This window comes from Vicia villosa, unplaced genomic scaffold (assembly GCF_029867415.1).
Source record: "Vicia villosa cultivar HV-30 ecotype Madison, WI unplaced genomic scaffold, Vvil1.0 ctg.000487F_1_1, whole genome shotgun sequence".
NCBI lineage: Eukaryota > Viridiplantae > Streptophyta > Magnoliopsida > Fabales > Fabaceae > Vicia > Vicia villosa.
This window is the reverse complement of record NW_026705236.1, coordinates 598,223-670,311: the sequence shown is the minus strand read 5'-3', so window position 1 is coordinate 670,311 and position 72,089 is coordinate 598,223. Positions and strand designations below refer to the sequence as shown.

The following is a 72,089-nucleotide window of genomic DNA, read 5'->3' as shown; positions in this document are numbered from 1 at the left end:
CTTCTTTCACAGCTTCAGTTAGAGCAATATACTCCGCTTCAGTGGTTGATAGAGGAACAACCTTCTGAAGTGTAGCTTTCCAACTAATTGCAGTGCCAAACATAGTGAAAACATATCCAGAAATAGATTTTCTGGAATCCATACAACCAGCATAATCAGAGTCGACATATCCTTCAATTACCGCTTTACTATCTTCACCCAAGGCTCCACCATAAATTAGGACTCTATTCAAAGACCCATTTATGTACCTTAAAATCCACTTCAATGCTTGCCAGTGAGCCTTTCTAGGATTCGCCATGTACCTGCTTACAAGACTTACTGCATATGCTATGTCGGGTCTTGTGCAGACCATAGCATACATCAAAGAACCAACTATATTAGCATATGGGATGCTATTCATATAGGCTCTTTCGACATCAGTACTGGGACACTGATCAATACTCAGCTTGAATTGAGGGTTTGCTGGAGTCACAAATGGCTTCGAATTCGACATACCAAACTTTTCGAGAATCTTCCGTAGATATGCCTCTTGAGATAAGCATAACTTCAACTTCTTTCTATCTCTTCGAATGTCAATTCCAAGAATCCTGGAAGCAGCTCCCAGATCCTTTATATCGAACTCCTTATTGAGTTCATCCTTCACCCTCGTCACATCTTCAACATTGTTGCTTGCTATGAGAATATCATCCACATAAAGCAACAAAATAACAAATGAATTACCAGGTCGAAATTTGAAGTAAACGCAGTGGTCGAACTGACTTCTAATGAAACTTATGCGTGCCATGAACTTGCCGACTCTCCTATTCCACTGTCGAGGAGATTGTTTCAGCCCATACAAAGATCTCTATAACTTGCACACACAATATTCCTTCCCTTTTTCGACATACCCTTCAGGTTGCCTCATCAGGATTGTTTCAACTAGATCACCATACAAGAACGCAGTCTTCACATCCATCTGTTCCAATTCAAGATCGAACTGTGTCACCATGGCAAGCAACATTCGAATGGACCTATGCTTCACAACAGGAGAAAACACATCATTGAAGTCGACACCTTCTTTCTGAGTGAAACCCCTTGCAAATAACCTTGCCTTGTATCTTTTCGACGTCACTCCTTCAATTCCTTCCTTAACTTTGAAAATCCATTTATAGCTGACTAACCTTGCCCCAACAGGTTTCTTGATCAGTTCCCAAGTATGATTATCATTGAGAGATTTCATCTCATCATTCATGGCCTTCAGCCATTCAGTCTTATTTCGACTCCTCATAACTTCCTTGTAGTTTCTAGGTTCTTCGTCTAGAACCTCACTTGCAGAGATTAAGGCATAAGCTATAAGATCTGCATACCCAAGTCTCTGAGGTGCCTTGATGACTCTTCTCGACCTATCTCTCGACAATAGGTAGTCATCGTCAGTTTCCTCAACTTCCTCAGCATCTTCTGCTTCTTCATCGACTTCATCAGGGATATGCAATTCAGTATCAACATGCTCCACCTCAACAGAAATCTCTACCTATTCCAGCTCTTCGTCAGATGTTTCTGTACTTTGACCAACATCATCAATTTTCTTAAAAGCCATTTCAGCTTCATTGAAAACTACATCTCGACTGGTGATACACCTCCTGTGACCTGGCTCTAGGCACCATAGCCTATAAGCTTTGACTCCTTCAGGGTATCCCATGAACATGCATTTCAGAGCTCTAGGTTCGACCTTGTCTTGCCTAATGTGAGCATAGGCTACGCAGCCAAATACTCTCATTTTGTCGAGATCTGGTGGATGTCCCGACCAAACTTCTTCAGGTGTCTTCATATCTAACACTGTCGAAGGACATCTGTTTATCAGATATGTTGCTGTCGAAACAGCCTCAGCCCGGAACACCTTCTTTAGTCCAGCACTAGTCAACATGCATCTGACTCTCTCCAAAATAGTTCGATTAAACCTTTCAGCCAAACCATTTTGCTGTGGAGTACCTGCAGTAGTTCTGTGCCTTGCAATACCAGAGACAACACAAAAAATGTCAAATGCCTCATTGCAAAATTCAAGGCCATTGTCGGTTCTCAACCTCTTGACCTTTCTGCCAGTCTGATTTTCAACCAGAGTCTTCTAACTTTTGAAATTCTCAAAAGTTTCATCCTTAGTCTTCTGGATGAATACCCATAATTTTCTGGAATAATCATCTACTATGGATAGAAAATACCTTGCTCTTGAATGTGATGGACACCTTGAAGGCCCCCAAAGATCAGCATGGATGTAATCAAGGGATCCATGTGTTCTTTGTTTGCCTTTGTTGAACTTCACTCTGCAAGATTTTCAAAGTACACAGGGTTCACAAAACTTCAGCTTTTCGACTTTGTCTCCACCAAGCAGATTTTGTTTCCTAATTTGACCAGACCCCTTTCACTGACATGGCCCAATCTCATGTGCCAGATTTCTGTCTTCGACAAAGGTTTCGTGGATGCGACATTTGCCGAACCACTTACAACTTCAGCCTCAAGGGTATACAAGCCTTGTTTCTTCACGCCTCTCAAGACTTCCTTCGAACCCTTCATGACTCTTTGGATACTTTTCTCTCCTTGGAAAACATATCCTTTCTTTTCGAATTCACCAAGAGAAAGTAGATTTCTCTTCAAATCAGGAACATACCTGACTTCACTCAACAACCTTATTCACTCATCATGGAGTTTGAACCTCACAGATCCAACACCTGCAATCTTGCAAGCCTTGTTGTTTCCCAACAATACTGATCCACCATCTTGATCACATAATTCCTCGAACAAGTCTTTGTTTGGAGTCATGTGCCAAGTGCAACCTAAATCCATAATCCACTCTCTTCTCGAGTCACTGCTTGAAACCACAAGAACATCAGATGATTCGAAATCATCTTGAACAATGGTTCCATTGCCATTATCCTTACCTCCATGATCTTTCAGGCGTTCAGGGCACACCTTTCTTGTGTGACCCTCCTTCTTACAATGATAGCATCGAATGCCAGATGCTTCGCCACTGTAAGACTTCGACTGTCTTTTGCCCTTCTTCTTGTCAAACTTACCATCCTTTTGTAAGAGTTTTCCTTTAACGGCCAAACCTTCGCCAACAGTCGAAGGTTTATGCTCCTTTCGTTCGTTCATGTCCTTTGAATATAGGGCTGATTGAACTTCTTCAAAGGTCAGGGACTCCCTTCCATACAGGAAAGTTTCTTTGAAGTGAGCATGTGATCGAGGCAAAGCGCACAATAGTAACAGCGCTTGATCTTCATCATCGATCTTTACATCAATATTTTCAAGATCAAGAATCAGCTTGTTGAACATATCCAACTACTCAGCCAACACTTTGTCTTCAACAATCTTGAATGAATACAAAGCCTGCTTCAGGTAGAGTCGATTTACCAGCGATTTGGTCATATACAAACTTTCAAGTTTCGCCCATAACCCTGATGCCGTCGTCTCCTTTGATACCTGTCTGAGAACCTTATCACCAAGGCTCAACAAAATTGCGATGTGTGCCTTCTCGATCATAGTCGTCTTCTCCGCTGTCGTTAATGCAGCATTCATGGCTGCCTCTCCCTTCAACGCTTCCAAACAACTCTGCTGAACCAGTAGGGCTTTCATCTTCAAGCGCCACAGACCGAAATCATTCACTCCGGTGAACTTTTCAATCTCATACTTTGTTGAAGGCATCTTCTCCACGCTCACCGCACCAATTTGTTGTGAAAAACGATGTCAAGAACAAAATATAATAGGGAATTAGGGAAGATAAGAAGAATACAAGATTTGGTTATAACTGCTATTCTTTTACTTTCTCTTATAACAAGATAACAAGTTTACAAGAATAACAAATAACCTCTCTCACCCTAAATTAGGATTTGCAGCTTAGCAATGATGAGAGACTAGTATGCTATTTATAATAAAACCTAACATACTAACTAATGGGCTTTTTCCACAAGGCCCATTACACAAGCCAACTTAATAAACAAACTAACTTAATAAATTACGGTTTAAACAATAAACCTAATTTAACATGCTAACAACCCTAGCATCTTCGACACAAGCATGTGAACAATCTTCGACTTCATGTTTAATCCTGTCAAACCAAGAAGCTACCCTTCGACCATACTAGAGTTCGATCCAATATCTCACACTAATAAAAACACCGACGAATAAGAAACTTCGACCACACAAAAAATGAATTATGATGTTTGCTTGTGTATTATGGATTGCTTAATTTATGATGTTGTTTTGGAAGTTGTTTTTTAGGTTACATATATTTTGTTTATCTAATTAGGATTTTATTTTGGAATTGTGTTATTTGTGACAAGGAAATACATCATTCTATAACATCAATTCACTGGCAACAATAATTTTCATTTAAAAACCACAACATCATTTTACAACAAAATAGAACTTCATCCATAAACTTAATTCAATAACCGAACATCAACTTATACAATAACACTGTAATAACAATCAAACATAAATTCCTCTAAATTTACCCACTTTATTGTATTTTACCCACTGTAATAACCGAATTTTACATCATTCTATCTCTTGTTTCTGGATAAATTATATGATTTTGTGCATTAATACTCTGATTTTATGCTTCAATTCTAAGCCTTTATGCATCAATTTTTTATTTGTCCATATTGTAACAAGAATCTTTCAGTTTGCTAAATTTTGATATCTAAAAAAAGTTTCATTAAGAAGATGAAATACCTAAAATAACATTTTAAGAATAATATTTCAAACCAAATTTTTATTTAAAATTTTTATAAAAAATTTCTTTATAAATTTATTTTATGTAACATTATAAAATTCACTTTTAAAAATAGCCAAAACAAACATATCATTCTATGCATGAAACAAACACTACCTAACTCAAAAACACCAACAAATAAGAAAACTTCGACCACACAAAAAATGAAGGGTTAATGAACTTTTTGGTCCCTCTAAATATTGCAGATTTCGTTTTTAGTCCCTCCAAAATTTTCCTTTAAGAAATCGTCCCTTCAAAATTTTTCGTATAAACTATTGGTCCCTAAAGTCAAATTTGCTAGAGATTAGCTATGACTTTAGCCACCAATTAGCTACGAAATTTGACGTTAGGGACCAATACTTCGGAAGAAAAATTTTGAAGGAACGATTTTTTGAAGGAAAATTTTGGAGGGACTAAAAATAAAATTTGAAATATTTAAAGGGACGAAAAAGTTCATTATGTTTGCTTGTGTATTATGGATTGCTTAATTATGATGTTGTTTTGGAAGTTGTTTTTTAGGTTACATATATTTTGTTTATCTAATTAGGATTTTATTTTGGAATTGTATGTTATTTGTGACAAAGAAATACATCATTCTATAACATCAATTCAGTGGCAACAATATATTTTCATTTAAAAACCACAACATCATCATCTTACAACAAAATAGAACTTCATCCATAAACTTAATTCAATAACCAAATTTAAGATTTCACCATCAACTTATACAATAACACTCTAACAACAATCAAACATAAATTCCTCTAAATTTTACCCAATTTAGTGTATTGTTGAGTGGCCCCTCAAGTGCACCTATCTCTTGTTCCTAAATAAATCATCTGATTTTATGCAATAAGGCTCTGATTTTTTTCTTCAATTCTAAGCCTCTATGCATCAATTTCTTATTTGTCCATATTGTAACAAGAATCTTTCAGTTTGCTAAGTTCAAGCTTCACACTCAACAAGCATTTCTTTCTTCACTGGCTCTTACTACACAAAACTACATAAAACACTAGCATAGAGTTTTCGTCACTAGCACTAAATTGTTGGTTAAAAATAGTAATACACATTGAAGCCACGCAATGCTAGACTTGATTCTGTGCAAAGGTCACACAAAACAAAAGAACGTTTAGATAGAAACAAACAAGTCTCATTCATCTTTCTATAACTTGCAAAACCTTACATTCATTATTCTTTTCTAAATATGTCAAACCCGCGTTTGCATTTCCTTACATCATCTCAACCAAGTTACTTCATTTTTATTCATTCATAATGAAGAACCACAAACAAGACCATAATCTCAAAGAAGCAGTAGAGGTGATGGATTCAAACAAAGTTCAAATCAAAATGCCGGTCGTTTACACTCCTCCTCCACCGTTGAAGCGGTGGTTCCCGGTGCTGATTCCGACGATTGTGGTGGTAAATGTGATCCTGTTTACGGTGACAATGTATGTCAACAATTGTCCAGAGCTTTCCATTCCTCCTACTTCATGTTTTGCTCCGTTTCTTGGTCGATTCTCATTTCAGCCAATTGAACAGAACTATCTCCTCGGTCCTTCTTATTATCCGTGAGTGTTTTTCTTCATTACTCATTTTCCTTGCTTGATCACTTCTTTTCGAAGCAATCTATTACCTTTCAGCTCAAAAATTGTTTATTAATCAAGTTATGATAGCAATAGTTTATATTTCAGGTTAATAAAGATGGGTGCTCTACATATGGACAAACTGGTTCATATTCACCAGGCTTGGCGCCTATTCACATCTATGTGGTTGCATCACGGGGTTATCGATTTGCTTCTTAACATATTGCTTCTTTTAATCATTGGAATTCCTCTTGAGAAGAAATTTGGTTTTGGTAATGTTCTGGTTACTGGCCTTTGGTTTCTTCTATGTGCCAATTTCGAATATGATAACAGTTTAATTTTTTTTTTTTTTTTTTTTGTAGTTCGAATTGGATTGGTGTATGTGATATCTGGTTTGGGAGGAAATTTGCTGTGTGTTTTATTCCTCCACGCAATCATCTATGTTGGTGCATCTGGTGCAATATTCGGCTTACTAGGAGTGATGCTATCAGAGGTTTTAACGAATTGGAAAATGCGTACTCATAAGGTAAGTAAATAAGTTTATAAGTTATTAAGCTCAATGATGCTGTCTAATAAATATATTTTCGTTATTGTTTTGCAGTTTGATAAGACGTTGATTCTTGTGATCATTGTTATCGACTTAGCTCTTGGAACATTTCCATTTGGAAACAATTTTAGTAACATTGGAGGGTTTACATCAGGATTTCTTCTTGGATTTGTGATTTTGATTCGTTCTCAGTATAATTGGCTTAACCTAACCAAGTCTAATTCTGCACCGAAGCAAGTATCTTATCGATATGCCCTTTGCATCATCTCGTTTGTGCTACTTTGTGTTGGGTAACGTCTCTCGCCTTTTATATTGTTATATGTACTTGTATGAGTATCTACAAATCTGAAAGTTGGTTTGTTTATAGATTTGTCGTTGGCCTCGTCTTGTTCCTTAAAGGGGTGGACTTGAATGATTACTGCTCTTGGTGCCATTATATAACGTGTGCCCCTCCGAGCTGTAAACCAGGTTACGTTTCTTGTGAGGTGAGTGATGCTGCTACTTTCTTATGATGATTTAATGCTTGAAAAGTTCAACAATTAAACTTGAGTTGTTACTGGTGCTGACATTTTTGTGATATAATGCTGCAGGATTACCAGATCGGAAACAAACTTAACGTGACATGCTTGAACAATGGGAGAAATGGCATTTTCCCTCTGTCAAACGGTAACCCTTACGAGCAGGCAGAAGAGCTATGTTATCGCCTTTGCGGTAAATAGCCGATGCAACACCTTATATATATGATTTGTTCTTACTGCTGCTGCTGACAATAAGAATGAATCAGTATGGTTGTTCCCATAGTTGATGTCTCTACTATCATTAGTACATTATTTATAGCTGATATTATAATCTTGTAGCTATGAAATTACTCAGCAGGGTATATATTTAATAAGTTTGTGTGATTAATGTTACTGAATCTTCTGATATTAAATATTTCACCATTTTGATATGTCTTGAGTCATTATGTCATGCTCAAAGGGCTAAATACAATACTCTGCATGTCAAAAATTAGGTCACATTAGTTGTAGTATGTTTCTCAGATCAGTTCAGTGTTTAAGCTATCTATTGTTCCTGGTCATTAAATTATCTGATTTTGAGCTTCAATACTCTAATTTTGTACTTCAACTCTAAGCGTTTGTGCATCAATTTTTTATTTAAGCTCAATCAACGACTTTCATTCTTCATCATTGACTTTTTGTTAAATCCTCCAATCTCTTTTTTTTCTTCATGGTATACATACATACCAATTAAAAAGATCACACAGAGTCAGTATGGCTTAACAAAATGAAAGGGTTATTCAAAGAAAAAAAATGATTTACCAAAGAATGGGCCAAAATTGAAACAAATATAAAAGAGAAATAATTTACCCCTAAAATATGGACCCCGTAATTGCTTTTCAAAATTAATAATAGTGGTGCTATGTAACTAGGGTGGCAAAATGGATGGTTAATGGATGGCCCAAATCAATCCATTAATCTATTATTAATTCACTAAACTCTCTTAATTAAAATTCAATCCAATTCATCCAGAATAAAATCCATCCATGAACATATTTCTAATGGATGGATATCCATTCATTTCATCCAAAGTATAATTAAAATTTTTTTATTTTTTTTAAATTTCATAAAAAAAAATTAAATATTTTTAATATTTAATTAAAAAAATTAAATATTCTAAAAAACATGATTTTTCGTTTTTCTGAAAAACTCGACTTTTTGGTTTTCCGAAAAAAACTCGATTTTTCATTTTTCCGAAAAAAACTCGATTTTTTCGTTTTTTTGAAGAAAAAAACTCGACTTTTTGGTTTTTCTGAAAAAACCTGACTTTTTGTTTTTCCAAAAAAACTCGATTTTTCATTTTTCTAGAAACAATTTAACTTTTGGGTTTTTCAAAATAACTCGATTTTCCGAAAAACCTCGATTTTTTTGTTTTTTCGAAAAAACTCAAATGTTTTCGTTTTTCCATAAAAACTAGGGTTTTTTCGTTTTATCGAAAAAAACTCGACTTTTTTTTTCGCTTTTCAGAACAATAAAACTCGATTTTTTGTTATTCGGAAAAATCTCGATTTTACATTTTTCTGAAAAAAACTAAATTTTTCATTTTTTCGAAAAACCTCGCTTTTTAGTTTATCCTTAAAAACTCGATTTCTCAGAAAAAAAAATCGTCGTTTTTCGTTTTTCTGAAAAAATAGATTTTTCGGGAAAAAAAAAGGTCGCCTATTCATTTTTTTTGAAAATATCAAGTTTCTGTTTTTCGAAAAAATCAATTTTCTGTTTTTTCGAAAAAAAACTCTATTTTTTGTTTTTTAAAAAAACCTCAATTTTTTTGTGTGTTTGAAAAAACTCGATTTTTTTTTGTTCTTTCGAAAAATCTCGACTTTTTTTTTCGAAAAAAATTTATTTTTTTGTATTTTCAAATTTTATTATTTTAAAAAATATATATATAACTTAATAGATTTAAAGTATAAAATAAAAATATCCATTGGATTATCAAAATGTGTTGGATGAATTTTAGCTTCATGGATCCAATTGCCACCCCTAATTCAGACTCGGCCTCCTCTCAAAATCACTCGGAAAAAGCTACTCTCTTTTCTAAAACTCTTTCTCCATATTCTATTGCTCGCGTTGGAAGTTTTATTGGAAGCAACTGAAGTTCCTCTGAGTTTCTATTTTCATCTTGTTCAAGTTGAAGAAGCAGTGGAGCTTCTCCACTAGGTAAGCCTCAGAACTTAACCTTTACATCTTGCCTTCACTTGGTTCTTAGTTCTGAATGATGTGATTATGTTCATGATTGGTTTAGCTGGCCGAACGATAGGTTTGATGTATACTCAAGCTGAATTCGAGCTTGTGTTCTCGTTTTGAAATTTCTGCAAACATGTTCAAAGTCGTATGTTGACCTGCATTTTACTAAAAGGATATGTGTTCATTTGTCATTTTTCTTGATGCAGTGACTTTCTATGAAGCGAGATCTTGAACTTTACTTCAGGTTCCATAAGATTTCATGGAGAAACGAGCATTTGGTTTGGATCTGAAGTAGCTTGTTTGGTTTACGTTTTAGTGAATGGTTCCATTGAAGAAGACGAGCTATGATTGGCTCGTTTTGAATTCCGGGTCCCATGCGTGTCAACTTGGCATTTAACCTTTGACTTTTTCTTTATTTTATTTCTTTTTATTTAGTTTCTTAACTTTGTTTCCTAATTTTATTTTTGTTAGTTTTAATATTTGAAAAATTCCAAAAAAAAAAAAAATAGACAATGATCTTTGGTCAGTCTAATTTATCCCAATATTTTTATTTTATATTTTTTCATTTTCGTGACCCTTTAATTAAATTCAATGGTTAAATGTGCCACTTTATTATTATTTTTACTAATTTGATTTGTTTCAGATATTATGAGACTTGCATTCATAAGCATTGTTGATGGGACGTCTTATTTTTAATTTTTCAGTATTTTATTGTATTTCTCCAAATATGTGTACCTTTCCTTTTATTTTGATTTAATCAAGTTATTAGTATTCAATTTCTCTTCACTTATTTGCTTAAAACTTGAGTCAAAGGTTTAGAATCCTAGAAATAAAATTACATATGTTGCTGCATGCATACCATGCATTATGTACATTTCATGCATAACAGGTTGAAGGTTAACAAAAAAGAAAACATTTATTTTCCAAAAAGCAAAAGTAACCCTGCATATGTAGGGGTGGCAAAATGGGTCATGGCTCGTCGGGCCAGCCCACGCACCCGCCAAAAAATGGCGGGTTGGATTGGGATTTGGGGCCCGCCGTTCGCCAAAACCCGCCTCCCGCCAAAGTCCGCCGCCCGCCAAAGCCCGCCGCTCCTCCAAAACTCACTCTTTTTTAGTTAATTCTAGTAATTCCAATTCTTGATGGTTTATTTTACATTCATTTGTAAATATATGTAATATTTTTGAAAGTAAAATTTGTTAAAAAGTTGCTTTCATAAAAAAATGTTTTAAAAAAAAAGTGAAAAGTTTAATTAAAAGGTAAAAAAACCTATTAATATATTAAAAAAATGAAAAAAATTTAAATAAATATATGCGGGCAAGCCCGCCGCCCATCAACCCGCCATCTTGGTGGGGCGGGCATGATTTTTATGTCCATTTCACTTGGCGGGCATGCCCGCCCCGCTTGTTTTTTGGCGGGCTTTAGGTGGGACGGGCGGCCCGTTTTGCCACCCCTATGCATATGCATGTTAATTTCAAGGTTATCTTAGGATTTATGTTCTCCTTTGTAGATGTCAAACAATCTAGTCACATGCAGAAGGTTAACAATCCGTTGGAACACGTAGAGTTTGTTTGTGTTGTGTTGTACTTTTGTCTAAAGTTATTTTGTTAAACCACCACCAAGCTTGTTGGATGGGGTCTTTACGTTTCAGTTGTTTATTTTGATGTACTCGACTATATGTTGTTCTTTGGTTTATTATTATGAGCAGTTTTTTGAAGTTTTCTCTCCATTTTATCGCCTATTGTTTCTGTTTGTTTCACCTCTTAGGGGATGATAATTTTTTATGATTTCCTGGAAATGACAAAACATAGCATACACATAACATGCATATCTCATGCATACCATGTTTTGGGCCAATCTTCTAATTTTTATCTGGTTTCTCTGTAGAGAGATTGCAAATCCAAGTATTCATCTTCCAACCAGATGAATTAGTTTATTGGAGGAGAATCTTCCGAATCTTCTGGATGGAAAAACCGTCTTCCAGAAATGCGTCCTTTTCCAAACATGCGTACTTTTCTACTAAAAGACTTTGTACTGATAACTAAGGTCTCTTCTAGAAAATTAAAAACAAAGGTGGAAGTTTTGTTATATAATACACAGAGATTCAATAGTATACACATACCAAATGGCAAAAAAGCAGAGTTTGTGCCTGAATGTGATGTTTTTATGCTCAAGTTAAAAACATTGACACTTTCTGAAGTAGCGGAAAAAAAATAAAAAAACGCATGTACCATTGGATTGTATATAATCTAAAGATGATCTTAGAGTTACTGGAATCTAACGCCACCATCACCAAAAGAGATTGTTCTACACCAATAAGGAGTTTTTTAAAATTGAGGTAACTTTACTTGTGTTATATATTAATTTATTTAATTAATTTTACTGTAGAGTTGCTAAAATTTAGGTTTTTTTATTTATTTTGTAGCAAAATTGCGATCATGCCCTCACAACATTGCTTTAATGGTTAACTGCACTCGAGACAGTTTGCCCGTGATTAGTGATGATTGTGGTAAAGTTGTTGGTGATTTAAAACTTACTTACAACAGTCTTGACATAGATTACACAATAATAGAGTTGGTTGGAGCCCCTATCATGATCCGCGTTTATGAGAGTACAAAGGTTAATAGTAAGAAGGGGATATCTTTCATTTTGGTAGTGGAAAGTATTGCTCTTCTCACATCCCTTCATTCGGCCAGATTTGAGGAGAAATATAATTGCGTTATAATTACTGGGACAGGGTTTCCGCATGTAAGTAATTGAAAATTTGTAAGAAGAATAAGCGCAGATTTAAACTTTTCGTTTTTCCGGAAAAAACTCGATTTTTTATTTTTCCGAAAAAAAAACTCGACTTTTTTTTCGCTTTTCAAAACAAGAAAACTCGATTTTTCGTTTTTCCTAAAAAACTCGATTTTTCATTTTTCTGAAAAAACTCGATTTTTTCGTTTTTTTTCGAAAAACCTCGCTTTTTAGTTTATCCGTAAAAACTAGATTTCTCGGAAAAAAACTCGTCGTTTTTCGTTTCATCGAAAAAATAGATTTTTCGGTAAAAAAAGGTCGCCTATTTGTTTTTTCGAAAAAATCAATTTTCTATTTTTTCGAAAAAAACTCAATTTTTTGTTTTCCAAAAAATCTTAAATTTTTGTTTTTTCAAAAAACTTTGATTTTTTTGTGTTTTTGAAAAAAAAAAACTCGATTTTTTTTGTTTTTTCGAAAAATCTCGATTTTTTGTTTTTTCGAAAAAAATTAATTTTTTGTATTTTCAAATTTTATTATTTTTAAAAAATATATAATTTAATAGATTTAAAGTATAAAATAAAAATATTCATTGGATTATCAAAATGTGTTGGATGGATTTTAGCTTAAGGGATCCAATTGCCACCCCTAATTCAGACTCGACCTCCTCTCAAAATCACTCGGAAAAAGCTACTCTCTTTTCTGAAACTCTTTCTCCATATTCTCTTGCTCGCGTTCAAGTTTGGTTGGAAGTTTTATTGGAAGCAACTGAAGTTCCTCTGGGTTTCTATTTTCATCTTGTTCAAGTTGAAGAAGCAGTGGAGCTTCTCCACTAGGTAAGCCTCAGAACTTAACCTTTACATCTTGCCTTCACTTGGTTCTTAGTTCTGAATGATGTGATTATGTTCATGATTGGTTTAGCTGGCCGAACGATAGGTTCGATGTCTACTCATGCTGAATTCGAGCTTGTGTTCTCGTTTTGAAATTTCTGCAAACATGTTCAAAGTCGTATGTTGACCTGCATTTTACTACAAGGATATGTGTTCGTTTGTCAATTTTCATGATGCAGTGACTTTCTATGAAGCGATATCTTGAACTTTACTTCAGGTTCCATAAGATTTCATGGAGAAACGAGCATTTGGTTTGGATCTGAAGTAGCTTGTTTGGTTTACGTTTTAGTGAATGGTTCCATTGAAGAAGACGATCTATGATTGGCTCGTTTTGAATTTCGGGTCCCATGCGTGTCAACTTGGCATTTAACCTTTGACTTTTTCTTTATTTTATTTCTTAACTTTGTTTCCTGTAACACCCTTCTAAACCCCGCGACAATTAAATAAATAATCAGAGTAACATGAAGCAAGGGTGCCACAATTCTATTTAAAACACAAAATAACGTACTTTATTGTCATGTATCAACTAAGGAACATTCATCAATAGTTCAAAACATCTCATGTCAACAGAGCGGAAAATTAATCAAACGGATAGGCACAACATTTTTGATACCATATCCCATAAAATAAACCAAAGGCGAACAATAAAATTTTTAACTCAAAACTAGCGTTCCCTAGTGTTACAATATCAGAGCATGACACTTGACGCTACACTAAACACACTGACTTATGAGCTAATCCTCACCAAGTCGAAAACCGCTATCCTCAATCTGAAAAATGACAACATGTAAGAATGAGTCTCATTCACAGTTAATAAATATTATGCATTCATAAGCAACATAACGTCATAGCATACCATTCACCCAAATTGCATTATATTCAGATTTTCATACAATTATCAAGTAATCATACCAACAATTACATCACCAAAATACAACACTGACACTCATTCAATCATGTTATATCAATATGCATATGGACCAACTGACACTATGCATGTGGTACCAATCATCCATGGACTTAATCCACCCGACCGATCTATACATCACCGAGATACGGCCCAACCGACACAATTTCCGCACAATGGGAAATATGTCCACCATTTGATCCAAACATCACCGGGATCCATCACCGAATGCATATGAATGAATGCACACATATAACATACTTAAAAACATCACCGATCCAATGCGCCGCATCGTCTCACCATAACTCACTATTATCGTCACCGACAAAGTATGTACATGTTTGCACAATCATTCAATTATTTACAAATTCATCATAATAACCATAACAATAACCACCGTTCATTTGTCACCACACCGAACATTGTCATATTCACACAATCACACATATGCACAATATTTCATTTCGCAAAGCAATTAAACCCCTTTTAAAAATAAGTCGGGCCACTGCCCATCCCACCTATTCATCATATAAAATATTTAATTTGTTTTACAACGTCCAAAACGGCACTAAGAAAGGATACACGGATCAAAAGATACGTTATCTTAAAGTTTAGAAAATTTTCTGCACAGCAGGGTCCGTTCAGCGGACCACTAGCGACGTGAGGCAGAAGCGAACTTCCTTCAGACCTCCGTTCAGCGGACCACTAGCAACCATTGACAGAAGCTAACTAGGTCAGATCCTCCGCTTAACGGACCCCCCTCCGCATAGCGGACCTGCGATTTTGCATATTCGCAAGTCTGCGACAGACCCTGCGATTTCACACATTCAAGGTCTAAAATCGACTCTAAGCATCATATACAACCAAACAATCATCAATTGCATCATTATACATCATTATACATCAAAACAACACATTATCAACCAATAATCTATGTAATTTCATCAATTATAACCTCCCTAAACCTAATAATCCAAATCCCAATACAACCAATTGAATCAAACAATATCCTAATCAGTCCTATTACCTATAATCACATAATAGATACTAAAAGGAAGAGTCCCCCCTTACCTTCGATTGGAGTTCTTGAAGGTTCCCTTCTTCCTCTTCTTTTTCTTCTCTTCTTTGCTCTTTCACGTGTTCTTCTTTCTCTCCCAATTGGCTCTTTTCTTATTTTATGAAAAATAAAAGGGTTAAATATGTTTGTGGTCCTTATAAATATAGCGGTTTTCAACTTTAGTCCCTCTAAAATTTTCCTTCAAACAATGGTCCTTATAAAGTTTTCCATCCACAATTTTGGTCCCTGCCGTCAACTTTCATTAACGGAAGCTGACGTGGCACGCCACGTGGAAGACAGCTTGCCAAAAATCTAAAAACACTAGAAATTGCGGGGGTTTTAAACCGCCGCTAAATAAACCCAAAAAAATTTAGGAGCAAAGTTCTAGCAGACATTTCATCAAACACTTTAGATGCACCATTTAAAATTGCAACATTATTCCCAATCACAATCAAATTTGTTTCACCAACGACAACATCAATAGCAACATCAATAGCAGTAACTATAAACTAGAAAGGCTATAAAATCTCCAACATCATTTCATCACTCCTTTCTCCACCATCATTTTGAGCTCCAACCTTCATAAAAAACATTAAAATTAGACAGGCTATAAAATCTCGAACCACTTGGAAAAGAAAAGGACACATATCGTGAAATGGTATATGAATATACCTCCATTGTGTGACCTCTCTTTGCAGGTATATGAAATACCTCTCTTTGTGATACTGGTATGAAAATGAGTTTGCTACAGAATTGTCATTTAGACAGTCGAAGTACCAAAACAATAAAATGAACCCAATGACACATCTGCAAGAGGTTTCTTAAAGCTGTATTAACCAAAATATCATAATAAAAAAATTAAACCAAACTGTGCACAAAGGTATTTATTTGGTGTTACCTATCATTAATAGTAGCTGCAGATTCAAGGGACGTGGAACAGCCCATGGATTTGAGAGTCTTGACCAATTTATTGCACTTGACATCCTTCCTCAAAATATATAGAAGGTTTGAGTTATGATTCTGGCTGCTCCAAAATTGACATAGGACATCAATGCTTTGTAAGAATAATAGTAATAACAAACGCTTTTAAAACTTGACATCCAAATAAAAATGCATAGCTACGTGCAAGCATTTTCCATAGCAGTATTGACCATAAACACTAAATGAAAATATTGTATAAGGGTGGATATGGCAAAAGAATAATGAGCATGTATGCTTTTAAATATTATAAACATTTAAACATAGGGTTATGAAAGATGAAATTGTGAAAGTTCTGAAAATAAAATCATTTGGTAAAATTCAAACATAGTAGTAGAATAATAGATCAAGCATTGGTTAAAGTTGCTTCATATCATGCAAACAAACTAGAAGATTTTCACATGGAGCTGGGAGCAGGAAAATATGAATCATATCTTGTTTGTGTGAGATGGGTAATAAGAAGGAATACAATTGGTTGTTCAAGAGGAATTCAGTGCTAGCTACAATATCAATTAGGTAAACTTCATTCTCTTCAAACTCTGCATCATCAAGCTTCTAATCTGGATTAGATACATTTAGATTTAGCACAACCTTATTTGCATCAATCACAAATTGCTTCATTTGGTGGCTAAGAGCACCCTCAACAATCCTACAATCATAGGCAGCTGCAACCTTCTGAATTGCATTAGTTACATCTTGGTTCTGTCAGGGAAAAAATATTTGTTAGCGCCTAGTTAAATACATAACTGAAACAACAAAAGTTATAACTTAATTTACAAAAATTCATTTAACCAAATTTTCCAAAATAGAACTTGTTTTAACATGAAAATAAACAAGGCATGCACGAAGTCATTTAACAACTGTCAATAAGCTTAGAGAAAAACAATGAGCATCTACATAATAACTAATTTGAATAATAAAGAATGTCACTTTCTATAGAAACGTGAGAAATATCAATTGCTTTCATTGAAACAAGCTCCAAGAGCCTCTCTGGAGTAGCAATGAGAAACTCAGGCTCACAACTTTTCAGACTGTTGAAGACAAAACAAATATTCAATAAGCGTGTGAGGCAGATTTTTTGTTGAGGATGTGTGTATTAATGTTTGTTGAAACAATTGAATCGGTAGAAAACGTGAATGTTGTAATTTAAAATGTTGCATCTAAGGTATTTGATGAAATGTCTGATAGAACTTTGTTCCTAAGATTTTATGGGTTTGTTTAGAGGAGGTTTAAAACCCCCGCAATTTCTAGTGTTTTCAAATTTTTGCCAAGCTGTCTTCCACGTGGCATGCCACGTCAGCTTCCGTTAATGAAAGTTGACGGCAAGGACCAAAATTGTGGATGGAAAACTTTATAAGGACCATTGTTTGAAGGAAAATTTTAGAGGGACTAAAGTTGAAAACCACTATATTTATAAGGACCGCAAACATATTTAACCCAAAATAAAATAAAATAAACACAACTTAGTAAAAGGCCTAAACAAATAGCACCCCTCTTTTACTAACATTACACCATAAGCCCAATAGCTCTTATTCCATAATTTTCCAGTTAAATCCAAATTAAAATGCCAAAATTCCAATTAATTAATTTAAATCCAAATTAAATTAATAAACGGAAAATATGGGGTGTTACAACTCTCCACCACCAAAAGAGTTTTCGTCCTCGAAAACATACCTCAAGTGAAGAGTTCAGGGTAAGAGTCCTTCATCCGACTCTCCGGTTCCCATGTAACATTCCCACCTGCTGCTCCTCCCCAAGCTACCCGCATCAAAGCTATCTCTTTTCCACGCAATTGCTTCAGCTTTCGGTCTTCAATTGTCATAGGCAACGCCTCAACCGTCAAATTATCCCTCACTTTCACATTATCCACTTGAATCACATGAGACGGATCCGCAATGTATTTTCGCAACTGAGACACGTGAAATACATTATGCAAATTTGCAAGTGCCGGTGGTAACGCAATACGATAAGGCACTTCTCCTACTCTTTTCGCAATCTGAAACGGACCGATAAAACGCGACGTCAACTTTCTTGACTTCAGCGTGCGACCAATACCAGTCGTCAGAGTAACCCTCAGAAACACATGATCTCCTTCTTGAAACTCAAGTGTTCTCTGCCTCTTGCCATGATAGCTTTTCTGACGACTCTGAGAAGCTTTCATCTTCTCCTAAATCATCTTAATCTTTTCCGTCGTCTCTTGAACAATCTCTGGTCCAATTACCACACTCTCACCGAATTCATACCAACATAATGGCGTCCTACACCTCCTACCTTACAAAGCTTCAAACGGATCCATACCAATACTCGAATGAAAATTATTATTGTAGGTAAATTCAATCAACGACAGATAACTATCCCAAACACCACCTTTTTCCAACACACACGCACGCAACAAATCTTCCAACGATTGAATCGTCCTCTCTGTTTGACCATCAGTCCGCAGATGATAAGCATAACTCAATCTCAACTTAGTACCCAATGCTTTCTGCAAACCTTCCCAAAATCTCGACGTAAACCTTGGATCTCTATCTGACACAATACTCGAAGGAATACCATGTAAGCTCACTATCTTCTCAATATACAACCGAGCTAACCTCTCCATAGGATAATCCATTCTCATCGGTATAAAGTGAGCAGATTTCGTCAATCTATCCACGATAACCCAAATGGCCTCACACTTCTTAACTGTCATCGACAACCCAGAAATAAAATCTATCGATATGCTGTCCCACTTCCATTCCGGAATGAACAACAGTTGCATAGCTCCATACGGCTTCTGATGTTCAATCTTTGACTTCTGGCAAGTCAAACAAGAATAAACAAATTCAGCAATCTCTTTCTTCATTCCAGGCCACCAGAATAACTTCTTCAAATCATGATACATCTTGGTAGCACCCGGATGAATACTTAATCCGCTACGATGTCCCTCTTCAAGAATACTCTTTCTCAGCTCAGCAACATCAGGAACGCAAACACGTTCACCAAACCTTATTATGCCATTCTCGTCGATTATGAATTCACCTCCCTTACCTTGATTAATTAATGTCAACTTATCAACTAATCCCACATCGGATTTTTGACCTTCTCTAATGTCGTCAAGAATACTACTCGTCAGCTTCAGCATACCCAACTTAACACTATTAGAAGTACCTTCGCATACCAAACTTAAATCTCGGAATTGCTCGATTAAATCCAGTTCTCGCACCATTAGCATAGACATATGTAAAGCTTTCCTACTCAATGCATCAGCAATGACATTAGCTTTACCCGGATGGTAATTCAGCCCAAAATCATAATCCTTAAGAAATTCCAACCATCTCCTCTGCCTCATATTAAGCTCCTTCTGATCAAAGAGATACTTCAGGCTCTTGTGATCACTGAATACTTCAAACCTTGAACCATATAAATAATGTCTCCAAAATTCCAATACAAAGACCACCGCCGCCAATTCCAAATCATGAGTCGGGTAATTCCTCTCATGCACTTTGAGTTGTTGCGACGCATACGCCACAACCTGTTGATTCTGCATTAATACACCACATAATCCCATTAACGACGCATCACAATAAACCACAAAAGATTCCGCCAGACTCGACAAAATCAAGATCAGAGCACTAGTCAACCTCTTCTTCAACTCTTGGAATCCTTCTTCACACTTAGAATCCCAAATAAATGCTTACCCCTTCCTAGTCAACTTGGTTAATGGTAACGCTAACCTCGAAAATCCTTCGATAAACTTTCTATAGTAACCTGCAAGACCCAAGAAACTACGAATCTCGGAAACTGACTTCGGAGCTTCCCACTGAGATACTGCTTCTACCTTCGTCGGATCTACGGCAATACCATCCTTGGAAATCACATGACCAAGAAAACTCACTTCGCTCAACCAGAACTCACACTTCGACAACTTCGCATAAAGCTTCTTTTCTTTCAACAATTCCAACACAATTCTAAGATGATCCACATGCTCTTCCTTATTCTTAGAATATATCAGAATATCATCTATAAACACCACAACAAACTTGTCGAGATAAGGATGAAAGATCCTATTCATATACTCCATAAAGACACCAGGCGCATTAGTAACCCCAAATGGCATCACGGCATACTCATAATGACCATACCTCGTTCTGAATGCAGTCTTCTAAATATTGTCTACTTTCACACGAATCTGATGATACCCATACCTCAAATCAATTTTACTGAATACACTTGCTCCGACCAGCTGATCCATCAAGTCATCAATCCTCGATAATGGATATCGATTCTTGATAGTAATCTTGTTCAGCTGTCTATAATCCACACATAGTCTCATCGAACCTTCTTTCTTCATTACCAACAACACCGGCGCACCCCATGGCGAAACACTAGGATGAATGAATTATTTCTCAAGCAACTCTTCTAATTGACTCTTCAATTCAGTCAACTCGAATGCCGACATACGATAAGGCGCCATCGACACAGGACTCGTCCCAGGAATTAATTCGATCTCAAACTCCACTTCCCTCTCAGGTGACAACTCTCTAACCTCTTCTGGAAAAACCTCTAGAAAGTCTCATACTACCGGTAATTCATTACTCACCGCTTTCCCTTTCACCTTCATGGATGCAAATAATATGAACATTGCAGCCCCATCTTTAACCGCTTCATTTACCTGCTTAGTAGTCATCACCAAATCCTCAACACTGCTCTCTTCAGGAAAGATAACTATCTTCGTAAAGCAATTAATATGAACCCAATTGAATTCCAACCAGTTCATTCCCAGAATAACGTCAAGTTGTTCAAGTGGAAGGCACACTAAGTCCATCCCAAATTTTCTACCAAATATATCAACCAGACAATTCAAACAAGTAGAAGAAGTAGTTGTTGAACCCGATGCAGGAGTATCAATAACCATACTTCCATTAATATCAGATATTTCTAATCCCAATCTTTTAACACAATCCAACGAAATAAACGAATGCGTTGCTCCAGTATCAATAATTGCAATTAAAGGTGTGCCATGGATAAAACACGTACCTTTAATCAATCGCTCCTCCGGAGTAGTCTCTGACCCAGACAAAGCAAAGACCTTTCCACTAGACTGATTCTTCTTTGGTTTAGTGCACTGTGGGCTAATATGGCCTTCTTCGCTGCAATTGTAGCAAGTCACGGTCTTCATCTTACAGTCAGAAGCAATATGACCCGCCTTACCACACTTAAAGCATTTCTTTTCCCCACTCTTACACTCATTCCTTCTATGCCCAGTCTCACCACAGTTGTAGCACTTAACGGGAGCACCAGAATCTCCCCCACTAGGCCTCTTCCAATCGCCAGCTTTAGGATTTCCTCTATCATATGACTTACCTCTATCCATAGGCTTCTTACCTTTCTTGTCAACAAACTCGCGAGAGTTAGATGACTTCAGTTTGATGTTATCCTCTTCGAAGATCCTGCTACAGTCCACCAAATCGACAAATCGCTGAATCCTCTAATACCTGATACCTTGCTTGATCTCCTCACGAAGACCATTCTCAAATTTGATACACTTTGAGAATTCACTAGCTTCATCATTGTTGTAGTGAACGTAGTTGTCATACCCCAAAATTTGCCCACTATATTTCAAGCTTTGATTCACAAAACAGCTCAAAAAGTCAACAGTCAACTAGTTTGACCTAAAAGTCAATCGTGGTCAAAGTACAGTCAAAATTTCTGATTTTTGGCAACATCCTTATTCTGAAGTAACATTCATCATTTGATCAAGGGTTGATCATGATTCATCAAGAAAAGTTCAGAAATCAACAAAACTCAAAGTTTCTAAACTAGGGTTTTTGACCTAAAAGTCAACTAAACTTTGACCAGCCATAACTCTCACATGGAACATCAGAAATTTCTCATCCAAAAGCCTATCTTGAAGGAAATTGAATTCTCTACAACTTTTTCTCTCTGATGCTAAGGCTAAAAATGATTCATTTAAGAGATATGGTCCAAAAGATTATAGGTCATTTTTGAAAGTCAACCAAAAGCAGTTTTTTGTCAAAGCCCATATCATCAAGATAAAATATCCAAATGGAAAAATGGTTCCAAAGTGGATTGTAGAGGACATCTTGGTCTTTCCAAAAAGTCCTAGAACACTTTCATATCTTAAATATTGAGGGAGATATGAAGCGCACAAGTTGAGCAAAATTCAAAGAGTGCACAAAACCCTAATTGAGTAATTTTGCACTTTTGAACCAAGGGCCTAGGTTTTGGATTGCAAGCACATGTATGATCCATAAAAGGGCCTATAAAGCCATCTTTATATTTTTAGCATTTTTATTTCTATTTATTTGAATTTTATTCATTTAAATGGCAAATAAATCAAGTAAAAAACTAAAAATAAAGAATTAAATCATTAGACTTTATTTTGGATCATATGAAAGCCCAAGAAACACCATGAGGACCAAATAATTTCGTTGATACATGGCCTTGATTTTTTATTTTATTAAATTTTGAATTTATTCAATTTAAATCAAGATAAAATAAAATAGGTATCAAATTTGGTACATGATTCATTTTTTTCAATCAAAGGAGATTCTTGGAGCACAAGCAAATCATTTATATTTGATTGGAAGGAGATTTGGATGGAAAAAGCAAGTTTTCATTCAAAAGATCAATCAAATTTTCTCACCATCAAAATATTAGATTTGTTTGATTCTTTCTAAACCTATTAACCCTAATGTTTGCTCCTATATATACTCAACAATAATAAGCCATGAGGGGACGAAAAAATTAGAAGGAAGCAAGGGTTTCCAAAGGTGCAAGATTTCAAGGAAAAAGATAAAACTCGTATTCACCATCCAAGCAAGTTTCAGAGCCAAACCATCATTCTAATCCTCTCCAAAGGTAATAGAGAGTAAGTATACACTGTTATTTAAGATATGTGACGATTGGAATATTGATATTGCATGTTGCATATTCACCCAAGTTCTGGCTTTTATATCTCTTGATGTACCATGTTTCGATTCAAACTAACAATATGTACGAGTCCCTGGTACCATTTAAGGAAGGTTTAAGCCATTAGGATGAAGCTTTGGTGCCCAGGACGAAGAATGCCATGGCTAGGGCAAAGGAATGCATGTCATTCGTGTTGATACTTGCAGGTGTTTCCAGGCCAAACGAGGGCCGCCATTAAACTCACAAAGGTCGTTTTAGTGGATCTGGGCGAGATTTGGAATCATGTAGCTTCGTTCATGGCCATTGCGAAGTCACGAAATTGAAGAAGAATCTGCGTAAAATCCGCAGGTAATTCCATGGGTAAGTTCGCAGTAATTTCCGCAGGTAACTTGAAGAAGAAGATGAACAGTGGATGGGTATTAGTGCGCACGCGTGGACGACATCCGTTGGCGAGTCAAACGGTCTCTCTCTCTCACTCTCTCTCTTCCTCGTTGACTGCAGTAGGGGCGTGGGATCCCACGCGTAACACTCACAGTGGTCCATCAATTTTTCTAGTTCTCTCTCTGCCGCTGATTGGCAAAAGCGCGCACCCAGGGGCCCAGTCGACTATTCTTTTTTAATTTAACATTTATAGTTATCTTTTCTTATTTATTGTTTAGTTATCACTTTTTTAACAACATTACATCCAACGCAGCTGGCAATAAAGAGACTCATGTGACCATCGAGACAGGGGTTCGATCCCCATGTCTCCATATATTTTTCTTGAATTAATTTGTTTTCAGATCCTATGTGCGCTGCCTGAAAAAACCATGGTGCACCCTCAATTCTGGACCATTGGATCTTCATCAAACCAGATTAGAAGGCTCAGCAAGCGTTCCCCACCATGGATCCTCATCAACGCACCACACAAGATTGGCGCCAGGTTTTTTTCCAAATTCTCTATTTTTTATTTTATTATTTATTATTTTATAAACCTTTCCCTTTCTTTTTTTTACTACATTTATTTTCTTTTAAACCAAGTTTTATTTAATAATTTTAATTTAGGTTTTAGTTAGTAATTTTTAAATTAGGATTGATAATTTTAATTTAGGTTTTCTTTGAATTAATTAATGTAGATTTTGACTAATAATTTTAGTTTAGATTGTATTGTATTGTTGTAGGTTTAATCAATTTTCTGTTTTTTTGAAAAAAAACTCAATTTTTTGTTTTCCAAAAAATCTTAAATTTTTGTTTTTTCAAAAAACCTCGATTTTTTTGTGTTTTTGAAAAAAAAAAACTCGATTTTTTTTGTTTTTTTCGAAAAATCTCGATTTTTTGTTTTTTCGAAAAAAATAATTTTTTGTATTTTCAAATTTTATTATTTTTAAAAATATATAATTTAATAGATTTAAAGTATAAAATAAAAATATTCATTGGATAATCAAAATGTGTTGGATGGATTTTAGCTTAATGGATCCAATTGCCACCCCTAATTCAGACTCGACCTCCTCTCAAAATCACTCGGAAAAAGCTACTCTCTTTTCTGAAACTCTTTCTCCATACTCTCTTGCTCGCGTTCAAGTTTGGTTAGAAGTTTTATTGGAAGCAACTGAAGTTCCTCTGGGTTTCTATTTTCATCTTGTTCAAGTTGAAGAAGCAGTGGAGCTTCTCTACTAGGTAAGCCTCAGAACTTAACCTTTACATCTTGCCTTCACTTGGTTCTTAGTTCTGAATGATGTGATTATGTTCATGATTGGTTTAGCTGGCTGAACGATAGGTTCGATGTATACTCATGCTGAATTCGAGCTTGTGTTCTCGTTTTGAAATTTCTGCAAACATGTTCAAAGTCGTATGTTGACCTGCATTTTACTACAAGGATATGTGTTCGTTTGTCATTTTTCTTGATGCAGTGACTTTCTATGAAGCGAGATCTTGAACTTTACTTCAGGTTCCATAAGATTTCATGGAGAAACGAGCATTTGGTTTGGATCTGAAGTAGCTTTTTTGGTTTACGTTTTAGTGAATGGTTCCATTGAAGAAGACGAGCTATGATTGGCTCGTTTTGAATTCCGGGTCCCATGCGTGTCAACTTGGCATTTAACCTTTGACTTTTTCTTTATTTTATTTCTTAACTTTGTTTCCTGTAACACCCTTCTAAACCCCGCAACAATTAAATAAATAATCAGAGTAACATGAAACAAGGGTGCCACAATTCGATTTAAAACACAAAATAACGTACTTTATTGTCATGCATCAACTAAGGAACATTCATCAATAGTTCAAAACATCTCATGTCAACATAGCGGAAAATTAATCAAACGGATAGGCACAACATCTTTGATACCATGTCCCATAAAATAAACCAAAGGCGAACAATAAAATTTTTAACTCAAAACTAGCGTCCCGCAATGTTAAAATATCAGAGCATGACACTTGACGCTACACTAAACACACTGACTTATGAGCTAATCCTCACCAAGTCGAAAGCCGTTATCCTCAATCTGAAAAATGACAGCATGTAAGGGTGAGTCTCATTCACAGTTAATAAATATTATGCATTCATAAGCAACAAAACGTCATAGCATACCATTCACCCAAATTGCATTATATTCAGATTTTCATACAATTATCAAGTAATCATACCAACAATTACATCACCAAAATACAACACTGACACTCATTCAATCATGTTATATCAATATGCATATGGAACAACTGACACTATGCATGTGGTACCAATCATCTGTGGACTTAATCCACCCGACCGATCTATACATCACCGAGATACGGCCCAACCGACACAATTTCCGCACAATGGGAAATATGTCCACCATTTGATCCAAACATCACCGGGATCCATCACCGAATACATATGAATGAATGCACACATATAACATACTTAAAAACATCACCGATCCGATGCGCCGCATCGTCTCACCATAACTCACTATTATCGTCACCGACAAAGTATGTACATGTTTGCACAATCATTCAATTATTTACACATTCATCATAATAACCATAACAATAACCACCGTTCATTTGTCACCACACCAAACATTGTCATATTCACACAATCACACATATGCACAATATTTCATTTCGCAAAGCAATTAAACCCCTTTTAAAAATAAGTCGAGCCACTGCCCATGCCACCTATTCATCATATAAATTATTTAATTTGGTTTACAACTTCAAAATGGCACTAAGAAAGGTACACGGATCAAAAGATATGCTATCTTAAAGTTTAGAAAATTTTCTGCACAGCAGGGTCCGCTCAGCGGACCACTAGCGACGTGAGGTATAAGCGAACTTCCTTCAGACCTCCGCTCAGTGGACCACTAGTGACCCTTGACAGAAGCTAACCAGGTCAGGTCCTCCGCTTAGCGGACTTGCGATTTTGCAGATTCGCAAGTCTGCGACAGACCCTGCAATTTCACACATTCAAGGTCTAAAATCGACTCTAAGCATCATATACAACCAAACAATCATCAATTGCATCATTATACATCATTATACATCAAAAAAACACATTATCAACCAATAATCTATGCAATTTCATCAATTATAACCTCCCTAAACCTAATAATCCAAATCCCAATACATCCAATTGAATCAAACAATATCCTAATCAGTCCTATTACCTATAATCACATAATAGATACTAAAAGGAAGAGTCCCCCCTTACCTTGGATTGGAGTTCTTGAAGGTTCCCTTCTTCTTCTCTTCTTTGCTCTTTCACGTGTTCTTCTTTCTCTCCCAATTGGCTCTTTTCTTATTTTATGAAAAATAAAATAAAATAAACACAATTTAGTAAAAGGCCTAACCAAATAGCACCCCTCTTTTACTAACATTACACTATAAGCCCAATAGCTCTTATTCCATAATTTTCCAGTTAAATCCAAATTAAAATGCCAAAATTCCAATTAATTAATTTAAATCCAAATTAAATTAATAAACGGAAAATATGGGGTGTTACATTTCCTAATTTTTTTTTGTTAGTTTTAATATTTGAAAAAATCCAAAAAAAAAAAAAAGACAATGATCTTTGGTCAGTCTAATTTGTCCCAATATTTTTTTTTTCATTTTCGTGATCCTTTAATTAAATTCAATGGTTAAATGTGCCACTTTGTTATTATTTTTACTAGTTTGATTTGTTTCAAATATTATGAGACCTGCATTCATAAGCATTGTTGATGGGATGTCTTATTTTTAATTTTTCAGTATGTAGGGGTGGCAAAACTGGTCATGGCCCGCCAGACCAGCCCACGCACCCGCCAAAAAATAGCGGGTTGGGTTGGGATTTTGGGTCCGCCGCTTGCCAAAATCCGCCGCCCGCCAATGTATTATCCCAAATTTGTCTAAACATGTTTATTTATGTTAAGAGTTTTTGAGAGGGACTAAATGGAACGGTTAGAATTCAAAGGAATTGATCTGAAATAAACTAAATGGCACATGGGTAAATACCAACTAGTTGGAGGGTATTATGGACTTTAGTTATCCTTTGCATGGACATAAAACTTCTTCTATGGAACTATTATGTTACAAATCATAATTTTAATGCAAGGAAGAGAGAAAGGAGAACATAAGAGCAAGAGAGAGAAAGGAGAAGCTCATGTTCATCACCATCACCAACATTTTCGTATTCCATGGAGCAGCTGCACCAATAAGGTAATAATTCTCTGCTCGTTACTCCGATTGAAACGATTTTGAACTTTTCAGAAAGCCCACGAAATTCTCTACAATTTGCATATAATATTTTCCTTCTACATGTTTGGGATCAGAGAGAAAATCGTGTTTGAAGTTAGGGGTCTGAAGCTGATTTTTGATATACAAGTTCCTTGAGTAGTCCTCAATCATCAAGCCATAACTTTTTACTCGTAGCTTGGATTAAGGTCATTCTTGAAGTTCTGGAATCTACACGAACTTATCTTCAATTTGATATTTGATTTCGCATTCATAGGTTCTGTATTGTAGGAGAAAGACAAGTTTGAAGTTTGATGGTCCTTGCTGAATTTTGAGTAGAAGTGGGCTACGAGTTTGGTAGTGTTGGAAGAAGAATCTTGGCCAAATTGGAAGCTCAATGGCAAAATTTGCAACCTCTAAACATCTATTATACAAGGTGAGTTCCCATCGATAGGAACCTTGGGTAGGAATTGGGATTTTGTGATCAATTGCATGTTTGGGAACAAGGGTTAGAATGAACAATTGTTGTTGCAAGCTTGATTAGTGATGGAGTATGTGTTCTTGAAGTGATGATACATGTATTGAATTGTTGTTACATGTTAGGGTTCATATTAGGATGAATTAGAATGGGTTAGAACTGATCTTATGCAGTAAAAATGTCATTTTTGGCTCTGGTTCAGTGAGCAATCGATTGCACACCAGTGCAAATCGATTGCACCTGACAGAAAATCATCTCTTTATTGTTTCGACGATAACTGGAGTTCCGTAACTCAGAATCGGGCGCCGTCGAAGGCATTGGAAAGCTAACGGAAAATTCTATGAGATGCCTAAGCTTCCACAACATTAGCATACTATTGAGTATCAACCAAATCCATGTGAAATTCTTGTACCTTTATAAGTAAAGATAAGGCTTGGATAATTGATTTGTTAATCATTCTAAAGGCTTTCGTGCCCGAGTGTTCCTTCAACTAGGTTGTAGACATCATGGAATGAGCGGTGAAAGAAAATAAAAGCTAGCCACGTACACCAAAGATGTTGAGGTCTTGTAGCTTGTGAAGCTAACCATGTGAAACCAAAGGCAAGGGGGCCTTACAACTTGGTGAAACTTGTGTACATCGATTAACAAAATATGAATATGGTAAGGTGAACCTTAGGATACCTGGACCAAGATATATGAACGGATGCTAGCATGATATTCCCTTTTTCCTATCAAGCGACGAATTTTGAAATCCTACAATCTAATGGTGTAGTAAGTATGAGACGAGGGGTTAGAGAACAAACATCAGGATAGTAACTGCGAGTAGGCATGTTACATATATGTTGGCTATCTCTTGTGAAGTAATTCCAAGGATGCCCTTCTGCCACATATATTACAGGCATTCCTCGAATGTGTGATCTTTAGGAATGGGTCGTGCTTCGTAGTTCAGGAGCTATTCTTCGGGGATGAACTCCCGGAGATGTGGGCCACACCTTCTCCTTTTGTCATCTCCTTGAGGGTGAATTTCTATGTGAGATTAGGGCCCTGGGATGTTGGAGGAGTTGAATCGTGCGATACGATTCAATGTCGATTCCATGGTTCTCTATAGTCATATGAGTTACTTACCATGTAGATTGAAAGGTATGCTTTTAGGTCTTATTTTCGAGAGCAGATAGGCAAGTAACCCCGGAAGACCAGACCTTGAGGGTAGCTCCCGACAGAAGGTTGGAAGGTAAGAAACAGAAATAACCAACATAAAGAACATTCTTACTACTCATTTGACTCCCAAAAATCCACCATTTCTATTTTACTTTCTCAGGCCACATAATACCAGTGAACTTAACATTGTTAACAATACAACTTCTGTAGCTACTTCAGTGAAATATGACATGGGTCTTAGCCTGCAAAAATCCAGAGAGATTCAAGGTAAGAAGCTGCAATATTATATTTTGGAAACATTCTTTATAATATACCACCAAGCTATACTTATCAGTTTGTATCAACATCATATCCAAACATATGAGGAGTTGTACTCTTACACTAATAATGATAGAATCCATAAACAAACAAAACTAACAAAAATGACCCTCCCAACCTCGTGTTAAAAGGAAACACAGAGTCATGTTCAAGAAACAGTGTGACTGCATTTAAGAATTCATAATTTAATAGAAGAAATTAACATGTGACAAATTTAACAGAATTTAACATAATGAGATTAATGTGGCGTTTCTTATGATTAATAAGAAAAGGTATATAAAGAAACTACCGTTAACTTATCCAAAAATTGCACTGTCTGGCTTCTTTTTGGACTTTTCCTTCTTTTCTGACCTTTTTACTACCTCAGCTGGGAATTGTCCAATATCAAACCAACAACAAACTCTCCAGTATTAATTCTGGGACTTTGGATATAGTATGCAATCTGTATCAAAATGTCCAAACACGATTTTGAACGACAAAAGGACATTGTTAAGGCAATTCACAATGTGGTAAAAGTGAATTACTAATGTTGAAGGTGTCCAATTAGAAAATTAAAACAAATGTGGCAAACAAACCATATAAATTGACAGATGAAATATGCAAGAAACTCCAGGTGTGTTAGTTGGAAGAAATGCACCCTTGAGAATTTTCAAAACCATGAGGACATTAAATATTAACCCATCTAATATGTTGACAACATATCTGTCGCACAAAACTATTACACATTAAATGCTATAGATAATAGATTTTTAAGCATTTGTAAGGAGAAATGATCTTGAACAAATGTGATGTATGTAGTAAGATTGATAAAAATTGACCTGATATTTTCTCTTGTTGGATGGTCGAAGGGGTGCTTCCACCAAGCTATCAAATACTACTTCACACGTGTAGATAAACCTAAAAAGAGTAAGGCATTAGTTACATGTGAGGCTGTTTCTCTCTCACTTTAGATTATTCATCAGAGCTAATGACAATAACTTCATATTTGGCATGTTTGGAATTAACCAATTGAACTGTGATGTAAACCTTGTCTACTCTCTGAGCCAACTTAACCTCTGGATGACGACTCCATCATAAAGTACAACAACAAAAGAAACAATTAATAAAAATCACAATCAACAGATCCATTTCAAATCAACTCCAACAACAAAATTAGTAAGGAATTGAATGTGAATCCGCCAAATAGTCACATAAAATCAAACATAATGAAACTTTATTAGATTAAATCAATTGTTTTCTTTAACATTTGATTAAGCATAAACAATTGATTGAAGCTTAATAGATTAAATCAATTGTTTTCTTTAACATTAGATCAAGTATAAACAAAACCAAAGATAGCTAAAACTAATTCTCTTGCCCAAACCACCATCTTTAACTGACATCAATAAAACCTAAAACAGAACACAGGGGAAAAGGTGAAGAAATTAGTGACTCATGTGATGTTAAAGTTCGTTGATGGAAGAAGATGGCAGATGGAAGAAGATGGAAGAATGAATTTGCAGAGAGAGTATTAGAAGGATTGATGTAAAGCAATTATACCTTGACTGAAACAATTCATTTCACAGTTACTTGCTTCTTCAAAGAGGAAACAGTTGGAAGACAGAACAGATTCGGTGGTGGTGGAAACACTGCGACAGAAGAGGAAACAGATTCGGTGGTGGTGGAAACATAATTGGGTTTCGTCCCTGCTGCCCTAGTGACTTTTTTTTTTTTTTTTTTTTTTTGGGTGTTAACCGACCGGTATCCGTGGGGGAAAGGGGCCCCACGTGACTAATCCGGACCCGGGCTCGGAGGCGACGGCACCGTGGCCCCAGGGCGTTTTTGACTCCAGCCGGGATCGAACCCGGGTACTAGCCGGTTCCGTCCCTTTTTGGAGAAAGCTCATTTGCCCTAGTGACTTTTCAATTCCAAAGGATATAGAAATTTGGAGAGAGAGGAATTTAAATTATAGATAGAGAGGAATAAATTTTTTTTTTGACAAAAGAGAGGAATAAATATTAAAGTTTAGAGTTCACCACTCCAATTCTCAACGTGTCCTTTCAATTAACCATTAATTAGAGATTAAAATAAATAAATAAAGACTAAGAAAAAATATGGGAGTGACATTTCATGTGTGACTTTACATTGTCCAAAAAATTGGAATTATGTTTCTCAAACAAATCTAAAGTGTAATAATCACTTAGAGTTGAAATTTTAGAGATTTTAAAAATATAAAAAAATAGGAAGGAAAATTGGGAAAGTGACACATTAGCAGTATTAATTGTCAAATGCACTAGAGTGAAACAAGAATGGAATAAGATATTTTGATCCCTGGAATTAGAAAAGTTTGAACATTAAGTCAGAAGGTTAGAAGTGGTTTTTCCAGGTACTTTAATTTTTATAGATGTATATTAGATTAGATATATTAGATAGATAGATAATGGAGTTTTAATTTCTTTTAAGAAATGAAGAGGATCCTTACCCCACAATCAATAAAATGGTATAATTTAATATCATGTTATTTTTTTAATCTTATTTTAGTTTTAAATAAATGAAAATGAAAATTTTAGAACAGTGTGTACAAAAAGTACCACCTAGTTAGTAAGGAGTTAACTCATACATCGAGATGTTGTAGATTCAGTTCCGAGTGTTAATGTGAGGATATTTTTGGTGGGTAATATGTAAGTTATAATCATTTTTTAAGTCTTGAGGTTTGTCGTGACTCTGGTGAGCCATCATAACCCAACTCACTTAAACTTTTATTTTCAAAAAAAAAAACTAGACAACTTAAATTAATGAGTATCAAAAAAATTTACATTTAAATAATTAAAAAATTTTACTTTTATCATAATCATCCAACATCATAAATCCCGAGCCTTAACCCATTCAACCCTAGCTCTTAAAAATAACTAAACTTATAAGTGAAAACAACAAAATAAATTATATTTTTATAGATAAATAGTGTTTTTACATATTTTTAAATTTGATAGTGTATATTCAATCTTACAAATAGTGGAGATGATATTTGTTTGTGGAAGAATTCGAATTGTGGAGCTTTCTCAGTCTCAGTCTCTAGTACTTATGGTCTTTTGTTTGTAGATCATCAAGAGGCAGCTCCTGCTTCAAATTTGAAGAAAATCTAGACTCTTTGAATTCCTGAGAGGCTGAAGTTGTTTTTGTGGACGATTAATCATGGTAGACTGCTCATTAATGAGTTCCTTCACATACTCACTGTAAGTTCTCTCATTAGTGCATTTTAATGCATATTCTTTTAGAGGAGTGCTAGCAACACTCTCTTTTGAACACTCTCTCAAACACTCACTTTTTTATTGGTTGAAACATGCGTGAATCCTACTATTTTATGTGGGGCCTATTTTCAAAATGAGGGGCCCACACATGTTTCAACCAATAAAAAAGTGAGTGTTTGAGAGAGTGTTCAAAAGAGAGTGTTGCTAGCACTCCTCTATTCTTTTATGTTTGTACTTAGGAATTTTCCTAGTTTGTTTTGTTTATTTTACTATTTTATTATGTTTTTAGAATTAAGTCTTTGTTTGCCTTTAATCTATTTTCGTTTGTTGTTTTCAGCTTTAGCGAGTATTTGATAGTTGTCCACTGTTCGAATTATAACTTGAGCTACGGGAATCAGATTGATGCGTTTTAAGATGCATTGAAAAGCTAAGAGAAAGAGCTACAAATTTCATGTTGGAATCAAAAGCTGATTCGGAGTGCATAATTCCCAATAATTTGTTGAAGTTTCAGACGTTATAAAATATTTAGTTTTTGATTGATTTTGGGCCGCTTTCTTTTATGTTTCTGACCCAGTTTGAGTTAGTAGTGAAAACCTTATTTTGTTTATAAGGCTTGCATCCGCGCTACAGTACCATTCATTCATTATTCACAATAAAAATACTTTTTCTTGTACGCTTGAATGGAGAACTAATCATTTAGAGTTGATCTACTGTAATCGCGTTTAGACGCTTTGAGGTTTTTAATTTATCAATTCAATTTCGTTTCTCTTTCAATTCTATTTTATGAAATTTCATTTGCTTAATCTATTATTTCGTGGAATATCTTGATTAATTTTTTATGATTGTATTCCTAATCTTTAATCGTTGTTTACGTCGCTTAGTCGTTAAATCGCGTTGTATGTCATGTTTGCTTAATTCGCGATTGTATTAATCTGTTTGCTTAATTCGGAATATAGGAATCCAATTTGTTTGGTATCTTTTTGTGCTTGTCAATTGGTATTGAAATCGGATAGAGATCGAAGCCGCTTAGGGAATTGTAAGGTAAAAACCAGTGATTAACAAGAAACCGAAAAATAGTAGATTGACTTGTTTTTACAATCACTTATTTTAATAGTTTATTTGCTTTGTTCAGTAAATCGATCCTGAAACCATAACCCCCCTAAATCGATTTTGATTGGTTAAATCATATAAGAATCCTTGTGATACGACTCGAGCCATTGTCACTATCTACAGTTTTTAAATTATTCGCTTTGATCTGTGCGCGACAGCGAATCAAATTGGAGTCGCTGTCGGGGATTATTGTTCTTTTTAATTGATTTTAGATTCATAGGTTTAGTGTCATGCCAATTCGCGGTCTAGAGTGAAAAGACTATCATGACAAAGTGGAAAATTTTTCTCATGTGTTGAGAGATTGTGGAGTGGCCAAGGATATATGGAGGAATCTAATCAGTACAGTCCATTGGACAGTGTTCTTTTCGCTTAATATGCATGAGTGGATTTCAGTTAATTTGTCTAATAAGTATATTATAGATGGTGATATAATTTAAAGAGAGGTTTGGGCCACATCTTGTCACACACCGTGGTATTGGAGGAATAAGAGGATCCACGATGATAATTTCAACATGCCTAGAAATTTAACTCAACTGGTTACTGATAAGGCTAGAGAATACTTAACTAGTGCGGCTTTTCATCAAGGAATTAACGCGAAGTAGTTGTAACATCAGATGAAATCTTCCCCTTGAAGGATGGATGTGTGTCAATGTGGATGGAGCGGTGAAGTAGAATTCTATTACAACGTGTGGTTGAATCCTTCGCGACCATAATGGGTGCTGGCACAAGGGTTTCTCAAAGTACATTGGCAGTTGTAACATTGAGGTAGCTGATAAGTGGGCTGTTTTGGAGGGCATAAAGTTTGCGATTGATAGACGGCACTGAAGACTTGGGCTTCAATCAGATAACAAAGTTATTGTTGCGAGGCTCAACAGGATTTGCAAGCATAATGGAGCAATAAAAGAATTGTTTTTAACCGTATAACACAATTACTCTCGGGATGAGTCGTTATTCGTTTCACTCATATTTATTGAGAAACCAATAGATGTGCTGATGTTATGGCTAAGATGAGCTCTATTTACGACCCCGAGCCTCAATTTTTTGAAGCTTGTCCGGATGTTTTGGTCCAGTTGTTTAATAATTACCTTTTGGGAGTTTCCACTTCCCATGTTTCTTTCTTTTAGTTTTTCTTTGTTGGACCTAGGCCCTTGTATTATAAAAATTAGTGAATATTAACAACAACAAAATTCAACTACACATTAGATTTGCAACACTACATACTTTTTAATTTATCTTGCATATGTTATTTTATGTATTGAAAATTAATTAATTAATTAATATATTAATAATAATAATTAAATAATATATTATCACAGTTAAACTATTAACTAAAGTCCCATATCAATATTAATATTCTAGTATTAATGTTATAATAATTTAATTCTCTTAATACTTAAAAGAATTTAATTTTTATTTAAACTATTTAATTTGAATACATTCAAATTTATACTATATTTATATTTTGTTTTGTAATTCCTTTTTCATTTATATGTTATGTGTGTATCAAATACAAGTATGGTTTAATACATCATTTAGTACATTTGGTTCAGAGAGAAAAAATCACGAGACAAGTTGAGATGAAACCCAAAGTTGAGACGAAACAAAGCTTTTTCACCGTGATTCAAGACGAAATGAAATGCGTTGGAACCAAAGCTTCATATTTTCACTAGAGACAATTCGCATTCATCTAACTTACATTAAGGTAGAAACCCTACGGTACAAGAACTCAACTGTTAGCTACTAGGAAGTTAATGACATTGTTCTGTTGGAAAATGACAAGGGAACTAGGAGGATGAACACAATCACAATTACGACTAGGACATACCATTTATATGTTACTCGTCCTATGGATTTTGTTTATTTCAAGGCATTTATACAACAATTCGAGGAAGAAATTCCAAGAATTAAATGGAAAGAACTAATGTGGAGAGCAACTACTATTAGTTATGTGACTTCATGGGAAAAGACAATGCTTTAAATCAAAGAATTAAATAAGGAGACATTCAAGCACTTAATAAAGATTTTTCCTAGGTTTTGGCACAATTCTAGGTTTATAACCACTACAAGGTGAAATACTTTGGTGAGCAATATGTTTGAGTCATTCAGCTCAATTTTTGTCACAATCAGGGCCAAGCTAATTGTAACAATGATTGAAAAGGTCAGAGTCTATCTCGTGTTGAGGTGGGAGTCAAACAGGCAAAAGATTGCCAATTCTACCAAATATCAAGAGAATGATAAAAAAGGAATCTGAAAAAAACAACAATTGGATAGTGAGGTAATAAATTCTTACTTTGTGTTTTACATATCCAACTGTTTAACATTTGCGTTTTTACATTTCTTGTTGTGTTTTACTCTGAATATGAATAGGATTTGTGTTACACAATATGAATTTGTGTTTTATGTTTAACATTTGTGTTATACAGGCGTGCAAGTGAATATGATTATGAGGTTAGGCATATCTCATATAATGGTGAAAAAATTATTGTAAATTTGTCAAAAAATGAGTGCTCTTGTAAGAGATGGATTTTAACAATAAGTACACTGTAAGGTATGCACTTAAGTTGATTTATTCAGGTTGCAACCCACACAAGCAAATCTATAAATAGAACCCTTGTGTTGAAGTATTTATACTTGATGATATATTTGACAATAACTAGTCAATGTTACTTACTTTCTATGACCTCTCCGAAAATATTTTCCTTTTTGAAATAATTTATTAAATGATCTAGTTTTAAATTAAAAAACGGTTCCCCAAGTCAGGCTTATCATCTAACATGAAGTTGTACAATCTCAAATTTTCAACCAGCTCTAACCATTTGTGATTGCAAGTGATTGCGATGAATAAATTTGGATAACCAATCCATCAACATATAACCATTGCATCTTGATAATTATAAATCATAAATCACGCCCCTCCTACAAAAATTGAAGGAAATATTACTCTTTTCCAACTGTAGTCTAAGAGATTTCACCCCAAAGATTTAGTAATGCTTCCGGTTTTTCGGTTAGTAATGCTTATGATTCCTTTTCCTTAAGTGTTGTTCAGTCATTTCCCTTGGAACCTTCTTTATGATTAGTTTTCTCTAGTCTTTGGAAGACCAAAGTTCCTAGTAGAATCCTTATCTTTGGTTGGAGATTGATTTGGAATAGGCTTCCAACTAAGGTTGATTTATCAAAATGGGCATTTTGTCTAATCTAAATGATATATGTTGCCCCTTTTGTCTTAATATCGAGGAAGATCTTAATCATCTCTTCTTTGAGTGCTATTTTACTAACCTATGGTGGAGGAAATTACTTTGTTGGTTGCGTTTGGTTGATGACTCCGTGGTTGATTTGATTGTGGGACGTCTTTGTTGGTTGGAAGAGCATTGTGGCAAAGTGGGTGGTGTTGATTTGAAGTAGTTATTCGGTCTAGTTTTTTGTTGGATTATATTGATCGGTAGGAATGATGTTATTTTTAATGGGTTGGATGTAAACTCCTTTGATGGTTTATTTCTCATGAAAGCTCTCTCTTGGGATTGGTTTAGTGTATTTTATAAGAATCATTGTAATAGGTCCCAGGAGGAGTGGTTCCTAGACCCGAGATTTTTCTTGTTGTGATTGTTGGTCGGATTCTTTGTTGTTGTGTTGGTTTGTGTGTGTTACACCGACCGATTTTCTTTCTCCTTGTATTTGGGTTAAGCACCCCTAGTGCTCTTTAAATCCAATTTGATTATAAAAAAAAACATAGATTATAGCTATCAGTAACATCTTTTATTTCACCAATGATTATAGATTTCATGTTTTAATGTTCTTCTTCCGTACTAATGATTCTACAATAAAATATGGAATTGATATATGACGTGACAAGGGTAATTGTGCGAACACCATTGGAAAATACACTCTTTGTATTCGAAGAGTGTATAGATCATTATTAAAAGTTGCAAGTGTACTATTCGTAATAATAAGAAGAATTAATGTCAATGGCATTAAAAATCATACATCTCACAAAAACATCAATCATTAATATGCAACATTTAGTGTTTGCACCTCTCAAAAGCAGTATAAATGTATTAAATTAGTGTGTTAATTGAAAGTCACACGGTTAGTATTTTATTGATTATTAAACATTAAACTTAGTGATATGGTAAGGGTAATTGTGAAGACACAATTGGAAACTACATTCTTTATATTTGAAGAGTGTATACATCATTATTAAAAGTTACAACTGTAATATTCACACCGTTAAGAGGAATTAATCTCAATGACATTAGAAATCATACATCTAATGCAAATAGGGGTGACAAAACGGGCGGTGGCCTGCCAGACCGTGCCGCGCACCCGCCAAAAAATGGCGGGTTGGGTTGGGATTTTGGGCCTGCCGCCCATCAAAGCCCACCCTGCCAAAACCCGTCGCCCATCTAAGCTCGCACTACCAAAGCCCGCCGCCCGCTAAAGCCTACCTCACCTATTTGTTAAGCTCGTCTCGCCTTAAGTCCGTCCTTTTTTAGTTAATTTTAGTAATTCAAATTCTTGATGGTTTTATTTTATACATTTATTTATAAATATATGCAATATTTTTTAGGTAAAATTTGTTTAAAAGATGCTTTATAAAAAATTGTTCTAAAAAATAGGTGAAAAATTTAATTGAAAGGTAAAAAAAGACTATTAATCTATTACAAAAATAAAAGAAAAATAGATTAAAAATAGACGGGCAAGCCCACCGCCCGCCAACCCGCTACCTTGGCGGGGCGGGCAGACCTGTTTTGCCACCCCTAAATGCAAAGATCAATCATTAACTTGTCACACTTATCAAAAGCAGTAAAAATGTATCGAATTAGTGTGTTTATTGAAAGTTGCATTGTTAGTATTACAATGATTATTAAACATTAAACTCGATGATATATGATAATGATAATCGTGCAAACACCATTGAAAATTAAATTCTTTAAACTCGAAGAATGTATAGATCATTATTAAAATTTTAGAATTCATAATGATAAGAAAAATAAATTTCAATAACATTGGAAATAAATACCATTACCACACAAAAATTAGCAATTAAAATGCAATTTTTAGTGTTTCCACTTCTCGGAAGCAGTGTGAATGTATAATTACTCTGATTATTGAAAGTTGCATAAGTAGTAATGAATTAATTATTAATCATCGCCCCGTGATAAAAGGATAAGATAATTATCATAAGCTGTAATACAAACATCGACTTATTTACTTTGCACTAGATTAAGTTGTACATCGACTTATATATGTGAGATAATAATCTTTAGGCATAATGACCAAATTCTGAATGATTAATTATAGAAAAATTTTGTGTCGTATATCTATTATCGCGTAGTAGTAAAAAGAAGAAATATGTTTGAATCTTCTAAGCATTAGAATCATCAATCTTAATGTGTCCTCCTCAAGAGTGGAATCATAACACCGGATCAAGTTTAACTTACATCAAATGAACAGTTAATATGTTTTGTTGTTAATACATAAATTATATGTAAGTTTTAATCCACAAATCATTGTTTTGAGATAAAATGCATTAGTTATAATTTTATGGGTTAATAGACATTTGCCCCCCCCGCCATATAGGCGTGTTTCGGTTTACCCCCCTATTAATTTTTTTTTGGATTACCCCCCTGTATTTTTAGGGTACCCCCTAAGCGTGTAAAAAATAGTGAAAAACCAGGGGGTAAATCAAAAAAACAAGGTTACAGGGGGGTCCTAGGGGGGTAAATCATAGAGCTTTTCATATTTCAAGGGGGCAATCCAAAAAAAAAAATTAATAGGGGGTAAACCGAATCTCGCCTATATGGCAGGGGGGCAAATGTCTATTAACCCTAATTTTATTGAGTATAATTTGGGTTTTGTTTTAACTTTACAGTCTTTGAAAAGTGACAGTCGGACGTTGGATTTCAAGCATATTACTATATTCATCCCGGACAAATAACAAAAACATATAATATATGGACTTCAAAATAATCAATAAAGACGAATTTGGATCCATAATGTATAACATAACTTCAAATTATTTGTCATAAAACTTAATAGTACAAAACACACTACAAATATATTGGTTGAACTATAGTAGTTAATCATTTATTGAAATTTCGTTTATTACAAAGAACTAAAAACTTTAAGGGTAAAGTAAAAATATTTATCTGCACATGACCCATTTGGAGTACCAATCTTCATTATAATTACTTTAGCGAGATTTCTAGAATCATAATAACGTTGCCACTGGCCTTCAATTTTGACACAGTTTTTCGCCTCATCACATGTTAAACCAAATGTGCATAATCATCAAGTTTCATAATCATCAACCAAGTAAATCTGACTATTGTTGGATTTCAAAACATATTCACCATAACCATAAAAAGATATGCTCTTCAAACATACATTAAAAAATACGAGTCAATCGAGAAAAAATTTCCAAACTTATATAATAGTTATTGAAAGTAACACATTTAAGGACTTTAGTACCAAAATTCTTTGTAAAAAGTGAAGGTAGTTCAACGACCCCCTATAGAAATTACAAAATAGACATCAAATGATTTTTAAATAGATTACAAAAACATAAAACATATTTTGAAAAATATAATATAGAGTAAACAATACATATGATGGATCAAAGGATATGCACTAGGCTCGAAACTTCAACTTAATAATATTGGAGTAAATATCATCATCAATAAACACACACATACACTTACCCTCGCACACACACACACCTACACCACACACATACATATATTCAGTAAGAGAAAAAAAAATCAAATTATAAACATAAAAATAACATATTAGTATAACACAAAAAAATACCAAAATTGAATAATGGAGATGTTTTTCAACTTTTAATTCTCTAGAATGTGAAGATTAGGGGATGGAAGAAATGGAAAATGACTCATTTTGTGCACGATGTTACGTGTTATTTATAAGAATAGATACGTACAGAAACAATTAAGAATGAATACTGAAAATCGTGTAGTTTGTATTTGAAACAAGGGTTGGACAGCGGTCGGTTAGGGCCGGTTTCAAATTGTAAATCGTTCACCGAAGAAAACCACAGTGTGGAAGAACACTAATCATTTCCGTCCGTTTTTCTTTACGGTTAAGTCGGACTACGATTTGATCGGGTTTCGGTTTGATCGGGTTCCGCTTAAGTCAGGTGGTTTAAAACGGGTTAAAATTAGTCTAAATTTCAACTGAAGAAAACAATTCAAAAGATATTAGAACAACCTCAAATAGAACAACCATTAAAATAACAACAACAGTCATTATTATGAGAAAGAAATAAAAACGATTCATGTAAAATAGAACATTATCTTTGATTGAAACAAATGAAAAATAGTTATAAAAGAAGAAGAAAGGTTCAAATTAAGAAGATGAATAAAAAAATAACAAGAGAGATTGAGACGGTGATTGTGAGTGAGACAAAACGTAAAAGCAAAGAATGTGTACTCATAGAAAAATGTGGTATTTTAATTAAATAAAATTTAATACTAATAGTAAATTATTTTAATATATGTTTTTAAAAAAAGGAAAGGGCGGACTTATAAAAGAAAAAAAAAAGAAGGGACATAAATTGCTTAAAAAACATAAAAGTATTCTTCCATTGTATTCTCTATGCAATAGCTTAAAAACAGGATGATAAAACAACTTTTTATGTATTGTCAATTAAAATTGGATTGTAATGGATGTGTTTTTCTCATCTGAAATCTACTGAATTTAACCATCAGTATCCATTTTTGGCAACCCGCGTAACCCGGATAACCCGCACAGACAACCCACTTGTCCGCGGGTTAGTTGGATCGGACGGTTAGAACCGGTTAAGAAAATTTGTGTCCAACCCTATTGGAAACGATTAGAAATAATTCATATAAATGTACTAGCTTAAGAATTTATGTCCTCTTTTATTGCACTTTTGCTTAGTTGAATTTAGGAGAAATGGAAGAGACATTGTTTAAGGGTATTTTAGATTAGTGGTATGTGATGGAATGAAGTAATAAATAATGAGATTTTATTGTTTGAATTTGCAAATAAAAAATTTAGCGAAATAAAACATGATGGAATCTATTCCATCATATTCCATCTAATCCTTCAATTTTCATTTCATCCAATTTGAGGTGTATGTAATGGAATAAACTAATTTATTATTCTTCGATCCCGTCAAATTATTAAAATACACAAACAATATTATGCTCTGTTTTACTACATTCCATCATGCTTCATTCCGTTACGCTCTATTCTATTTCATCAATTGGAACATAGACTAAGACCACGTTTGAATATCATGAAATGAACATGGCATAATTTAACAAAACAAAATAGAATGAAGCGTAGCGGAACAAAGATACCGTTTCATTGTTTGGAAATTTTAGGACGAAACAATACAAATTGTTCATTCCGCCCAAGTCAGATGAGAATGAATATGGTGATAAGTGATGAAATGAAATCCATATCACTCCATGCTAGTCCACTCCAACCGATTTTAAATTATCCAAAATAATAAAATATCATTCTATTCGATTTCATTCCACTCTGCCCCATCTTATTCCATAAATCAAAACAAAACCTAAGAGTTACACTTAGCAATATATTCACTTTATTAATAAGAGATAATCTAAATTTATATTTTTTAACTTAAAAAAATTGATATATCTGAAGATAAAAAATAAACTTTTTTTAAGGATATTAAGAAAAAGTTTAAAAAATTAATTGATCTAAAAGAACCTAAACTATACCCACTTGGGTCCATTTCCATTTCAGTTTGAGTTTTATTTGGATTCGATGAGCTCGGAGGAAGCATAAGCACAAGGTTAGATAATATCTCTTCATTCCAATCGTCTTGTGAATTAGGGTTTCAGTTTCAGAGAGAGATGGGAACCCCACAAAAGGAGAATGAAAACAAAGGCTTCTTCTCCGCAATGTCTTCCCGGTTTTCTCTCTTCAGCAACGCTATGCACCGATCTGTTAACGGGTACTTCATCTATAACATCCCTTCCATAATTCACCTCCATAAACCTTCAATTTTCATCCCATTTTTGTATGCGCCGTTTTTCAATCTTCAATTGTTCCTTGTTTTTTTATGATTCTGATTTGGTTATAGGCTTCTTGGATATGAAGGTGTGGAAGTCATAAACCCAGAGGGTGGTAAAGATGATGTAGATGATGAAGCTCAGAGAGGAAGATGGAAACCAGAGGTGCTCATTTTGTTTATATTGATTTTCAGTTTGAGGATAAGAATGCTGACATATGTATGTGTATACAGGAAAGAGATGGTTACTGGAAGATGATGCAGAATTATATTGGTGCGGATGTAACGTCGCTGGTCACACTTCCGGTTATTATATTTGAACCAATGACTATGATTCAAAAAATGGCTGAGGTCTGCTAGGTTTAAGTTTTATGTTTCTTATGGATTTGTTGATTTGTATTGTCAACTGATTGTAGTTAGAATGTTGGCATGAACTAGTTGATGGAGTACTCCCACTTGTTAGATGAAGCAGATAAATCAGACGATCCTTATATGCAGTTGGTGTATGTGTGTGAGTTATTCTTATCCCTTGTGTTTTATCTTATAATTTTGTTGCTAATTGAATTGAAAAGTATAAATGAAGCATCATAACTAGTTTTGTTGTAGTATTAGGATGACCGGCCTCCTTTATCTTCAGCTGATGTTTTTTGATCTGGTTTTTGTTCTTCTTATTGCACCGATTATATATTTTTTGTTTCTTCACTATTTAATTTAAACTACATAATGATCACAGCGTCATGGGCTATATCTGTGTACTTTGCATACCAACGAACCTGGAAGCCTTTTAATCCTATCCTTGGAGAGACTTATGAATTGACTAACCATAATGGAATTACATTCCTTGCGGAACAGGTATCTATTTAGTTTGTGATTTTGGTAGGTACTCTTTGATTCTCATAGGAGGCATATCAAGTGAGAATGACATGTTTATGTGTGTGTGTGTCGTGTTCAATTTCACAACCAAACTTTTTGTTGAATACAACATTCATTAATCTGGTCATGGAATTGTGTTGTGTTATATTGATGGCAAAGTTTATATATTAAATAAATATATAATTTAGACATTTGGAGGTACATAGCAATATCTGAAATAGCTGAATCTCTATATTCAAATAAAGTGGTACCATGAAATATCAAATGACTTTTGAGTTGTTTAGATCAGATTGATCTACTAAATGAGAAATTTTAACTCAATGGCTGTATTGATAAAATTCATCATTTATAAAAAGAACTTATCAAGAGATCTAAATATATCTAGACTTTCACTGTGGATCAAGGGATCCAAACTCTCTCACTCTCTCCCCCTGTGAACGCGTGATACATATGCTAGACGTTGAGAGAATATTAGCTTCTTTTCTTCCTTTCTAATTTTGTTTGGTTAAAACAAAGCGATTTTTTTCCATTACTATTCTATCCTTGTATATCAAAAAGTTATTTTTAATTTCAGGTTAGTCATCATCCCCCAATGAGTGCTGGGCATGCCGAGAACGAACATTTTACATATGATGTAACTTCAAAATTAAAAACTAAGTTTTTGGGGAATTCTGTTGATGTCTACCCTGTTGGAAGGTGATAAACTTATTTGTTTAGTTAATTTCCTCTGTTATATTTTTTTTCTCCTATTGTTATTAATATTTTTTGAATTCTTCCAATTTCACACTCTTATTGCTGCTTTTACTTGTCACGCCCTAATTGAAAGAGTTACTACCATCTCATCTCTAATCTATTCTCCCAAGAGATTACAAATGTTTTCAAGCAGACGAGACACATATATAGTGATATGTGAGAAATACATGACATGTGTGTTTCAATCTGATTATAATGCTTTCTTAAGATCTCCATACAAGGTCACGAAATGCCAATATAGGTTTAGGGTCTTGAAGAGCTGTTTTATGAGATTCAACAATTCGTGGTTATATATATGATTAATTAATACTTTATTTAACCTTTTCCGTTCTCATTTGAAATATTGGTTGTGTTGGTTTTGTTGTTCTTTCCCTTTTTTTTTATAAGCTTGTTGCTGTTTCCTATTTAAGGAGTAATATCTTTGTGAGTGATTGTTTGCAGAACGCGTGTGACCCTTAAGAGGCATGGTGTAGTCTTAGATTTGGTGCCACCTCCTACAAAGGTTAACAACCTGATATTTGGCCGAACTTGGATTGATTCACCTGGGGAAATGATAATGACAAATTTAACAACCGGAGACAAAGCTGTACTTTACTTTCAACAATGTGGATGGTTTGGGTCAGTAACATTTCCACTTCTAATTATTGTTTAAAAAAAAATACATATTTTTATTGGTTTATGCCGGTTCTTAATTAGGATTTAGGTTTCAACCTTTAAGCAATTTGTTAGTGTGTGAATTTGACTTGATGTATATTGAAATAAAAGTACTGTTCCCGTTCCACTTTTGATTTAATGATAATTGAGTGGCTCTGAACTTGTTCCCCTTCATATATGATGTCTATATTTTATTTCATTTTTTCCCATTACATGTTTAGGTATCTTAATTTTTACTAATATCAGTATAGACAGCCTCTAATTAAGCGCTACCTATTTCCTTATCTTATATAGTGCTGGTCGCTATGAAGTGGATGGTTATGTTTATAATTCTTCTGAAGAGCCTAAAATTTTGATGACTGGGAAGTGGAATCAGTCAATGAGTTATCAACCTTGTGATTCAGAAGGAGAGCCTCTTCCAAACACAGAGTTGAAAGAGGTGATATTTTCTTTGTTAATCTTCAAATTGACCTTGAGAATTATATGCAACCAAAGTTCATAAGCATTTTGCTATTTTCTCAAGCTTACTATTTCATGACTAAATCATAATCTAATCATGCTTGGTAAGTTAAATTTGTAGATAATGATGTTTATGGCCATAAACTCTTTCCAATTATGAAGTTTTTACTAGACAATAATCATTGTGACCCATGTGAATATCCTCCAATTCATCAGCCCCTTGGTCCCTGCCCAGCCACCAAATCTTAACAAGAAGAAAAGAACAAAGTTTCTCTTCCCCCCCTCCCCTTCTTCTTAGCAAGCATGGGAGTGGTGGCTTGTAAGAAAAGAACAAAGTTTCTCTTCCCCTCCTCCCCCTCTTTGTAGCAAGCATGGGAGTGGTTGCTTGTAAGAAAAGAACAAAGTTTCTCTTCCCCCCTCCCCCTCTCATACAATTTTTTCTACTATTTATACTTAATCAGTTTAACTTTATTCTTGTATAGCGAACAATTTTTTTCCAATTAATCTATTACTGCTTTGCTTTTATCATTTTAAGAAAACTGAATTTCTGCTCCTGAACTTTTCTTTGAAACAAGAATTGTTTAAAGAAACTTCATGATGTCATTGAAGAAGATGAGGATATGATTAGGTATCTTTTGGCCGTATTTTATTCAGTAATGAATCCTCTCATGTGACATGTGATACCATTTAAATGCTCACCTTCCATCACAAAGGAAAGAGAAAGATGATTTAAGGGTAGATATATATGGACACATGACTAAACATGAGAAGAGAAAAAAAGAGAAGATCCATCCCCTATCTTATACACATGCACACACTCCTATAATCTAAATATAGTGTTCTTTGAAATTCCTCGATTGGAAGTTATAGCCATTGCAATCAAGAGTCTGACACACTACTCTGATAAACAAAGTAACGTCACTCTTATACTTTGCAGATATATTGACTGGTAACAGCATTAATACCTCAAAGTTCCTTATCAATGTCATTGGCATTTCATTAGCGCTTTTACTATGCAGGTTTGGCATGTTGCTGATGTTCCTCCAAATGATAAATTCCAGTATACACATTTTGCTCATAAAATAAACAGCTTTGACACTGCTCCTAGAAAGTTGTTGGCATCAGATTCTCGTCTACGCCCAGATAGATATGCACTCGAGATGGGCGATCTGTCCAAATCCGGGGCAGAAAAGAGCAGGTTTATTAACATTTCTTCTGTCCTTTTCTGTCTCCTTGTGCCCGAAAATATATAGGTAAACATTGTTTAAGCGATAGCGATGTTCATATAAAATTTTGGAAGAGTTTAACATTTCAACATTACATTATATAATTGTAATGTTCGTCAAAATAACTTGGCTGAGGGGGGCAGTAGTTCCTTTTGGATTGGTAGGGCTGTAGTTTCACCAGATTGCTCCCTGGGATATTTATCTTTTTTGTTTTTTCTTTTCAGTTTGGAGGAGAGGCAGCGTGCTGAAAAGAGAGCTCGGGAGGAAAAAGGGCATAAATTCTCACCAAGATGGTTTGAGTTAACTGAAGAAGTGACATCGACTCCTTGGGGTGATTTGGAAATTTACCAATATAATGGTAAGTATGCGGAACATCGGGCTGCTGCAGATAACTCTGGTAGTGTTGTTGATGATGTTGATGTTAAATCAATAGAATTCAATCCATGGCAGTATGGTGACTTGGCCACGGAATGAAGTAATTTCAATACTCTTTTGTTTCTGGATGCTGCAGCCAACTTTTTAGTGATGCATTTGAAGAAATCTAACTTTTTGTATTGTGTTGTTGGCTTGTGTACATTGTATCTACGATTCTCTTTATGGCTATTTTAGTATTTTGATCGTGATATGGATGGAATATGCTGCATTGCCGGTGCATGTACTGGTTACCTTGAAATTGTATATATTCTGTGCTGTTTTCGATAAGTGAAACATTGTTTAACGTGTTTTTAGATACAATATTTTTTTTCTAGTATTTTTTAAACGTGTTTCTAGTAGTTCTAAAGTTTGCTCCATGCAAAAGAGAAGATAATCAAATGACCCAGTAGTCTATGCATTTGGAAAAGATGTACGTATGTGTTTAGCTAAAAGAGGTTTCACCTATGGTGTTATAATCATTAAATCCGATTGTCTAAATAGATGAGTTTTTTTTTTTTTTTAAACAGCAAGGTAATGTAGTTAAAGGCAAACTCGTATTCATTCAAAATTGTAACGACAACCCATGGTACCTATTGTAAGTTGAAGTTTATGGTCTCTTAGTTCCACTTAGTAAATAAAGTTTGGCGGAAGTTGAACTTGAAGTTGATGTTCTTTTCGTGATATACTAAGACACTCTTTAATACATACTCTTTCCATTCTTTCTGTTTTTTTAAGTGTCATTTTAGCATAAAATTCTTTAACCAAGATCGTAGATTGTTAGAGTTATTTTTCTTATTATACTTTCATTTATTTTTTCTTTCTAAATAAATTCAATTATATTCTCTCTCTTCCTCTTTTCTATAACTAATTGAGAAAATAACTGATTTTATGAAAAATGTGATGGAGAGTTATTAAGATAGTAATGGTATATAATATTAAATTATAAAATGACACTTAAATAAAAACAAAAAATCTTTCTAAAACGACATTTAAAAAAGAAATGTTAAAAGTATAAATTACGATTAAGCAGGTAGAATTATAGAGGTTAAAATTTTTTTCTTCATTTTATTGAAGATGAAATAAAAACTTATTTTCTTCTAATTTCTTCCAACCTCCAAATATAGTGATAGACTTTTGGTTCCTTGAATGAAGATCATCTGTTGCATGCATCTCTCGTCAGCAAGATAAAGATATAGTTCCGTGATGAGGGTCATCGTGAGTTAAGTAAATATGATGTAAGCCGAAAAACCCAAACCGATCCAATGTGGGAGAGTCATGTAAGCATCTTTAAAAAAAATTAAATTTGATTAAAAGTGAGTTAAAAATAATTTTGATTGAAAGTGATTTAAAAATAAAATAATTTATAATTTAATATATTTATATAAAAGCGAATTGCTAATTTAAAATTAAAATGAGAATCAAATATATCGTCTGTGGCGTTGGTAGAAAGAAAAAAAAGGGCTATGCGATATCAAACGAGTTGGCCATGACAAATCTCACACTTTTTAAGTTTTGGACAAAAAAAAATCTTATTATAATATAAATTTAAAATATAATATCCGAGTTTGGCCTTAGACGGATTATAGACGGAGTCCTAAACAAATTATTATTATTTTTATAAAAATATAAATAAATAGCCTCATAATATTTATTATATAAGTATATTATTTTGAATATAGTAACTTTAATGTACTATATTATTTTTTTAAAATAATCTAATATGTTTTTAATTAAATTGTTCAAAATAATATACAACATAATAACACAAATTAATAGAATATGATTTTTTAAAATGAAATGTTAGTAATAAAATTTTAATTTAATTATATTAATATATAATATATAAAATAAAAATTAAATATAATATAAAAGATAAAATTTAGCGAAGTGTGACATTTCATTATTATGTAGTTTTTGAATGTAATAAAACATTAGTATAATTTTTTTAAATTTTTATTTATACAGATCAAAGAGACTATCTCTGACACATACGACTAGTCCTAATAGATATTCAGCTTTTAAGAATTGGACTAAAAAATTCTTACAATTTTGGAAAAAAATTTAAATAACAAGATTTAAAACAAAAATTACCCAAAAATTCACATTTTGGGAAAATTTACCAAATTGTCTAGGTTTGGCAGCACACCCTGGAGTATGCGCCAAACCAAATGGCGCCAACAGTTAAAATTTAAGTGAATACGCCATTTCAAATGGCGCCTATGTTCAACCCAAATTAGGTTATGTAGCGGGGAAAATCTGAGAACAAAGCCATAGGATTGACTCGACTCAATATTTCAGTGAAAGTCGCCACCGCGCTTTATTGTTTCCAAAGGAAAAGGGAAAAGAACGAAAAAACCCAAAGTTTGTTTTTAAAACAAAAAGAGATCTTAGGTACGGGTGTTGATTATACAAGGGGAAGGTTTTAAGCACCCCTCATATCTGTGGTACTCCACAGGAACCTTTTTGAAAATCTGTGTCGTGTGTGTTAAAGAAAGGTTTGTTTAATTTTTAAAATACGTTCGGCAAGACATTAAGCCTTGTGCCTACATACCTCCTTGGTGCAATGGAGAAGTCAGAGCTAATGTAGTTCTGCTTAAAAGGGGAAAGGTTTATAAAAGGAATAAACACTTTATCATCGTCAGAGAGAATACTCAGCCATCGATCTTGAGCATGAGAACAAATGAGTTCTTTGCATCGCAAATGAAAGAAGGGCTTCAACTCGGATGAAAATCAACGAGTATGCCACTAGCTCTTTCACGTGGAAAAGATCGCATTATATCAATCAATCTCAAAATCGTGGGGTATCACAACTCACTACAATAATTAATCGTGTCTAAGCTTTTCTTGAAGAAAAACCACCAAGGGCAAAAGATATTTTTTAAGAAAGATTTTAAAAGAGATTGCAAACATAAGAAAGTTTTTGAAAAAGGGAGAAGATTTTGAAAATCTAAGAAGGGGGCAAGAGATGAAGGGGCTATTCTAGTGCATAAAATAAAAGCTAAGGAAAGAACGATCTAACCAAAAAGAAGCCAACACTTGACATTAAGAGTCAAGGTAGATTTCCCGTCCTTTGGACTATCAACACTAAGCCAACACATTACCACTTGGGGATCCAGATGAACTTATTGACTTTAGCACAACTTTGCATTAAGCACATTAAAATTCTGACGAAAATCGAGGAGAGTAACGGCTGTTTTCGGGTAAAATCCTTATCACGACGCCTTGGAATTAACCATCAAGGGCTTTCGAGGAAATACCTGCATACACAAACAGGCAACAATCCAATGCCAGACAGGTAGAATAACAATAGAGTAATAGGGTCCAGAGGTATTAAGTCCAACAAGTCCACATCTCCAAAATGCTCGGGATAGTAATCAATAGTCCATAGGGCCTTATGTGTTTTTTAGATTTTAATTTGTTTATTAATATTTTAGAACAAAAATAGAGTATGGTCCAAATGGACAGGAAAATGGCGGAAACATAAACAATACGTCCAAATGGACAAAAAGAAAATAGCGGAAACATAAACATGATGAATGATAAAATAAAGCATAAAGCAAGAAATATAAAGAGCAATATAATAAAGTGCGGAAATTAAAGTCAATTGTTAGATGTTAAAGATGACCATCTTGAAATTTGTCAAGTATATCATCAAAATGTTAGTAATGAAGATCGATGGTGAGTGAAGGATGTTCTCGGATTTAAATTCAATGAAAGTTTATCAGAAGCTTGATAAAATCATAGCGACTACACGATAAACTTCCATAAGTCTTAAATCAATCGCATACAATTCTCTTCCATGTTTGATCTTTTTGTTTGGGACACGAAATGTTGCGCTATGTTAAGCAGATCGCCAAGTGATTTATGTAGAAATCACCCTACAACGAGGCCGGTCAACAATTTATGTGCTAATGCATGTGAGAGAAGCGATATATAGATCACTCTCCGAAAGCAATACCGCACGAAAAGAAAATAGGTAGCGATCTCGTCTTTACCAAGAATCCATAAGAATTCTCAAGGTATCAAATACTTTCATTGATCAAAATAAAAAAAAGTAAAAGATAGAACCACACTCAAAAGCTCCTTCCATCTCTAAGCTCAATCACTTAATATTGCGGATTCAGATTTTCATCCTATCGACGCCCTAAGTCCATTGATATTAGAGAGAAATTAGGCCTCTAATTTGTGATTCAAAGAAAATATCAAAAGAATGGAGTAGAAGAAGAGTTAAAACCAAAAACAAGTTTAAAATGAAAAAAAAAAAGAAAAAAGTTGCCAAGAAATTGATTTACCTCTGCAGGAAATCAATTTCTTGAGTGTGGAAATCGATTTACCTCTGTAGGAAATCGATTTCCTGAGTGCAGTTTTCACATCTGGCGCACAAAAACAGAGTGGAAATCAATTTCCCTTTGTAGGAAATCGATTTCCTACGTGCAGTTTTCAAAAAACAGCATTAGGAAGCATAAAACTTTGTTTAAGCAAAAACACAAACACATTATGATCTCATATATCAATGTGCACAGATTTTCCATCAAATCTTCACCAAATGTCACCAATATAGCATCAAAGATGCATCACACACAAACACAAAAGAATCACATTGTGGAGTATAAAAAAGGATATAGAAATTTACCAAATCTTGAACAAAACTTGGATCTACTTCAAGAACACACAAACACAAGTCTTGATCTCTCAACAATTGAAGAAAAAAGAAAAATGGATGATGGTTTAGCTCAAAGTTAGTGAGGTTCAAGATGTAACTCACTAACTTTATGAAAGAAGAAAGAGCTTTGAGTGAATTTGGTAGGGATGAGGAGAGAGCTTTGAGTGAATTTGGTAGGGATGGCGCATATGTACAAGTTGTTACACATAGGAGCCGTATGAAATGGCTCCTATGTGTTAGGGCTTTTTCTTGGAAAAATACCGCATTCCCTTTCATTTCGCACATAGTTTTCAGTTCCGTTCATCGATTTTGTCTATGATTTTTCTCTCTGTCGTTAACCCTAATTATTAATATTCTGACATTTAATAAAGTAAAGTTCATTGCTTAAAAATAATTTACAAAGTTGTTACACAATAATTGTCCTAGGGCATACAATTAAACATGTGTTGAGGTTGTTCCACGACTAGGACATTTGTTTTTATTGTGCCCTAGCTGACGACAAATGCTAAACTTTCGTTCCATTTTATCACGAACATCCATTTCGGTTCGAATACGAGTACTGTTGGGGCGACCCTTTTTATTTCGTCGCATCATGTCATTATGCCAAACTACTTCCCTATCATACTCAGGCCAGTAATCCTCCTTCGCTACCACTGGAAATGCGACATTGTATACCTCGAGCAAGGTGTCAGTCTTGTAAATTGGAGATAGTAGTGACAATGCATCTCGGTGCGCATATGCACATGCTGCTAGGACATGTGAGCAAGGCATACAAAATTCTTGAAACTTTCCACAGTCGTGCCAATGGTCATCTAGTAGAACCCTATATTGTTGTCTCGGTAATCCTTCATTGTGGTCAACTGTTTCTCTAACACTGAAGGTGCGGTTGAATTGATCAAAAGCAGTAACATGATGCCTGTTGGCCTTTGTTGATTGTTCTTTCAAAAATTTTATGCAACTCTCGCTGAACTGTTGTCCCAATTCTCAAACAACACTCCACCTCTGACCTCTTGTTGAGAATAACAAAGTCATCCTAAAGTAGGTTGCTTCCACCAGTGCAGTAATAGGAAGATTTCAAATACCCTTAAAGACACCATTCATGGATTCCACAAAATTTGTTGTCATGTGACCCTATCGTACGCCATTGTCATAAGCCCTAGTCCATTTCTCCCTTGCAAGGTTATCAATCCAGCTTCCCGCATTCGGATTTGACAATACAATTTCACTCTGATAATGTTGGAATGTGGGTTGAGTTAACGCATATCCTACATTGACTAGTGTCTTTCAGAGGTGCCTATCCTTAATCTTCTGCATGAAATTCTGGGTAATATGTCGAATACAGTATACATGTGTTGATGACGGGTGTTTCCATCCGTTAGCCGGATTGTTGTAAGAACTTTCAATGGAAGCATGCATATCATAGATTAAACAAAGACCAGGTTAAGGAGCAACATATTTTTGGAGATTCCTTAGAAAGAAACTCCAACCCGCAACAGTTTCACCTTCCACTATTGCGAATGCTACTGGAAATATATTGTTGTTTCCATCTTGTGCAACAACCATCAACATGGTTCCTTTGTATTTACCATATAACTAAGTTCCATCGATTTGCAGTATTGATTTACAATATGCAAACCCTCGTATGCAAGGTTGGAAAGCCCAGAAAAGGCGATGGAATATTCCATTTCCTTGGACACGGGTTCCATCCGATGGAATATTCCGATGTAACGATAAAACATCCATTCATTGATTAAAATCAGCATTGATTGAAAGATACATAGAAATTTCCAACATAAAATTAAGAAAACTAAGAGATCTACGAAATTACAACGGTTAAAACAATGTCATCTGTTCCATGCATCATTAGAACGGAATCAATGTCGCCTTCCACTTCATCCCACCAACGCTGAAGATACCGCTATTTGAACAGCAAAGACGCCCATCCTGAGGTACAATATCGTCGAGATGTATCATAGTGATAGAGTCAAACTCTAGTTCGGGATGCATCAAGGTATCCCTGATCCACCAACTGATTTGGGAGAGTGGCACATGAAACGAGTCAATCATCAATGGAGTGTCCAAACTTGGAAGGAATTCGCTCTGGAATGGCGCCAGATGTGGAAAAATTGTAGCGACCATGTCCTCAACTTCCCTGTTAGTGATACTGAAATGAAACCATCAAGACAATATATGAGTTGGTACAGAACTGTTACCACCCCCGATTTATTTGTGGCAGACCCTTTCTACTTAATAGACCCCCGCCGACAAAACTTCATCATTCCACAACAAGAACAACAACAAGAACAACAATAATACCAACAACAACAACAACAATACCAAGAACAAACCCAATACCAATATAGCGCCCAACAACCCAACTACCAACAGTACAACCCATTCCAGACTCAATCCCAACCACTTTACCAACAACAAGACCAATACGAACAACACAACTTATTTCAAACCCAGTCCCAACCACTATTTCAACCACGCAGTCAACCACCTCGCCAAAATTGTATACGATCCACCCAATACCAAGAAGGAATCTCTCTAGATCATTCAACCAACACAACGAGGCTGGTTCCTCAAGAATCTAACTAAGTCCCGACTTTGATCCACGGGATGAAAGTGACCACGTCGACCCACTCATATCACAAGCCTCTCACCACCGTAGCCCATATAGCTACGCAACACCAACCGAAACATTTGCCTTTTATCAAGGAAGTTCAAGTGCCGTCGGGTGCTACCAACCAGAATTCATAGCTCCACCTCCTCCCCCACCACCATTTCAAAGCTATGAGGGAATGGGTAACCCACTTTACAACAGTCGGCTTCCGGGACGATACGGTGGCCTTGATGATTTCCTTGACACCGAAATTATTGACGGAACACTTTCAGGCCAATCCACACAAACACAATAGGAACCACAAAGGGGAAGGGGTGGGGCTCGCCGTACACGTCCTCAACGTGATATACACGCTTCTAGATGCGAAACCGATGGGCATTACGGTGATGACAGACACTAATCGTATTTTAATTATCTCTTTATCAGTTGTTGTTTATGTATTTTAATTTTCCAATGTATTCGTCAGTTTAAATTAAGGGATAATTGACATTTACCCCCCGCCATCTAGGCGGGGTTCAGATTACCCCCCTATTAAATTTTTTTTTGGATTATCCCCCTGTATTATTAGGGTACCCTCCTAAGCGTGTAAAAAACAGTGAAAACCCAGGGGGGTAAATCAAAAAAACAAGTTTACAGGGGGGTCCTAGGGGGGTAAATCAAAAAAACAAGTTTACAGGGGGGTCCTAGGGGGGTAAATCATAGAACTTTTCATATTTCAAGGGGGTAATCCAAAAAAAAAATTTAATAGGGGGGTAATCCGAACCTCGCCTATATGGCAGGGGGGTAAATGTCAATTATCCCTTAAATTAATGAAATCGTTTGTTTCCGACTTTTTTTCCACTATCGTTCGTTACATATTACCCTTAAAAAAATTAAAATTATATATATATATATATATATATATATATATATATATATATATATATATATATATATATATATATATATACACACACACACACACACACACACACACACATAGGCGCCATTTCAAATGGCTACCCTAATTAGGGTTGTACATTGGCGCCATTTGAAATGTCGCATACACCAAAGATGTTGAACTATGGCGCCATTTGGTATGACTCCTACTCGAAGGGGGCTTACCAAATCTAGACACTTTGGTAAATTGTCCCAAAATATGATTTTTTTGGTAATTTTTTTTTTAAAACATGGTTATTTAAAATTTTGTTTCACAATTTTGATTCTAATTTTAAGACACAAAGGTTATGTCAGAGATTTTACTCCACATCCCTACAATTATACCTTTACCACTACAAAATATTATTAATCGTCAAATTTACTCTTTAAGTTTAGACTTATTTTACTTCTATTATGCAAAATTGTTTGGTTGTGATTTTGAAAATTTATCTGCGGTGGTTTATCCGTAGGTAAATATAAAATTTCGTAGGCAAAATTGTTAATCGGATAGTTACATTTTAATTAGTAAATGGATTTTTGGAAAATTACTCGCGGCTTATTTTTGGGTAAATCGAAAATTTACCCACAGTTTAGTCATAGATAAAATTATGTTTTTGCGGGTTAACTCAGATTACTAAAATTTTCAAATTATGTATTAGATATATGTAATAAAAAAATTTGAAAATTTTACTCGTGGCTTATTCGTGGATAAATCTTTTGTACACTTTGATTTATTTCAATATATAATTTTACCCACAAAGACATAGAGTTATCCACGAATAAGCTACAAGAATGTTTTTCAGAAATTTTTTTATAAATTTTTTAGTAAACTATTTTAACCAAGAAAATATATATTTATCCACAAATAAGCTGTGGATAAATTTTCAAAAACTCTATTTTAAAATAGCCCTTTTGACGACACGGGCGTTGGAAATGCTAAAGATGCACACGTGAAAAAATTTCATATCATAAACACAAGCCCCGCTTCTTCAAAATCAAGTTCTTGTCTAATCTGAGTCTTCACCAAACACTTAATTAAATAAGTTCATGTATTGAAAAGAAAAAAAAAGGACAAAAAAAAGGGGGACTAAGTCAATATCCAAACCAAAACAATCAACAAAGGCCACAAACAAAAATTAATAAAAACGAAAATGTGGAATTCCCAACTTGTTTTCAATTAAAGAGGACCTAATGATGATTAGGGAATGATCCCACCAAGTGAAATCAGTGACTGTCAATCTTAAATTTGCAAGTTTGTCAGCGTAATGATTTCCTTCCTTATGTATGTGAGATACAAAGAAGTTCATGCTTCTAGTAAGTAGTAAACAGTTACACCATATGTTGTGGAGTTGCCAAAGAATAATGTTGAAATCCTTAAAGGCCATAGTAGCAAGAACGAATCAGTTTCAATCTAGATGAACTTCCAAAGCCTGTCATGAGCATTCTCAATGGCAAGAATGATGGTCATGAGCTCAGCAAAAAGGGAATTTTTAACATCTAGAGGTTTGACAAATCCACTTATGAAGTCACTATCTTTCAAGCCAAGTTCTTTGGTTAAGTAGGAGATGAGTAAGAGATGCACCGTAGGTTAAGTAGGAGATGAGTTCTTTGGTTGAGGGAAAATAACTTCAAGTTCAATTTATCAAGCCAAGTTTTAGGAAAATTATCAATATTCATCCAAGGCTCAGCAACAATGAGAAATTCAGGATTATAGCTAATAATAAGCCTCTCCATGGCCAAATTAATTGGGGAATCGGCAAGCCTCCTTAAATTCCAAAAGAGGCACTTTATTAAGCTGGTTTGAACTTACCAACTTTTGACTTTATGCCATAAGTGAGTTTGAATTTCTGAGCTTTAGCCTTCTTTTATGAGAGGACTTGCTGGAAAGGTTGATCCTAGATTGAGGTGCTAGGTGTCGCTACGTGAAAAAACACAAAGTCGCCATCGAACTTTATTTATTCCGAAGGGAAAGGGAAACATCGAGAAAATCCTAAAGAATAGAAAAGATTATCTCGCAACCAAACTCGGGTACAAAAGTCGGTTATTCAAGGGGAAGGTATTAACAACCCTCATATTTGTTGTACTCAACGAGATCCACTTTGTTTGTTTTCTTCTAAGGATGTTGATATCTAAGGGTTTACTTGCTAAAAGGCGGAAACAAGTTTTAAATTAATGAGCTCGCTAGGATTTCCTGAACCCTGTGCCTACGTATCCTCAATATGCAACGAAGAAACCAGAGCTCTGTAGTTCGTCTAGAAAATTGTTATTTGTTGATTGTTTTTAGTAGGTGATGTTACTTTCCCATTTCAGCAGTTAGGGCTTGCCGCAAGTTGTGTGGAGACTTACGCGTTGCCTGATTGCGATAGAAAGGAAGCACATGCCTTTTTTTAAAAAAAATTAAGAGAGGCCCTAAGGCAAAAAGGTTTGAATTTGTGAAGGTTGATTATTAGGGGCTGCATAGCTAAATGATCCCTGATAGTGATACAGGGGGCACTTAGCTACTTTCAACCTTTATTTGTGAAATTGTTTGTGATTTGATTTGTACTAAAGACTATGAAATGGATGCAAATATCTTGAACGACTGGGTTATGCATCTTGCGCGCAAGAATATTCTGAACAAGGTCAGGAATACACTCTCTTGTTCTTATCCATCTACTTAAGGCTCGTATCGTACAAATCATCTCTTATTTTTATGTGTTTTTGAATTTTATTGAAAAAAGAGTTTTTGTTTTAATTGACGGGTGTCATATCCCAAATTTTGACCCTAATATCCCACTTCATTTGCATTGAATTCAAAAGAGTTTGATCATCATCATCATCATCATTCATCATCATCATTCATCATTTCATCAAGAGGTCCTCATGTATCATCACTAACCTCAAAATGCAAAAACCGGGGGAGTGCAGAAATTAAAATGCAAAAATTAAATCTACGCTATTACAAAGTACCCTTTGCGACCTATACATCATTTTCTAGAAATTTAGATGAAAGAATTTAAACATACATGCGACATTCACTGGAATTTGAGAGAGAAGAAGAATCGGGAGAGCATTACGAGCAATTAAGTTTCTTTGAATTTTTTAAGTGCAAGCATAATCAATCTAATTCTAAATTAAATCTAATTCTAAATTAAATTAATTTAATCAAACCTAATTATATATAATCATCTAATTAACGTAAATTAAATTAACCTAAAAACCTAAACAATTTAAATAACCAAACTGAATTAAAGAAAATATTTTTTGTTATTTTTATGATTTTATGGTAATTAAATTAATTACTAACCTAATTAAACTAAAATAAATTAATTAATTAAAAAGGAAAACCTAATCCTAGTTTTAATGTTACCCTAATCCTAAGACTAATGAGTTAGTCTTAATGGTTAAAAGTTAATTAGTAGTTAATTTAAATAAATAAACTAAACTAAAGAAAAAAAACAAAGAAGAAGAAAAAATGAGAATAAATGGGGGCGCAGGATTCCATATGGTGAATTCCCAAGGGTTCATGGTGAGGACGCGCCTGGACCCGTTAATTATGGCTTCGAAGTTAATCCAAGGGCTAGCGTGTGAAGGTACATTGTGGACTCGTAAAGGCGCATGCACTCGATCTGAAAGTAAATAATTTGTTAAAAATAAGCACCCTGGGCCAGACTCGAACCCAGGATTCAAAGGTTGCAATCAGCGACCTCTTGCCAAGCCTGTTGCGTTTGATTCGTTGTCAATTAACCACCAAAGAAAAATAATATATGAAAATAATGATTAATGGCAAAAGTAAAAAAAACAACTCAGACTGGGTCCCACGCGCATGGACCAGCCAATCAACGATGGAGAGAGGGTGCAAATTGTTGACTGGCAAATGAATGCGTGCCACGCCTGGTCAAACCTTCAGACCTACTATTCATCATCTTCATCCTCGTTTACTGCAGATTTTTCTTTGGAATTTACTGCGACTTTTCTTGCGACCTTCCATGGCTATTCATGCACAAATCCAAACTCAAAAAGGACACGTTAAACAAGATCAAAGAGCACCCATATCCCTTAAGTAAGGTGCTATAAGTCCATTGGTGGTGGCCGTTTGGCCTGAAGACGCCTGTATCATATAAAACGAAAGCCACTTGCTTTCATGCCCTAGCCATGGTAAATCATCATTCATGCGTTAAAGCTTCGAGTTTAAGGTTCAAACCTTCCCTATTTTACGTCATAAACTCAAATGAAACATTAAATCATATTAAAACAAAGGAATATGGCCAAAATGAAAATCAAGAACCATGTAAAATATGAACAATATGATATGAGTGTTTGCGTAGAATGAGACTTGTTCTTTGGTTCCCACTTACTCTTTGAAGCCTAATGAATGAATTAGAATGATTTGTTTGGCTTGGTGGCAGCTGCAAATAGGAAAACGAAAATTCACCTTTTTTGAGATTTTTGGAAGCTTGAAAGGTGATCTTGGAGACTAGGGTTCGTGGGTGAGAGGCTGAGTATTGTGAACAATATATAAGGGTGAGATTTAGGGTAACAATCATGCAAAGAAATAATTGCCTTGATTGAAAAAAATTTGATTTTGATTCCTACATGAAATCTTTCTTTTTTTGGCTCCAATCTATTTTGTGCATATTTTCACGTGTTAATGGCCTTAGTATGTGAATTTGGACTTGATTCAATGAATGGGAATATTCCATGGTATCTTGTATGATTTTATTTGATTTATTTTTTATTTAAAATAAATTTAAATGAATAAATTCAATTATAAATAAAATAAAATTATAAAATAAATATCAAATGATCCTTGGGCCTCTAATAAGCTTACTACCACGTGGAAAGTCCAAAACCATAGGCCCATTACTTAAAAGTACAAAATTCCCCACTTAGGGTTTCATACTTTTCCTCAAATTTTCCCAACTTCTGACAGTCATAACTCACTCAATATTTATCCTATGAAGGTGTTCTTGTACTTTTTGGAAATCTCAAGATGTCCTCTACAACCCAATTTGGAATCTTTTTTGCATTTGGAGATTTTATCTTGAAGATATGGCCCCTGACAAAAAAAAGCTTTTTGTGAACTTCTAGAAGGACCTGTAATATTTTGGCTCATATCTCTCAAATGAAACATTTATTGAGTTTGGGCCCAACATCAAAGTTGTAGAGAATTGAATTTCCTTGGTAATAAACTTTAGTTGGACAATTTCTGATGAACCATGTGAGAGTTATGACAGTCAAAGTTCAATTGACTCTCTCCTAAAAACCCTAATTTAGAAACTTGGACTTTTGATGATCTTGAAGCTTTTCTTGATAAATCATGATCAACCCCTTGATCAAATGATGAATATAACCTCAAAATATTAATGTTGACCAAAAATAAGGAGTTTTGACTATAGGTTGACCATAGTTGACTTTTAACCTAGCATAGTCGACTGTTGACCATTTGAGCAATTGACTGGACAATCTTGTGAATCAAAGCTTGAAACTTGGTATGAGAGTTCTTTGAAGCATATGGGAAGCCACGAAGTCCCCTTGAGGTATCAAAAATCTCATTTCCCTGAAAAGAAACAAAACCCTAGTTAGAGCTCTCTTGCTTAGGAGAATGATAGGTATCCCAATTCTTGTGTGGCCTTGAGCATCTGGAAGTCATATGAGTCTGAGGAAATTGCTCGAGCCAAAATATCTTGAAGTATGGTGGGAAAATTTTGGGGTATGACAATCATCAAATACATATAAAAATGAAATATAAATACATCATCAAATATAACTACTGAGTATGCCGGGTATCATCCCGCGTACCATCCTGCGCATCTCCTCTACCTCTGCCTCCGCGTCCACCAAGGGCTCTGGTGGCTCTACTCCTAGCGTCAAGTGTCCCACGGATCATGGCACGATGTCGATGATACTCAAATGCACTCTCTGCCAGCCTGATCATATCATCCAGCACACGCCTATAAGCAGTCCCCTAGGGAATAAACCCTCTACAATGGCTCCGAGGCCCCTGTCAGCTATCTGACGACATAGAGGAAGAAGATCCTGAGTGTGGTCCAACTGAGCTTGATGCGTACGAAGAATCTCCTCGTGGGCTGGTCTGGGCAGACCTCCCTCTGCAGCTGGAAGCATGTATGGGTGCGAGGCTTTGTAGTACCAGGAGATGTACCCCTCAGCACAACTCCAGTCGTGCTCTACTAGCGTCACTCGTGCCTCCCCAGGGACCATGTGATGCTCCCAGTCTATAAAGACCTCATCTAACTGCCTGCGGGTCATGGCGATAGGAGCTGAGACAGTAGGATCGCGAGGTATCGTCTGCTCATATCCAAACTAATGCATGACGCGCTCCAGAAGATAGCGTACAATAATGGTCGAGCTGACGGCCAACCATCCAGAATACAGAGCTATCTCGTCAAACAGAACCGTCTTCTGGTGCTCAGCATAACAGTAGTACTTGATCTCCTTAGCGGCCATGCGGTCAAGACCGCGCCTGTAGGGATCCGGCACCTGGTTCCTTCTAAGGGGGTGAAAGCACTGGCACGTGACATGACCTCTGTGTAGGTAGGCACCTCTCCCCAGCCAATAATGTCTGGGAAGTCCTGTAGTATCCAACCCTGAAAAAAATACGGTTATTTTAAAGTACTATCAAAAAAATATAAAAAGTAGAAGAGTATAAGATTGTTACCACCAAAAGAGTACAGTTGCCCGCAAGTGTCCTTGCCTTCCACAAGCATCCCTCTCCAAGTCTGTGGTAACTGTACGTCAGTACAGCCGCTCCCCAGTTGTACTCATGGATACATGCTATATCTGATAAGTACGTTAGGTAGACGACGTCTGTGTACGACGAGCTCGTGTCCACAAAGAGCAGAGTGCCTATCAAATATAGGAAGTAACATCTCAGCGCCCACTCTTTGTGTGTAGCCTGCTCCAACTCGTTCCCCTCAGCCTGCTGTGCCGCAGTGAGCTCCGCATCATACTGTCTCTGCAGGAAGCTAAACTTGACGTGAACCCCTCGTGTCCTCTCCACCTCCTCAAGGGCGTCATCCGGATCAACCCCCAGCTCAGCAATCAGCATCTCCTGAACTTCGGCCTTTGTCATCCTACCGTGACGAAGGAGGGTACCCCTGATAGGTTGATAAAGTAGGCATGCCACATCATCTAGGGTGATGGTAATCTCATTGTGGGGTAGATGAAATGAGGAGGTCTCAGGATGCCATCTCTCTGCAAAGGCCGCAAGCATACCATTATGTATAGTATGGTAGCCGAGCATACAGAGGTCCCTCATGCCTGAAGCTGCCAGTACCTCCTGAAACCACTGCTCGTCAGGCTGCGCGAGATCCTTAATCTCCCGCCCATGGTTGTAGAACCTCTAGGGATCCCTACTCTGAAATTTTTAAAAAATTCAAATGGTTAGTAATAAGCAGGGTCAGAACTGAAGAAAATAAATAAATAAGTAATTATCAAATAAAACTTACATCTCCATCCCATATACGTCTGACTGGATGATATGCATATCCAGTCAGAAGAGAAGCGTCTATAGGCCCCCGGAGTACCATACAGGCTCTGGCACAAGCACAAGCTCCGGCACCGGATCATCCTCGTGCAGCTCCTCCGGAGGTGGCACGACAGAAGAAGAACTGCCCCGACGACGTCTGCGGGAGGGTTGCAACTGTGAGGAACCCTCAGGATCATCCCGAGGCCTCCGTGGTGCAGTAGTAGAGGGGGAAGGAAATGGTGAAGGCCCGACTGGAGTGGGTGACAGAGAAGGAATGACTGCGGCGGGTGAAGAAGTAGGCCCGACTGAAGCGGGTGATGGAGAAGGAATAGCTAGGACGGGTGTATCAGATGTCGTAGGTGCATCAGGTGGAACAACTGCTCCATCAGTGACCTGAGATACTACACGCGACCATTCTCGCCGGACGAATGCGTGCTGTGCGGTCCTCCCATGAATGTCCCTATCCGGACAGTGGGTCGTGATGTCTACATTATGATACAAAAAAGCTCGAGTTAGATACTGCGTATTTATAAATAAACATCAAAATAAAAACAGAAAATTACTCTTCCGTAGATGCATCTACGGAAGTACCTTATTTTCAAAAACACTGGGTGCTTCCGTAGATGGATCTACGAAAGTACCTTTGTTTCAAAAACATTGGGTGCTTCTGTAGATGCATCCACGTAATGCCCTAACGTTCTTCTCTTCCGTAGATGGATCTACGGAAGCCACTGAAACCAGAAAAACACAACAATGGCGTAACTCCACTGTTCAATCACCAAAATGTCCATTTTTGTGGCTTGATCGTATGTTTTAAACCTAAAACATTACCTACATTGTCTATAAACACTATTTCTAAACCTATCCAATCATTTCTACACCTAAATATCAAATTCTAATTCGATTTTACAAATACTCTAAAATAACTCGAAATGTCGAAAACTTACCGGTTAAATAGAGATAGGAACTATATGGAATGTGCTGATACTTGATGTTGACAATATCTTCCGAACTCGAGAGAAAGAAATTTGGGGTTGAGAGAGTTTGAGAGTTTAGAGTCTGAAAATGTGAATAATGAGGGAGGCGAAAGGTCTGACGCGAGTTATAACGTCAAACATTTTCGTAGATGAATCTACGGAAGTATTACACATGTGCATCTACGGAACAAAAACAACGTTAAATAAAAAAGAATTGTTTCCGGAAATGCATTTACAAAAACACGAGAACAATTTTGTCAATTAGACGGTGCACCTCGTGCATATGGGGTGGATTAAGAAATTTCCTAAATAAATTTCGAGTGCGGAAAAACTGGTCCCGTGAACTAAGTTGAAGTTGAAGTTGACGACGGGTCACAAATTTGTATGATCTGTCACCGTTCTGACCATGACCCAGTGACTCTTGTTAATGCTCTCACCACTAACTCCACTCCATAACGGAATCAACTCTAGAATATCTCACTTATCTTCTTCTCCTCTTCTAAACCAATCATTATCATTTTTCATTTTCCTTAACTCGTTTCTTTCTCCCAATCTTCACTTTTATTGTTTATTCCCTCAAAATCACCCCCAAATCACTCAACCCTAGGGTTTCTTACACTAACATAAACTTGATGATTGATAACCAAAATCTATTAGTATCTTCAGAGATGGATCCTCGTTTCAAATTCAACCAAAATCCCAATTCAATGGATGCTGAAGATCACACCTTTGGCTTCATAGACGATCTTTTTCTTCTTCCATCACCTGACCCAAACAACACTTCAATCTCCACCATAACTACCGCAGAAGAAGATTCACCTTTAGATGATACCGATTTCTCTGCTACTGTTCTGCGTTACATAAACCAAATGCTTATGGAAGAAGACATGGAGAAGAAACCATGCATGTTTCATGATCCATTGGCTTTACAAGCTGCTGAGAAATCTTTCTATGAAGTCATTGGTGAGACATACCCTTGTTCTTCTGCTTCTGGTTCTGTTCAAAATCATCACAATGTGGAGAGTCCTGATTGTGGTACCACTACTAGTACTAGTGGTAGTAGTTCTGTTGAGTTTGAATCGAATTGGAGTAATTTTGATGTTTCTGAGTACAAGCCTTCGATATTGCAAACCAGTTTTCCTTCTGATTTTGTTTTTCAAGCTAGTTCTGTGAATGGGACTAGCATTAGCAGTAGAAATTTCGGTTTAGCTAATAATGGGTTTTTAGTAAATTCTAAGGATGGATTTCCTGATGATAAATTGCTGAGTAAGACTGAGTCTGTACTGCAATTTGAGAGGGGTGTGGAGGAAGCGAATAAGTTTCTTCCTAAAATGAATCCCTTGGTTATTGACCTGGAGAAGAAGAACGCTTTTATCCCTTCGTTTAGGAAGGTTCCTCAGGAGGTAGTAGTTAAGACGGAGAATAATGAAGGGGAATATTTTTCTGCTGAGGCGAGGGGGAGGAAGAATCATGAGCGAGGAGATGAAATGGATTTACAAGATGAGAGAAGTAATAAGCAGTCGGCTGTTTATACTGATGACAGTGAGCTAGAGCTATCAGAGTTGTTTGATAAGGTTTTGCTGGGGACAGGGTGCGGGAAGGACGGAGGTCCTACGTGTAATAGTAAGGAAGTGAAGGCTAATGGACTAGACACGAGTTTGCAGCAGAAAGAAGAAGTGAACAATTCTGGTGGTGGAAAGGGTCGTGGTAAGAAACAAGGTAACAAGAAAGGTGTTGTGGATCTGAGAACAATGTTGATTCTGTGTGCGCAATCTGTTTCTTCTGATGATCGTGTGACTGCTAAGGAGTTATTAAAGCAGATAAGGCAACACTCTTCTCTGCATGGTGATGGATCTCAGAGGCTGGCTCATTGCTTTGCGAATGCCCTTGAGGCTCGTTTGTCTGGCACAGGCACTCAGATTTATACTGCTTTATACTCCAAAAGAAACTCTTCTGCTGACATGGTGAAAGCTTACCAAATGTTTATTTCAGCCTGTCCATTCAAGAAACTTGCAATCATTTTTGCAAACCATACAATTTTGAATCTAGCCAGGGAAGTAGAAACAGTTCACATTGTGGATTTTGGCATCCGTTACGGCTTCCAATGGCCTGCCCTTATTTATCGTCTATCAAAACGGCCTGGTGGGCCTCCTAAGCTGCGCTTGACAGGGATAGAGCTCCCTCAACCTGGCTTCAGGCCTGCAGAGAGAGTTCAGGAGACAGGGCTTCGCTTGGCAAGGTATTGTGAACGTTTTAATGTTCCATTTGAGTTCAATGCTATTGCACAAAAATGGGAAACCATCAAAATTGAGGATTTGAAGATACAGAAAAATGAACTTCTTGTTGCGAACTGTATATGTCGTTTTAAAAATTTACTTGATGAGACCGTTGTGCTGAATAGTCCCAGGGATGCTGTTTTAAAATTAATTAGGAATTCGAAACCCAATATCTTTATACATACAACTGTCAATGGAAGCTATAATGCTCCATTCTTCGTGACACGGTTCAAGGAGGCTCTTTTCCATTACTCTACAATGTTTGATGTGCTTGACATCAATGTTGCTCGTGAAGATCCTATGAGGTTGATGTATGAGAAAGAGTTCTGTGGGCGGGAGGTAATGAATACTATAGCTTGTGAAGGTTCTGAGAGGGTTGAGAGGCCAGAGACATACAAGCAATGGCAGGTTCGGAACATAAGGGCTGGATTTAGGCAACTGCCCTTGGATAAACAACTCATTAACAAGTTAAGATGCAAGTTGAAAGATGTGTACCATAGTGATTTCATGCTTATTGAAGATGGGAACAGCATGCTGCAAGGTTGGAAGGGCCGAATAGTTTATGCTTCCTCCTGTTGGGTACCTGCATAGGTCTTGACAATGATCTTCTCAGGGAGTTTAGGAAAAGCATTTCTTGTGTATGTAGCAAGAATCTAGCAAACATAACTTTGACTTCTTAATAGTTATATGGTTGACACATTCTAGAACTGACACCTGCCAATGGAATGGTATAGAGCTGGTCAGTTGTAGTACCAACAACATTTTAATTTGGTTAAGTGTGTTGTATATTATTAACTAATGCTATGTGAATGCTGTATTTAGATGCATATTGAACTTTTCCTGTGTTGGGTAGTCATTCATATGCACCATAATCCTCCTTGGTGACATGTAGGGTCAAAATTGAGCTACCATGATATATTTTCTACTAAGTATATGTTTGGATAGACGTTGCAACGGGTCGACACATGTTGAATAGGGTCAAACACGAGTTTTTTTTCTAAATGGTGGTTAGGTGATTGAAGTAAAATCAGTTCCAGCAACCCAAAATCGATTTCAACTAAAAGCCAATATTCCTATCTTTTTACTATCATTGCAGATGGATTCTTGTAATTTATTGTTGGGTGAGACAGTTATTGTTGGGTAAACAGTTACACTTCTTCACTCTATTCCTTTCCTTTTTTTGTTCACAGGAAGTGTCATCCATAACTTCTACCAATTTTTGTGCTTCTTTATTGTTGGCATCCCTATCTCATGAATTCACCAACTTTCTTTCCTTCTTTTTGCAAAATCTTCCATTTTGGTGAATTATAATTAAATATCTGATTATACATCACCAACTCTATTACCAGCCTGATATGTATTTGACACTTTCAAAATTTTCATTTTGTAACTAGTGGTATGGAAAAGTTGCAGACAATAACTTCTTTAGAGATCAAGGTAAACTTGAAAACTTTTCTGTTTATATTTTCTGCATCTGTGATAGTATGAAGTAATTTCGTTTTGGTGTTTGATACAGTGTCTGTTAGTTGGTTGTTAATTTGATTAGAAGGTTATGTTTTAGAGATGGTTGTTTTCAGAGTTTGAATAATGCCTCTTAGATGTTTGGTAAAACGTCTCTTAGTTTTATTGTTGGTTTGAATAGAAAGCTTTGTTTGGGAGAGGACTTGTTTCCTCAGGAGAATGGTAACCTAAGCCTTAAGGCACAAGTTAAGAGAATAAATGTAGAAAATTTTGCATTGACTATTTTAAAAGTTTAGAATTTGTTTTTTCTTCTCAATATATATTTTCTATTTTATATGTGTTCTTCTTCAAGGTTAACATGACTCTTCAATAAATTTGGTAATGTTTGTCTTCTTCCTTATAACACGGATAACATGACTCTTCAATAAATCCGATTAACATGACTCTTCAATAAATCCGATAATATTTGATAAAAATGTTTTCGGGCATTATAGCTTTGAAGATTGAAGAGTTTGGAGATAACTTTGGTGATAAAATATGTTCTTTAGTCGTTAATATGTTTCATATTACTTAATTATGCATTGGTAAATCCAAAAAAACTGATACAATGGCCAAACTGTACTTAATCAAATTGGATGAAATCATATAAATCGAAACCTACTTTTGCTCAAGTTGTTATTCCTAAATATGTATTTTTCTTAAAAAAATGGCTTAGTTATCAATGATGGTGAAATTTTGTTTCTTTAATAGGTTTCCTTCATTGAAAATAATTTTATTTAAGACATTGTGGGACATTAAATATAGACATCTCTAATAATTGGGAATTTAAACATTAATTCATCATATTGTGAGAATCTTACCCTAAATATTTTATGAATTTGAAAAGTCAATTTACTTATTAGTAAAAGAAATAAGTGTACCAAACCATTGAATTCATAAGGGTATCTAGATGCTTCCCCCTTCAAATAAACTTAACAAATGTTAGAGATTTGACTCACTCTTGAATACGTGATGAAGAAGAAAATTTGAGCTTGCCAAACAAGCAACACCAACCATAGAAATTGTTTCCATCACATCCAAATTCACTTGATCGAGATTGTACTTATCATATGTATTTTACTATTATTATATCCACCTATGTTTCTTCATTTGACAACAGTGCCAATATCCAATTTCCTCGAAGATTCCTATATTCATTATACCTTGTATACTTTAGTCAAAAGAGACTATGTGTGCTTCAGTCAAAGAGGCTGCTTCTCTATAAGATGGACCATCTCTATGTTGTATCTCCAAACTTTATCCAATCCTTCTCTTGAATCAAGCAACAATTCAGGTCAGTTCAATTCAAACCTTTTCATATTATTTTATACTCACTGTTTCATTTTACATATGTTTTGTTAAGTGTTTTGATTTGAGTGTCTGAAACTGTTTCTTAACAAACAGAAAGAAAAGATGGATCCAAACTTTCCTGAAGCTAGCAATTTCATAAAAGGCTATTACCACTTTGATGAAGAAGGAAACATAGTGGTCTCTGAGTCTGATCCAATTCAATATGATAACTTTCTTGATGCTGATCCAAATCAATATGATGGCTTCCTTGATGCTGGTTCAAATCAATATGATGGTTTTCTTGATGCTGATCCACTTGATTTTTCAGTTAATACTGTTCCTATGCAAGGTTCTTCTAGTGCCTCTGTGACAGACCCTTCCCTTGAAGACACTGATTTTTCAGATACAATTAAGTTCATAAGCCAAATCCTTATGGAAGAGGATGTTGACCGGAGACCATTTTACGACCCGGTTTTGCAAATTACTGAGAAATCATTCAATGATGCCCTCTTACACGAAAATAAACCTCTTTCCCCCAATCAACATCCTTTAGATATTCATAGCTCTGATGGAAGCACCAGCACCGGCACCGGCACCAGCACCAGCACCAGTAATAGTAATAGTAATAGCAGTATTGACGAATTTCGAGAGTCAAAACCCCTTTCCCCCGAAACTCCTGTTTCCGATCTTAGTAATAATGTTTTTCAGTTTAGTTCACCTGCAATCTCTCACTCTTTGTCTCGACCTAATACTACTAGTGTTAGTAATGGACTCAGAGATTTGGATTCTTCTATTACCAATATGTTGGCGCAAAACATTTTCAGTGATGCAGATTCAGTTTCCCTATTCAGGAAAGGTTTAGAAGAAGCCAACAAGTTTCTTCCTCCGCAGCCTAAGCTCGTGACCGGTCTAGAATCGTCCAATTTCAATATGTTTAGAGAGAAAGAGAATCTGTTTGTGTTTAAGGGTAGAAAGAATCACGAGCGCGAAGAAAGTGATGATAAAGAAGAAGAAGAAGCTAGGAGAAGTAACAAGCAATCGGCCATTAGTGTTGTTGACGAAGATGAACTATCAGAGATGTTTGATAAAGTTTTGCTTAGTATGGAGCATTTTCCACTTTGCAATGAAAATGATAGCGTACAGAATGGACAAGTGAAAACGGAGCAGTCACCTCCATCGAATGGAGGTAAGGCTCGAACTAAGAAACAAAGCAAGAAGAATGAGACCATAGATTTGAGGAATCTTCTGCTTCTGTGCTCACAATCTGTGTATGCCAATGACAACAGAAATGCTAATGAACTTCTGAAGCAGATTAGGCAACATTCTTCACCCTCTGGAGATGCACCACAGAGGCTGGCTCACTACTTTGCCAATGGCCTTGAGGCACGCCTTCTTGGTAATGGTACTAGCGCAGAAACATTCTTTTTCTCGGCGAGCTCCAAGAGTATTAGCACTTCTGAGTATTTGAAAGCATATCAAGTTCATCTATCTACTAGCCCGTTCAAAAAGTTTGCATACTTCTTTGCAATTAAAGCGATTACCGAAGCTGCTGCAAATGCTGAAACACTTCATATAATTGATTTTGGTATCCTTTATGGTTTTCAGTGGCCAATACTTATCAAGTTTTTATCAGATACAAAAGGTGGACCTCCAAAACTGAAGATCACCGGGATAGAGTTCCCTTTACCCGGCTTTCGTCCAATGGAAAGAATCGAGGAAACCGGTCGTCGTCTTGCAAACTATTGCAAGCGTTTCAATGTTCCCTTTGAGTTTAACGCCATAGCATCGCGGAATTGGGAAACGATTCGAGTTGAAGATCTTAAAATCAAGAGCAATGAGGTAGTTGTTGTGAACTCTTTGATGAGGTTTAAGAATTTACTGGACGAGACTATCGAAGCAAACAGTCCTAGAGATGCGGTTCTTCATTTGATCAGGAAGATAAATCCGGTTATTTTTGCTCAGTCCATTGTTAATGGATCATACAATTCGCCTTTCTTTGCTACGCGTTTTAGGGAAGCACTGTTTCATTTTTCTGCTATCTACGACAATTACGATACTGTAATACCGCGGGAAAACAAATACAGGATGATGATGGAGAAGGAAAGTGTGGGAAGGGAGGTTATGAATGTTGTAGCATGTGAAGGTTTAGAGAGAGTTGAGAGGCCTGAGACATACAAACAATGGCAGGCCAGGAATACAAGGGCTGGTTTCAAGCAGCTTCCATTGGATCCAAAATTAATGGACAAATTTAGGACTAAGTTGAGGAAATGGTATCATAAAGATTTTGTTTTTGATGAAGACAACAACTGGATGCTTCAAGGTTGGAAAGGTCGCATTTTGTATGCTTCAACTTGTTGGGTGCCTGCATAATCAACTTACTTCATATTAGACTTATGTTGTAACTTTTATTCTTAAAATCAGTTGTAACTTTTTACTCTATTACCATGTATGTTGTAATGGTTAGCTTATTTTGCCATCTCTTTAGAAGCTAGTAATTTTTTTATATAATGAAAGTTTTTTTTTCTTTTTTTAAGTGCCTATTCACATCATTTTTTTTAGACGATGATCCTCTACCTTTTAGACGAGAAAGATAGAGTGACTTTAGACAAAAATTTGATAAAATATAAGAGATTATGATGCTTAAAATGGAGGAAAAAAGACGCGAGAGAATGTAAATAAGTACCAATTTGTACATGAACAAAGTTTATGATCAGTTCTGAATCATTAGATAAATTGTGTGATTATTTTGTGACTTTTCTTTATTTACTCTTTGAACCAATATGATTATATCTTAGACACGAACATAATTTGATTCATATATCATCAATTTTACTACTGGTACAAGGTCAAACATAACTTAATCACTTAAACACCACTAATATAATAATAATACAGCACAAAAGATCTTTAAGACTA

At 35.5% G+C, this 72,089-nt stretch overlaps 6 protein-coding genes across 7 annotated transcripts in view; 4 read left to right on the top strand and 2 right to left on the bottom strand.

Moving 5' to 3' along the window:
* The first annotated feature begins 5,994 nt into the window (after positions 1–5,994).
* Positions 5,995–7,826, top strand: LOC131628882 (RHOMBOID-like protein 1). Of its 2 annotated transcripts, none has more exons than XM_058899690.1 (6): positions 5,995–6,315; positions 6,427–6,602; positions 6,693–6,856; positions 6,932–7,167; positions 7,245–7,362; positions 7,468–7,826. In XM_058899690.1, the coding sequence occupies exons 1-6, from the start codon at positions 6,020–6,022 to the stop codon at positions 7,594–7,596; spliced, it is 1,119 nt and encodes a 372-aa protein (XP_058755673.1). In that variant the 5' UTR covers positions 5,995–6,019; the 3' UTR covers positions 7,597–7,826. The 2 variants fall into 2 exon arrangements, with proteins under 2 accessions (XP_058755673.1, XP_058755674.1); XM_058899691.1 differs by having other exon boundaries at positions 5,999–6,315; positions 6,439–6,602.
* Positions 7,827–16,738: 8,912 nt separating this feature from the next.
* LOC131628871 (uncharacterized) lies at positions 16,739–21,344 on the bottom strand. Its single transcript, XM_058899677.1, has 4 exons — positions 21,255–21,344; positions 20,766–20,894; positions 17,946–18,179; positions 16,739–16,885 (listed from the first exon to the last, which is right to left on the bottom strand). The coding sequence occupies exons 1-4, from the start codon at positions 21,342–21,344 to the stop codon at positions 16,739–16,741; spliced, it is 600 nt and encodes a 199-aa protein (XP_058755660.1).
* Positions 21,345–42,788: 21,444 nt separating this feature from the next.
* LOC131628860 (oxysterol-binding protein-related protein 3C-like) lies at positions 42,789–47,749 on the top strand. Its single transcript, XM_058899665.1, has 10 exons — positions 42,789–43,019; positions 43,149–43,242; positions 43,311–43,427; positions 43,515–43,587; positions 43,810–43,928; positions 44,524–44,645; positions 45,144–45,320; positions 45,651–45,795; positions 46,835–47,013; positions 47,266–47,749. Exons 1-10 carry the CDS (start codon positions 42,919–42,921, stop codon positions 47,513–47,515), a joined length of 1,377 nt encoding a protein of 458 aa, XP_058755648.1. The 5' UTR covers positions 42,789–42,918; the 3' UTR covers positions 47,516–47,749.
* A 16,713-nt stretch (positions 47,750–64,462) lies between these two features.
* LOC131628858 (scarecrow-like protein 14) lies at positions 64,463–69,177 on the top strand. The gene has a single exon (XM_058899663.1). It carries the CDS (start codon positions 64,740–64,742, stop codon positions 66,972–66,974), a length of 2,235 nt encoding a protein of 744 aa, XP_058755646.1. The 5' UTR covers positions 64,463–64,739; the 3' UTR covers positions 66,975–69,177.
* Positions 69,040–71,706, top strand: LOC131628857 (scarecrow-like protein 34). The gene is made up of 2 exons (XM_058899662.1): positions 69,040–69,177; positions 69,288–71,706. Exon 2 carries the CDS (start codon positions 69,297–69,299, stop codon positions 71,541–71,543), a length of 2,247 nt encoding a protein of 748 aa, XP_058755645.1. The 5' UTR covers positions 69,040–69,177; positions 69,288–69,296; the 3' UTR covers positions 71,544–71,706.
* Positions 71,707–72,075: 369 nt separating this feature from the next.
* The window catches only part of LOC131628859 (scarecrow-like protein 14), a 2,038-nt gene continuing 2,024 nt past the window's right edge, over positions 72,076–72,089 (bottom strand). The window contains exon 1 of the mRNA XM_058899664.1: positions 72,076–72,089. This exon is cut by the window's right edge and continues 2,024 nt beyond it. The gene's annotated coding sequence lies outside the window, so the exon portion shown is untranslated.

What these genes read in the sequence shown, in the direction of transcription:
- LOC131628857 (XM_058899662.1), top strand. Translation starts at nt 69,297, where the DNA reads ATGGATCCAAACTTTCCTGAAGCTAGCAATTTCATAAAAGGCTATTAC.
- LOC131628858 (XM_058899663.1), top strand. Translation starts at nt 64,740, where the DNA reads ATGATTGATAACCAAAATCTATTAGTATCTTCAGAGATGGATCCTCGT.
- LOC131628860 (XM_058899665.1), top strand. Translation starts at nt 42,919, where the DNA reads ATGGGAACCCCACAAAAGGAGAATGAAAACAAAGGCTTCTTCTCCGCA. An exon ending in TTACATTCCTTGCGGAACAG is followed by an intron (nt 43,929 to 44,523) that starts GTATCTATTTAG and finishes TTTTAATTTCAG; the next exon opens with GTTAGTCATCATCCCCCAAT. An exon ending in TCCGGGGCAGAAAAGAGCAG is followed by an intron (nt 47,014 to 47,265) that starts GTTTATTAACAT and finishes TTTTCTTTTCAG; the next exon opens with TTTGGAGGAGAGGCAGCGTG.
- LOC131628882 (XM_058899690.1), top strand. Translation starts at nt 6,020, where the DNA reads ATGAAGAACCACAAACAAGACCATAATCTCAAAGAAGCAGTAGAGGTG. An exon ending in CTCGGTCCTTCTTATTATCC is followed by an intron (nt 6,316 to 6,426) that starts GTGAGTGTTTTT and finishes TGATAGCAATAG; the next exon opens with TTTATATTTCAGGTTAATAA. An exon ending in TGAGAAGAAATTTGGTTTTG is followed by an intron (nt 6,603 to 6,692) that starts GTAATGTTCTGG and finishes TTTTTTTTGTAG; the next exon opens with TTCGAATTGGATTGGTGTAT.
- LOC131628871 (XM_058899677.1), bottom strand. Translation starts at nt 21,344, where the DNA reads ATGAAGACCGTGACTTGCTACAATTGCAGCGAAGAAGGCCATATTAGC. An exon ending in AGAATCAGTCTAGTGGAAAG is followed by an intron (nt 20,895 to 21,254) that starts GTCTTTGCTTTG and finishes TGCTTTACGAAG; the next exon opens with ATAGTTATCTTTCCTGAAGA. An exon ending in AAGAGATAGCTTTGATGCGG is followed by an intron (nt 16,886 to 17,945) that starts GTAGCTTGGGGA and finishes TTTCCCTGACAG; the next exon opens with AACCAAGATGTAACTAATGC.